The 72,089-nt window shown below is 39.5% G+C and overlaps 1 protein-coding gene and 1 long non-coding RNA gene across 3 annotated transcripts; both read right to left on the bottom strand.

Moving 5' to 3' along the window:
* Window positions 1-3,936: 3,936 nt before the first annotated feature.
* On the bottom strand, window positions 3,937-13,617 carry LOC142140430 (uncharacterized). Its single transcript, XR_012688474.1, has 3 exons — window positions 13,371-13,617; window positions 4,255-5,391; window positions 3,937-4,151 (listed from the first exon to the last, which is right to left on the bottom strand). It is a non-coding gene; the product is annotated as an uncharacterized LOC142140430 (long non-coding RNA).
* Window positions 13,618-17,140: 3,523 nt separating this feature from the next.
* PNPLA4 (patatin like domain 4, phospholipase and triacylglycerol lipase) lies at window positions 17,141-59,407 on the bottom strand. Of its 2 annotated transcripts, none has more exons than XM_075196470.1 (7): window positions 59,358-59,407; window positions 58,469-58,662; window positions 50,676-50,770; window positions 50,312-50,447; window positions 26,234-26,299; window positions 22,842-22,994; window positions 17,141-17,650 (listed from the first exon to the last, which is right to left on the bottom strand). In XM_075196470.1, the coding sequence occupies exons 2-7, from the start codon at window positions 58,646-58,648 to the stop codon at window positions 17,519-17,521; spliced, it is 762 nt and encodes a 253-aa protein (XP_075052571.1). In that variant the 5' UTR covers window positions 58,649-58,662; window positions 59,358-59,407; the 3' UTR covers window positions 17,141-17,518. The 2 variants fall into 2 exon arrangements, with proteins under 2 accessions (XP_075052571.1, XP_075052570.1); XM_075196469.1 differs by lacking the exon at window positions 59,358-59,407 and adding an exon at window positions 59,213-59,351.
* Window positions 59,408-72,089: the final 12,682 nt, after the last annotated feature.

Below are 72,089 nucleotides of genomic sequence, written 5' to 3'. Positions count from 1 at the left end.
TCGCAGTCATCAGGGGTATCCCTAAAGGGGAGCTCCTCAGAATTAAGCGCAACTGTTCAGATGAACAGGTGCTTGAGAATATAAAAAAAGATCTTAAAAAACGATTGGAATCTAGAGGCTACAGTAAGCGTAATATAGCAAAGCGGAAGTGTCTGTCCATAAGAGAGACAGGGAAAATGTCATCTATCCACCTCCCAAAAACAGAATACAGGATTCTAAAATTCGCCTTATAGGCTCTTTCTGTTCAGAATGGCGTCAGATTGCAGATGTTTTTCAAAAACATTGGGATGTACTCAAATCAGATGAAGATCTGGACAAAGTCCTGGGAAATAGGATATCCATTACATGGCGTAGTTCGAAGAACCTCAAAGATAGTCTGGTTCATAGTGTTTTATCTCCATGGAAGAGGATCTCTAATAGACCCATTGGTTTTCACAAATGTGGGAGATGCCTTGCGTGCCAATACATGGTAAACACTAAGGAGTATTTGGATCGTTATCTCAAAACATGGAAGATAACTGAATTTCTTAACTGTGATTCCTTAAATGTGATATACTGCCTTATATGTCCATGTAACCTGAAATACATCGGTATGACCAGCCGACCCCTGAATCTTAACACTATTCAACAGTATCTGTATGTGCTGATACTGACTGTAATAATAACTCAATTGGCAGCAATCATAGATGCCAGGATTCACTCTATTTGGGGGAAGGAGAGAGTTAACAGTAGGATTTCGCTACAGCAACTGCACAATATAGGCATTGTTTTCTAACCTACTCCCATTACTCTAGTATCACTGCTATTATAGACATAGAGAAGATATATCTTTACACCGATTCATATCTTGATTTTTATGGTAATTGAGAGGACGGCGCGTACTAGCAGTTCCTGCTAGTTTTAACAGCATATATAATTTCATTTCTTTGGTCGTAATTTACAACAACAATTTTTAATATTTCACTGCTCTACAATATGATTTTTAATGTATATTAATACACTTTAATACATTTTATATTGACTATATCCCGAGAGTGCCCCAGCTTAGACACATCGGCTCTTTGTTAATTAGAAATCTCTGGTAAACTGTGTGGGTGCACCATCTCTAGGACTATTGGCTGCCAAATAATAGGAAATAGTTAAATACAGTGGCGCAATAATCATAGCCTAGAGAAGGATATTCCTGGTGCGATATAGATGTGTTTCGTTAGTAGTAGATTCACTCAGAAAATAGATTATCAAGTTATAGTACATGAAAGGTATAAATATTTCTATAAAAAACTGTGAAAGATATTCTTATCTTTTCCAAACTCTGACATCACTAGTCAAGAGAATATTGCCTTTCACTACGGTGGCCATTCCAGGACATTCCACATCAAAGAGTGACTGTCTCAGAATAATAATTCGCTCATCACTTTCTATCTCTTTGAAATTTATCTCAGTAAGACACTACACTGATCACAAGTCGCCAAACGCAGCCCTGCACCTGGCCTCGGACTGTGTGTGTGTGTGAAAGGCCCCCAATATTTATCATCCTAGCCCCATTTACTTCCAAACTTTGGCCTTATGGTTTTATATGGACATGAAAAGTCACTATATATCATGAAAGGGTGGGTGGTCATTATCCCACATATAAAAACCATAAAGGATAATGCACCCCCTCATTTGAAATAGATATGTTTAGATCTGCATATGTTTGTTATTTTGGAGTTTTCTGAATAAACTAGTACTGTGTAATCTGCATTATCTGACTGCTGTAATTCCAGTCAAGTCACAAGATTTCCTGTCAATGTGAAAGATCAGCCATTCACATTGAGCCACACATAGCGCTCCCTATCAACACTGCCGAACATGAGTTGGTGGCCAGAATCTGTAAGTAACTGTTCCTGGTCACATCACTTGAACCCAAGAACTTAATGTATTACTCATACTTAACACATTATGGGGCATATTTAATTGACGGCGGGATCGCCGAAAATCCCGCGCTCCAAAAATATTAGTGTTTTTACGCTAATCCTGCGCAGGAAAACCGTTAATATGGTAATTTACTCGCTGGATTTCAGCTCAGGGAGCTGCGAGCTGAAATCCAGCGAGATATTACCGCATTAACGGTAATATTTTTGGAGCGCGGGATTTTTGGCGATCCCGTCGTCAATTGAATACCCCCCTAAGTGTGTCAATAAAATTGTAATATGTTTAAAGACTAGTTTTACATACATTGCTAGGAAGTTACAGAACATATACCTGTAGAACAGTTTTCATAAATGAGCTGCACAGTTCAGAATAGGAACCCTAATGTTTGGTTACTATGGGCTGCACAATCTTTTCTTTTACCTGTGAAAGTTTTCATAAAAGGTCACCCATTATATTTTTAAATCGAATACATCAATTACTTTGTACTGTATGGCAATGAGACATCTACAGCAGCATATATCTAGATTAACTAACAGTTTTTTGGAAAGCTGTGAAGCTCACACCCAAATATTGCCAATTTGAATGAAGTCAAATAAAAGTTTATTACAGTGGGGAGGAGCATCAAAAACTTAATTGAAAAAAAGTGTACATTACTATATAGATTCTTTTTCTATTCAGCCTCAATGCTTTTATACTTTTATGCTTTTAAGACAGTTCACAGTTGAAGTTAACATCTGCTGTGTCAAGACATTAATTTCAGGATTTAATGAAGGTTTAGCCAAAACCGAAAGGCATCTCTTCAGCTGTCAAGCTATTTAGGAAAGACACACTTACATAAATGGGTTTTTAAAGCGTTCACCCTCAATATCCTTTCTATGGGAAAACTGCTTTTAGACCACCCGAGGAATGCAGCTGTAGCAAAGATCATTGTTTCCTATGACAACCATGCCTGCATGGAACATTCATTAAGGTACACATTTAAAATCACAAACACAGAATATCTATGCATATAATTATATTTCATGCCTTGTAAAACATGATGGTTAAACTATAGTTTACAGTGCTTAAGAAGATGCAAAAATTTAATTTTCAATTAAACCAGATGTGAGTTTGTATGGAATTTACAAAAGTTGTTCTATTGTTCATTATTCTATATTGATGTGGCCCCGTAAATATTTGATTGTGTTTCCCAACTTGCCTCTAGGTTTAGAAAAATTGAACTATAAAAACATGCAAATGTTTTCTAAAATTAAAATGGACTTGTAACACCAAGACCAACCAACTTTTAAATGGTTTGGTTGATGCAACAGATTTAAGATGTCTAAATGGTTCGGTTAGGTTTTGTTCATACTCTTCTGGTACAAATATCCCAAACTATTTTCAGCTGGTTTATTAACTATCATTTAATGCATTCTGAAAAAGTCCACCCTCAATGAAATCTTGGTTCTCTAAAATAAGCTATATAATGGTTATGGAAGACCTGACACCAACAATAGGTTCCCCTGCATATTTTTAAAGAAACTGATTTATGCCAAGAAATCCTATTGCAATTACTCCATTCTCCCCACAAGTAAATGTACCTTGGCATATAAACAATAAATTCTTGTCCTCATAAATTTCCATTGCCAAAAATAGGAGAACTCCTCCATTTACTTTTCCTGGTTTATCATACAGAGAACAGCATTCCCTCCAACCTAAACACACATACTTATTTTTATTGCATTGTGAGGTCCCCTGTATGGAACATGACAGCTAGGGACATCCCTTTCCTAATGCCATGTCAACAGGACAATGGGTATGTGTAGGAGCCGTTTGTTACCAGAGTTATCACTTGAGATGTTCTGTTTGACTTTGATCAAAGTATTGACACAGACTGCATGGCGGGAAAGGTTTAATTATTTTTCGGGTCTGAGGACATCCACACACCTGCATACACAAACACCTAGCCGTGCAGGTTACAGTCATGGTCAACCACTGTGTATTGTTTCAACAAACTTTATTTCTCTTTACAGTTGATGTACAATTCTTTATGTAGAAATTTACAGCTAACCAGTTTCGATCTTTCAGTGCTGATGATTCAGCCATGATGTATGCGACGCAATCATGCTTTGCAATCACCTGGCAAGTTTGGATAAACTTGATAATGTGCTTCTCCACAGTTGGATCTCCTCTCTGTTCCAGCTTTTTCTCCACACTTCTTTACAACATGAAAGGAATTAGAGTTATCCATTATGAACCTGCAAAAAACAGAAAATGCATCATGCTTTTGCATAACAAAACCATGTGCTACATCGACTTGTGGAAGCCTTGGCTGGGCATTAGTCCTGTGTTGCCGGGTACCTGCACTGTCTCCTGAATGCATGACCACTTGTCTCACTGTTACAGAGGATTGCTCATTATTCAACCTGTCACTCTGAAGCTGGGCCGGTTCTAAGAAGAAACAGATGTGTAAATGAACGAGGTATAAATAAAAAAACATACATCACATACAAGATTTCCAACTTATCATTTGGATCAATGTCCATACTCATTCTCCTGGCCTCTCTGCTGCTTTTGATACTGTTGATCACCCTCTTCTCCTACACACCTTCCACTCTATTGGCCTTTGTGAAACAGTTCTTTACTGTTCACTTCCTACCTATCAAACTGATCCTTTAGTGTTTCTACCTCTGGCACATCCTCCCCTCCACTCCCACTATCTGTTGAGGTTACACAAGGCTCTGTTCTTGGCCCTTTTTCTTTTATTCACTGTACACCTCTTCTCTTGGGGTACCAATTCGCACATTTGGCCTCCAATACCACCTCTACGCTGATGATACCTAAATCTATATCTATTCCCCTGACCTCTGTCCTTCTGTACTATCTAGTGTAACCGTCTTTCTGCTATCTCCACATGGATGTCCCAACGCTACCTAGCTCAACATGTCCAAAACAGAGCTTATTATGTTCCCTCCTGGCAGTCACCACATGCTCTAAAATCTCCCTCACTGTCAATAACACCATAATTTCCTCAGTCTCCTAAGCCCGCTTCCTTAGTGTCACACTTGACTCCGCCCTCTGCTTTATGCCTCACATCCAGACTCTCTCCCAGTCCTGTTGACTCCACCTTAAAAACACTGCCAGAACACGCCCTTAACTTACACAACATTCTACCAAAACTCTTATCCATTCTCTCATCATCTCCCGTCTTCACTATTGCAACCTCCTGCTATCTGGTATTCCTGACACCCATATATCCACACTTCAATCCATCCTAAATGCTGCTGCAAGACTGATCTTCCTCTCTCACCACTCCACATCTGCTGCACCACTTTGCAAATCTCTACACTGGCTCCCTGTGTCCTCTAGAATCAAATACAAATTACTGACCCTTACCTACAAAGCCCTCAACAACACTACCCCTGCATACATCTCAAATTTCATATCAAAATGCTCTCCCTCCTGCCCTCTTAGATCTACCTCTGACCTTTGCCTTGCCTTGTGTCACTCACCGGACTGTGAGTGCTTCTTCCCGGACATTTAGGAACCGTGGCCGTCCTCCATCCTGAGGGACTGCGCATGCGCAGCCCTTTCTATACCTCCAGTGTATGTTCCTTTAACTTAATTGGCAGATCAGGCAACCTCCCTATATTAAGCACCTGTGGTCATCACCACATGGCCTGATCTTGGAGTCTCATTCCCCATGAGTCTCTGAAGGTGTTCCTGTGTTTCCTCGTTTATTCAGCCCAGCTGATTCCTGTGGTTTCCAAACCACTTCTACCTCTGTGGTTTCCAAACCACTTCTACTACTGTGGTTCCCATACCACTTCTACCATCTACTGTATCATCGTGACTGTGAGCTGATTCCTATCCGCTGCCTCCGTGCACTACAGTCTTCTAACCACTTCAACTCTACCTTGTATCATTGGGACTGTTAGCTGATGCCTATCCGCTGCCTCCGTGCACTACAGTCTTTCATTCACATCCACTCATCTGTTCATGATTGTGACTGCCAGCTGATTCCTATCCGCTGCCTCCGTGCACTACAGGCTTCAACCTGCAACTCGTCTGTGTTTCATCATCGTGACTGTTTGGCTGATTTCTATCCGCTGCCTCCGTGCACTACAGTCTTCAACCTGCAACTCGTCTGTGTTTCATCATCGTGACTGCTGGCTGATTTCTATCCGCTGCCTCCGTGCACTACAGTCTTCAACTTGCAACTCGTCTGTGTTTCATCATCGTGACTGCTAGCTGATTCCTATCCGCTGCCTCCGTGCACTACAGTCTTCAACCTGCCACTATTGCTACCCGCTACTCTCCGTGATCAACTGTTCCAGTTCAACTCTGCTCTGGTGTCCCATCGTTACTGCACCTGCTGGTTGCTATTGGCTACCTCCGTGTTCCCGCAGAGACCCGCTGCTGTTACTTCTCAGCGCTACGCATCCATCTACTGCTGATCCGCTCTCCACGCCTTCCTGGGTTCCCTGCTGGTCTACCTACCTGTGCGCTGCACCTGCTAGACCACCGCTTCACCCATCCAGGGACTTTGCATCCTGCCGGCCTCCTGCCGTTCAGGTATCTCTGCACTTCTGTCTGACTGCCTTCTCCTGAACCACGGTATGCATACTTCCCATTGACTGTGCTGTGTATTGCATACCTTGCTGGACTGTGTTGGTTCTCCTCTGGAGTGTACTATCCGCTGAGTCTATTGCCATCATTGACTGTGTTATCTCATGCTGGATTACTTCAAGAGACTTTCTATATTGGCAGTGTTGTTCAGTCATTTATACATTTATATTGTGCATATTACTGTGGATCAAAGTCAAGGTGCCCGTGTATATATTGTGTTGCAGTCTCTCCCCGTGCACCTCCTCACATATATATTCAGTGGTACAACTTGCTAGTGGCAGACCACTGACCCCTGTTTCCAGTTTCACCTGCTCCAGTATCCTCTCACATAGCAGTGGTACAACTTGCTAACGCAGACCACTGACTCCCCGGATACCTCCACTTGGATTCCATTCCTTCACTCAGACAGCGGTACAACTTGCTATCCGCAGACCGCTGACTCTCATCACCTCCTCGTTTCTGTTGGACATTCCTCCTCACTATAGCAGTGGTACAACTTGCTACCGCAGACCACTGACTACCTTCACGTGTCCTTTGTCCATACAGTTCCTCGTGTATTACTACCTCCATATTGCCACTGCTGCTAGTCATAGACTTTCCTGAGCATCTCATCATCTGCTATTTCCTGTTCCGTGATCACCCTGCTACCAGAGTACCATATTACCACCTATACTGCTCTGGTAAGCCTATCACCTGGTGATCCCTGGGTAAAGACTCCTAGTGCCCGTGACAGTAAGATCAGGCCATGACAGACCCAGATACGGAACCTACCGCTAAAGAGATGCTGCAGCATCTGGTCAGCCGTGTGGAGCAACAGGATGCTCGCCAACAGCTGTTACTTCAATGTTACCAATCATTAACCTCCCAAGGAACATCTGGACAGACTGTTACAGCTAATATTGAAGCTCCTGTGCTTTCCTCCGTTTCCCCAGTGCCATCCCAGGTGTCTACAGCTCCTACGCTTCACCTGCCTACTCCGTCAAAATATGACGGGGACCCCAAAACTTGTAGAGGTTTCCTTAACCAATGTTCAGTCCATTTTGAACTTCAACCTCAAAATTTTTCTACCCATCGTTCCAGAGTGGCCTATCTTATCTCATTGTTTTCTGGACAAGCCCTGGCTTGGGCCTCCCCTCTGTGGGAGAGAAACGATCCAATTCTACAGGATAGTGCCAAATTCATTTCCACGTTCCGAAGTGTGTTCGATGAACCAGGTCGTGTGACCTCCGCTGCTTCCAGCATTCTTCGTTTGCGACAAGGCTCCCATACAGTAGGACAGTATGTCATTCAATTTAGGATCTTAGCCTCTGAACTTCAGTGGAACACTGAAGCATTAGTTGCCGCCTTCTGGCAGGGGCTCTCCGATAAAATTAAAGATGCACTGACTACCCAAGAGCTTCCTTCGTCACTAGAAGATTTGATCTCTCTTTGCCATCGTGTAGATATGAGATTTCGTGAAAGAGAGTCTGAGAAAACAACGGCTGTTAAAGCACCTCTTCGTTTAAACCCTCAATTTCGTCCAGCTCCATCATCTGTGATTCCCATGGAGATAGGACGCTCCAAATTATCTTCAGAGGAAAGGAAACGAAGAGTAAAGAATAGACTCTGTATCTATTGTGCTGATTCCACGCATATGCTCAGCTCTTGCCCTAAGAGATCGGGAAATGCCAGGCCCTAACTAGTTCTGGAGAGGTGAAGTTAGGGTCCCTGGAGTCCTCTCCATTGTCTATGAAATCTAAAGTCTGCGCTTTCGATGTTACGATTTCCTTTGCTACCAAATCCTTTGAGTCACAGGCATTGATTGATTCCGGAGCAGCAGGAAATTTCATTTCCAAATCACTAGTGAATCAATGGTCCCTACCAGTGATCACTTTAAAAACACCCATTACTGTGACGGCTATAGATGGATCACGTCTCATCAATGGTCTCATCACCCAGAGTACGTCTCCAGTAACCCTTCAGATTGGTGTACTACACCATGAAGAAATTTCGTTTTTAATTCTTCCAGTTACGACAAGTCCGATTGTCTTAGGCCTTCCATGGCTTCAGTGTCACTCTCCCCAGATTGACTGGCGCACCCCTCAAGTTACGTCTTGGGGGTCTGAATGTCACCATCGTTGTCTCTCTCAAGTTATTCCTCTTAAAGTACAGCGATCTTCCATCTCATCTTCCTCCCCGGGACTCCCTCCTCAGTATGCTTCATTTACCGATGTGTTTGATAAAGCTCAGTCTGAACGTCTTCCTCCTCATCGTTCTTGGGATTGTCCGATCGACCTTCTACCTGGCAAGACTCCTCCCAGGGGTCGGGTCTATCCTCTCTCGTTACCTGAAACTCAAGCCACATCTGAGTACATACAGGAGAATCTCCAGCGTGGGTTCATTCGACCTTCCACCTCTCCCGCTGGAGCTGGGTTCTTCTTCGTCAAAAAGAAGGATGGATCATTACGCCCTTGTATAGATTTTCGTGGACTCAACGCCATTACTATCAAGAATCGGTATCCCATTCCGCTGATCACTGAGCTATTTGATCGCATCAAGGGAGCTCGGATATTTACTAAGTTGGATCTTCGTGGTGCCTACAATTTAATTAGAATCCGTTCCGGTGACGAATGGAAGACCGCGTTTAACACCAGAGATGGGCATTACGAATATTTAGTAATGCCCTTCGGGCTGTGTAATGCCCCCGCTGTTTTCCAGGGTTTCATCAATGAGATCTTTCAGGACTTATTATATGTATGTGTCGTTGTCTACCTAGACGACATATTGATCTTCTCACAGGACCTGCCTTCTCATCACCAACATGTGGCAGAGGTCCTCTCCAGACTACGGAAAAACTCGTTGTTCTGTAAATTGGAAAAATGTTCATTCGAGTTACCCCAGATTCCATTCTTGGGGTATATAGTTTCCGGAGTTGGCCTGAAGATGGATCCAGACAAAGTAAATGCTGTACTACATTGGCCTCAGCCAACTACTCTTCGTGCCATCCAGCGTTTTTTAGGTTTTGCCAATTACTATAGACGCTTCATTCAAGACTTTTCATCCATTGCATCTCCCATTGTGGCCCTAACTCGGAAAGGGGCTAATACTAAGCAATGGTCATCTGAGGCTCTCCAAGCCTTTCAAATCCTCAAAGAGGCCTTCTCGTCTGCTCCCATTCTGCGACAGCCTGATGTGACACTCCCCTTCTTCCTAGAAGTAGATGCCTCTAATGTGGGCTTAGGAGCTATTCTCTCCCAACGCTCGGAGCAACAAAAATTACATCCTTGTGCCTTCTACTCTCGGGGTCTTCTGCCCGCAGAGAAAAATTATACTATCGGGGACAAGGAGTTGCTGGCCATCAAAGCTGCATTAGAGGAATGGAGATACTTGTTGGAAGGAGCTCGCCATCCGGTGACGATCTTCACGGATCATAAGAACTTGTCATATTTGCAATCTGCTCAATGCTTGAACCCTCGTCAAGCAAGATGGTCTCTTTTCTTTTCCCGTTTTGAATTAATTATAACCTTCAAACCAGCCGCTAAGAACAAGAAAGCTGACGCTCTATCTCGAGCTTTTGTGACGTCCTCTGATGTAGAAGAGGTTCCCAACCATGCTATTCTAAACCCCAAATGTATTTCTCTGGCTGCTTCATCCACCAAAATGCTACCATTTGGGAAGACCCTTGTGCCTCCTACTCTGAGGAGGAAAATCCTTTCGTGGTTCCATGCCTCTCGTTTTTCTGGACACGCCGGTGAACACAAGACCTTTGAGATTCTCTCTCGTAGTTACTGGTGGCCTTCAATGAGGAGAGACGTCAAAGAGTTTATTGCTTCCTGTGATTTATGTTCTCAGTTCAAATCCTCCCGCAGAACTCCAGCAGGGTTGCTGCGACCACTACCCATTCCGTCCAAGCCTTGGACCCATATTAGTATGGATTTCGTTACTGATTTGCCACCAAGTAAGAATCACAATACTATTTGGGTAGTGGTAGACAGATTTTCGAAGATGGCCCATTTCGTCCCTCTGTCCGGTTTACCTTCCTCGTCTACTCTGGCTGAACATTTCATTAAAGAAATCTTCCGCATCCATGGATGTCCGTCTGAGATTGTGTCGGATAGAGGAGTACAATTCGTTTCCAGATTCTGGCGGGCCCTTTGTAAAACCTTGGGCATACGATTAGCACTCTCATCGTCTTACCATCCGCAATCTAACGGACAAACGGAACGAGTCAATCAAGATCTTGAGACTTTTATTAGGATGTTCTCTTCAGCCAACCAAGACAACTGGGTAGAATTGCTCCCTTGGGCTGAATTCGCCCATAACAACATGTACCATGAGTCATCATCCAAAACTCCATTCTTTGTGGTCTACGGTCACCATCCGTCTTTTCCGGAATTTCCTGCCCTCCCGCCCACCCAAGTTCCTGCTGTGGAGACTGCTTGTCAAACCTTCAAAAATATCTGGTCTCAGGTCAAAACCTGTTTAAAGAAGACATCTAATAAATATAAGTCTTTCGCAGATAAGAAGAGGCGGGCTATTCCACCACTAAAAATTGGAGATCGTGTCTGGTTATCTACCAAAAATATTCGTTTGAAGGTTCCATCTATGAAATTCGCCCCTCGTTTTATTGGTCCATATAGGATCATTCAAGTTATCAATCCAGTATGTGTTAAACTTCTTCTTCCTAAGAATCTTCGGATTTCCAATGCCTTCCATGTGTCCTTGCTCAAACCTCTCATCATCAACCGTTTCTCGACTCCTCCCTCAGCACCGCAGCCAGTTCAAGTTCATCAGGAGGAGGATTTCGAGATTACTGAGGTATTGGATGCAAAAATTTCGCGAGGAGTCCTCCGTTTCCTCGTTCATTGGAAGGGCTTTGGTCCTGAAGAGCGTTCATGGATCAAAGCTGAAGATCTTAATGCTCCTGCCCTTCTGAAGAAGTTTTATTCCAAAAATCCGGACAAGCCCGGTTCCAGGCGTTCTGTGCCCACCTTTAAAAGGGGGGGTACTGTCACTCACCGGACTGTGAGTGCTTCTTCCCGGACATTTAGGAACCGTGGCCGTCCTCCATCCTGAGGGACTGCGCATGCGCAGCCCTTTCTATACCTCCAGTGTATGTTCCTTTAACTTAATTGGCAGATCAGGCAACCTCCCTATATTAAGCACCTGTGGTCATCACCACATGGCCTGATCTTGGAGTCTCATTCCCCATGAGTCTCTGAAGGTGTTCCTGTGTTTCCTCGTTTATTCAGCCCAGCTGATTCCTGTGGTTTCCAAACCACTTCTACCTCTGTGGTTTCCAAACCACTTCTACTACTGTGGTTCCCATACCACTTCTACCATCTACTGTATCATCGTGACTGTGAGCTGATTCCTATCCGCTGCCTCCGTGCACTACAGTCTTCTAACCACTTCAACTCTACCTTGTATCATTGGGACTGTTAGCTGATGCCTATCCGCTGCCTCCGTGCACTACAGTCTTTCATTCACATCCACTCATCTGTTCATGATTGTGACTGCCAGCTGATTCCTATCCGCTGCCTCCGTGCACTACAGGCTTCAACCTGCAACTCGTCTGTGTTTCATCATCGTGACTGTTTGGCTGATTTCTATCCGCTGCCTCCGTGCACTACAGTCTTCAACCTGCAACTCGTCTGTGTTTCATCATCGTGACTGCTGGCTGATTTCTATCCGCTGCCTCCGTGCACTACAGTCTTCAACTTGCAACTCGTCTGTGTTTCATCATCGTGACTGCTAGCTGATTCCTATCCGCTGCCTCCGTGCACTACAGTCTTCAACCTGCCACTATTGCTACCCGCTACTCTCCGTGATCAACTGTTCCAGTTCAACTCTGCTCTGGTGTCCCATCGTTACTGCACCTGCTGGTTGCTATTGGCTACCTCCGTGTTCCCGCAGAGACCCGCTGCTGTTACTTCTCAGCGCTACGCATCCATCTACTGCTGATCCGCTCTCCACGCCTTCCTGGGTTCCCTGCTGGTCTACCTACCTGTGCGCTGCACCTGCTAGACCACCGCTTCACCCATCCAGGGACTTTGCATCCTGCCGGCCTCCTGCCGTTCAGGTATCTCTGCACTTCTGTCTGACTGCCTTCTCCTGAACCACGGTATGCATACTTCCCATTGACTGTGCTGTGTATTGCATACCTTGCTGGACTGTGTTGGTTCTCCTCTGGAGTGTACTATCCGCTGAGTCTATTGCCATCATTGACTGTGTTATCTCATGCTGGATTACTTCAAGAGACTTTCTATATTGGCAGTGTTGTTCAGTCATTTATACATTTATATTGTGCATATTACTGTGGATCAAAGTCAAGGTGCCCGTGTATATATTGTGTTGCAGTCTCTCCCCGTGCACCTCCTCACATATATATTCAGTGGTACAACTTGCTAGTGGCAGACCACTGACCCCTGTTTCCAGTTTCACCTGCTCCAGTATCCTCTCACATAGCAGTGGTACAACTTGCTAACGCAGACCACTGACTCCCCGGATACCTCCACTTGGATTCCATTCCTTCACTCAGACAGCGGTACAACTTGCTATCCGCAGACCGCTGACTCTCATCACCTCCTCGTTTCTGTTGGACATTCCTCCTCACTATAGCAGTGGTACAACTTGCTACCGCAGACCACTGACTACCTTCACGTGTCCTTTGTCCATACAGTTCCTCGTGTATTACTACCTCCATATTGCCACTGCTGCTAGTCATAGACTTTCCTGAGCATCTCATCATCTGCTATTTCCTGTTCCGTGATCACCCTGCTACCAGAGTACCATATTACCACCTATACTGCTCTGGTAAGCCTATCACCTGGTGATCCCTGGGTAAAGACTCCTAGTGCCCGTGACACCTTGTCTCTGATAACCACCTCTCACTACTGCCTACAAGCTTTCCACAGCCTTCAAATCTTTAGAAGCTCTTTGAAAACCTATCTCTTTTTTAGAGGTGACCTTATCCTCGATAACACTATCCACACTAATGCACTCTCACAACTATCCCAATCTCCACTCGAAGCCACACTAGCTCCTTTTGTTTCAGCTGTGCCTTCTTCTATTTAGAATATAAGCTTGCTAATGAGCAGTGTCCTTCATACCCTTTGTTTTCATGCCTTAATTTATTTTGTTTACCTTGTATGTCCCTGTTTTATGTATGTACTGCTTTCACTACTTTACGGCACTGCGGAGCACTGTGGCGCCTTACAAATCTATGATGATAATAATAATAATAATAATAATAATAATGTGATGTCCATCTCTTACAAATTCTTGACTTCGAACTCAGCCAGTCTACCACTCTCGAGAGCCATTTGAAAGAGTGGCAATATTGTTTGAAGCTTTGTGGAAGACAGCATTTGGGTATTTTTAGCACCACATTTTTGGGCAAACAGTTGTATGCAATCAGAGCCTCTAAATTGTGGCAAGGCAGCTGATCTGGCAAACTTATAGTCATTTTGGAAAGCCACTCCACATACTTTACACTTCTCTGCAAGAAGTTCCATTGCGCCTTGCATTGCTACTGACAGCAGGTTGGAACCTTTCTCCCTCGTTTCCCCCAGATTTCAATTAGTGTGAAGTGCTGGCAAAGCTTCTTACCAAGTTCGAAAAGCACTAATACAATATCTTCATGGAGAACAGAAATATGTCTTGAAGAGAAGCTAGTCAACTTGCATCTTGGAAACTTCCCTTCTTTGATGTCTTGCAAAGATCACCCTGTTAAAGGTGACCTTATTCAATGCTCACTTAAGCGAATGCTCGGTGGATGAATTACTTTGGTACACTTGTTGTTTCTCCGTGAGATACAAGTGTATCTTTTTCACATTTTCAGTGATAGGTAAAAGCTGAGGCACAATCCAGTTCAACTCCTTAAGAGTTTTCAAGGCAGCCGATGAGATCAACTTGTTCCATCCTGCCTCATAGATCTTCCTGAATTTGCATACATTTTCAACCACAGCAGTGCAGCCTTCCATCATTGCTTGGAATTCCATAATGTTTGAAATCTTTTGCAAGCCATGCCTGAACTTCATTGCCAGCAAGGATGTCTTCAATGTACCGGTTTCATTGTCATAGCCAGCTACCAGGTATACCGCAACTACTACATGCAGAAAGTTTGAAGAGATGCTGCCCAATCTGCAGGATACATCTGTAATTGTTGACTTTGATTAAAATTTAATCTTGCGTCAAGTTATTTAAGAACTTACAAAAGCCACCATTGATGTCAGGTGGAACAAGCTGAATAAAAGCACAGAGACTGGACTCTATTTATGACAGGCTTTGTTTTGTTACCCCTTTGGTTTAGTTTAGATCTCTGCATGTGTTGCCACAGGTATTTGCATTCAATCAAGCCTTGGCAAGCAGCACAGTGAATGAAATCTTCAGGAATCATCTCTTTGTCTGGTAGATTGAAGGGAATCAGAACATTTCGTTCTGTCATTATCACCTGTGTCCAAAGTTGCTGCTATTCCAAAGGGTTGGTTACGATTTAACTATTGTGACTATGCCGACATGGACAAGACCTACAAAAAAAATCTGAAAAGCTGCAAAACCAAATGAAAAAAAAACAGACTTATCTTGAAGATGATGCTGGAGATCTCCAGATTGAAGAAGTATTTGGCACTGCAGGCTGACGTCATCGCGACGTCTGTCACTAGAAATTTAAAGCGGCAATGTCAGGTTAAGTGTTTAAACACTTCACCTTAGGGGTCCCGACATTGCCGCTTTCTAGTGACAGATGTCGCAATGACATCAGCCTGCACTGCCGAACACTTATTCAATCGGAAATACTTGCTGTCATCATGCTGATACAATCGGAGATCTCCAGCGTCGTCTTTGTTTTCATTTGGTTTTGCAGCTTTTCAGATTTTTTTTGTAGGGCTTATCCATGTCGGCATAGTGCTAATCATTTTTACGATTACCACCGATTCCAAAGATGTGCAAATTACATGCAAATTTCTTCTGAGTGCTTGGGAAATTTCATGGTCCAGGCCACTTCAGTTTCATTATGGTAAACATGCTCGATATGACAGGTTATTTTTTTTAAGGGGCTTCTCACAGTACAGGCAGTACTGCTTATTATATGCCCTGGAGACATCACTTTTTTTTGAAAAGTGTTTGAACCAACACTGCATTATCTTTTCAGCCTGCTGGTGTTTAAAACATTGCTGCCATCAGGATGAGAATTGTTGTGCATAGAACATGTCTGTGTTCCTTGGATTTGTTCCACTACCCTGCAAAGGCGCATCACCGCTGTTGCTGGTGTCTGAACCACTCCTCTGAAGGATCAGTGACATACTCATCTTCACTGATCTCCAACCTATGGTCGGGGCCACCACTGGTCTGTATCATTCTCATCTGTCCCCACTTTACTTTCAGCAGGAGAAGGATTTGACAGTGTCTTATTCGTGTTATGTGTAAAAGAGCAGAAAAGCAGGAAGCCTTCACTTCCGGCGCGCAGTCGAACATACGAATAATCCTGCTCTTCCACTGACAGCCGATGGTATCGTACCCACACTTTCCCTATCACGTCAGAAACTCACATACACACACTTTTGCTCCGACAAAAGCGACTTGTGGTGACATGCCAGATTTTGATGCTGAGTATATCAGAATTGTCTCCTGCATTGACTAGCATTGGTAAGTTTTGTGGGGACCTCAATTTTTGTCCCCAATAGGAGTGAGGTTCCCACAGTGTTGGTGTGTAAACATGTTCCAAATATAGGAAAACAAGTACATACAAATACACACACACACTCCCTTTATTTCTCCAGTCTTTTATTTTAAACCTGTTAAAGCCAAATAAGAAAAGACAGCAGAAATGTGTATTGCAGTTAACTTTATTTGATTCAACTAAAAGTACCATTGCAACTTAAATAATTACAGATTTAAAAATGCACCTTTTCGCAATATATTACAAAAGTGGAACAGTGAGCCATTATCGGAGGAATTCGTTTTTGTATGTATTAATATTAGTTGTTTGTAAATTGTTTTAAATACAGTTCTCTGAGTTCTTAAATTCACTGAAAAAGAAAGAATTAAGAAAAGTTCCCTCCAACAGAATAATCAAGAGAAATAAAGCCCGTTTGCAGAAATGGGAGTGGACTAGGGGGTCTCTGAATGTACTATGAATAGCTGTATTTGTTGTATGTTGAATGGACGGTGCTCTGTTATAGGATATTCTTTCCACATGATCAGATCCACCCATCAAAATAAATAATGTACTATGCACTAGACTACATAGACCTTAGAATTTGAATGCAAGCTATACATACTGAAATGCCTACATGCATAATATGAAAACATTAAGCTAATATATTTGATCACAACAATGTTTTGCATGTTGACATGTAACACACACTAGAATATATTATACATGCATTTATCTTAGACTATTGCTAATCAGCATATATCCTTTTAAAAGCATGCACACAAATAATATTTACCATAAAGCATAAGTTATTAAGAAAAACAGGTCATTAAATATCCAAGATGTGCTCAAAATAACAAAAATGTTTTTAATGTTCTGAAATAACTACATATGTATATATATATAATTATACACACACACATATATATATATATATATATATATATATATATATATATATATACATATATATATATATATATATATATATATATTATATTACACACACATACATACACAAATTAACTTTCTCTTTGGTTAAGTGTTTTGCCTATATTTAATTATAACTGTATTTCTTAAAATCACAGAGCTGTAAACTTACAACTGCACTCTCTTACTAGACATGGTTTTGAGTTAAGCCCACGCATATTTTAGCCTAAATCTTCATTGTATCACCAAGATAAAGACATTTCTGAAGACATGCTTCAAATTAATGTTTTTGCAATTCATTAACAATGTTTCCAACACAAACATCAAGTAAGAAAAAAAGAAAAACTAAAAAAAACAGATCGGTTTTATTTGTTGTTAATAAAAAAAATGGAGTTGCTTAATTTAACAACTACCACAAAAGCTATTGATTTATTCATACCAGTTCTCTGATTGTAAAAATTTTACTGCATCTTCAAATCCATCTTGAAAGATGGACTCCATTTTGGCTTGGCTTGGCGGAAACAATGCTTGACGGAGTCTTTCAAAATTGGCTGGTGATAACTGTGCAGAGGTTTAAAGGAGGACAGATAAATAATGATTATTATTATTTTTTGATTAGCCACTATTAGCTTTAAGAATCATTAAACAATTTACTATATTGTGGATTTTTAATTGAAGACTTAACAGTAATAGTTTACGCTGTGATTCATCTTCAGATGCAAGTCCCTTTGCATGCCACATCTTGTGTGCAATACCTCTGTGCATGCTCAGAAATGGACTATACGCCAATGAAAGCAATTGCATGCACTTTATGTCTGAATGCAAATGAACCTTATGAATGCCTATTACTTGAAGGACAGAACGGGGGAGGGAAGGGGCGGATGAACGTAGAAAATATAAAGTAAGGGCATGCCGACAGCGTGCCAATGCTGATGTGGCCAATTCAAGTTTGGAGTTCTCTTAAGTACATGTGTTTTTAGACTTAGCATTTGCACCAGATACAGGGCAGGTGCAAGTGCCGACTGATAGTGATAACTAACACAGCATAGTCTTTGTTTTAAAAACTACCCATATGCGTTCCACTAGCTAGCACAGAACATGTGTATGCAAGTAAGACAGACCATGAAAACTCAATGTATGTTCAGAATGCAATAAGAGCATTCTGATTTATGTATTTACTAAAAAAAAATAAAAAATTGACAAATATTTTTATTACTGATTATATTATGAGTTGTTCATTTACCAAAATATTTTCTTGCGCATACGTTCCAATTGGACTTTATATTGCACATACACCGATCAGCAGCAACATTAAATCCAATGGCAAGTGAAGTGAATAATATTGATGATCTTGTTACAATGGCACTTGCCTATGGGTGCAATATATTAACAGCAAGTGAACAGTCAGTTCTTGTGATGTGTTGGAAGCAGGAGGAAAAATGGGCAAGTGTAAGGATCTGAGTGACTTTGACAAGGGCCAAATTGTGATGGCTAGACTGGTTCAGGACATCCCCAAAGCAGCAGGGCTTGTGGGCTGCTTAACACCTACCAAAAATGGTCCAAGGAAGGAAAACTAGTGACAAAGTAATTGATGCATGTGCAGAGCGGAGGCTAGCCCTTCTGTTCCAATCGCACAGAACAGCTACTGTAGCACAAATTGCTGAAAAAGTTAATGCTGGCTATGATAGAAAGGTGTTAGAACACACAGTGCGTAGCCGCATGCACCTACATTCTGCATGTGAGCATCAGAACTCGACGATGGAGCAATAGAAGGTGGCACGATCTGAGAAATCACGTTTTCTTTTACATCATGTGGATGGCCGGATGTGTGTGCATCGTTTACCTGGGCAGGAGATGGAACCAAGATGCACCATGGTAAGAAGGCAAGCTGGCAGAAGTAGTGTGCTGTTCTGGGCAATGTTCTGCTGGGAAACCTGGCATTCATGTGAATGTTACTGTGACACGTACCACCTACCTAAAAATTGTTGCAAACCAAATACACCCTTTCATGACAACAGTATTCCCTGACAATAGTGGCCTCTTTCTGCAGTATGCACCTTGGTTCCAACACTGCAAAAATTGTTCACTAATGGTTTGAGGATCATGACAAAGAGTTCAAGGTGTTGACACTTGGTTCCCCAGATTTCAATCTGATTGAGCATCTGTGGAATGTGCTGGAAAAACAAGTCTGAGCCATGGAAGCCCCACCTTGCAATTTAAAGGATCTGCTGTTAATATCTTGGTGCAAGATACCACAGGACACCTTCAGAGCTCTTGTTGAGTCCATGCAATGATGGGTCAGTGGTTTTGGTGGCACGAGGGCGACTTACACAATATTAGGCAGGTGGTTTTAATGCTGTGGCTGACCGGTGTATGCATGTGCCTATCCTGCACTCAGTTCTGTCTGTCTACATACAGCAAGAAAGATTTAGCCAGAGCATATTTGTACCCAGATGTAAAAGGAAATCTTGATATCTGCTTGCATTTGAATAAGGTAGGAACGGCGGTCATGTTTCGTGCTTGTATTTAAATGTTATTTGCATGCAGGTTGCATCCGAAGGTGAATCAGGCCCTGTGTGTACTCTCAAGCTTTAATTAACGTCAATCCTATGAAACAACATTTTTTCATAAAAAACAAACAACTTTATTATTAAATTTATACAGATGAAGTTTTAAAGTTAACAAATATATGTATAATTGACTAAGATATTTGTCATCACAAGATGAAAAGGATTTGCCAGCCAGAATTCTCAATTTCTGAAACTGCAATATTTCAAAAATTGAAATTTCATCCAGAAACACTAACATTTTATCAACCTTGCCAGTGGCATTCTATGCAAATTAGGTTGGGCAACATTTTTAGCAGACATGGTAGTAATGTAAAACTTGAGATTGCTCCTGGCATCATAGTTTTAGGTAGACAATTGAAGAAGAAAATTATATATTTTTTTTGTAACATACAGTCTACAGGGGAAATATTATTTCACATTTTAAGATCAGGAATACTTTATAATAAATTTATTTTCAGAAACAAGCAAACAAAGACAATGTATTGCAGATTGCAGGATCATTACGCAACATGGCAACTAACTATATATTTTCTTTAATCAGTTTTGTGCTGGTTCAATTAATAAAATGAGGTATTAATTGTCCAGTATTAGGTTATAGGTATATTTTGTTAGAATAACTGAATATGTTTTAGTTATAAAAAGTGACATTTTTTTACATCAATATCCCATAAGATGACATTAAAACACACTAATTATACACTTGACAATAGGTAGCAGTTGCTATCAGTCATGTAACCCTCATTGATGATAGATGTGTCTGGTCTGTACCACTTTCTCTGAGCTCTCCAATGACATTTCATATACCCCTGCTCTGGCATATGTGATACTTGTGCATGCTGGCAGTGTGGGATCGGAGAAAATGGAAGAGACACATTTCACTCAGAATGAGGGCTAACTTCTATGTCTGGGGTCTAAAAGTCAGGTAGGTATATTGTGAAGTAGGGTAACAACACGGATGAATTTGTGCATTGGTTTAATATATTATCATATATGTCTGTGTGTCAGAGTGCAGCTTTAGTTTTGCTATGTGTAGGTTTCTTTGTTTTATATTTTAAAACTTGTGTATTAAAAAATCTGTTACTTCTAATATCCTTATAATTTACAATAGTGGATATGTAAACCCCCATATTGTACACAACATAATGTTTACAACAAACAAAAAATAATAGGGACTAAGATGTTCAGAATACTCTCGCCCATCCAGAACCTTTTAGACAGGTTTCAGCGGTTGGGTACGTTACACTGACTAACATATAACCGACAAGGAGTAGATAGACAAATAAACACTGATTAGTAAAACAGCAACATGCTTTAAATCTCCACTTACACTAACACATACAGATGAGAGTTCCGGACACACTGCTATGAATTCCGAACATTTAATATGGAGGCACATTAGTTTTATGTCAGAAAACAAACGGGCATTTAGACTAGTTAATTTAAAGCAGCAATGGGTGGACCTGACTTCTAATCCTACCCCTAACCCTATCCCTAACTGTAATGGTAATCCTAACCCTAATCCTAAACGTTAGCCTTACCCTAATCCTAAAATGAAATAGTGTATTTTGCATTGCTGCTTTAAATTAAGAACTGTTACTGTGGCTTTGTTTTCTGTAAAACTAAGTGCTTGCATACTGGATGTTCGGAATTTATAGCAGTCTGCATACCAGTCTGTTCAGAACTCTTATCTGTCTGTGTTACTGTAAGTGGATATTTAAAGCATGTCGCTGTTTTACTAATCAGTGTTTATTTGTCTATTTACTCCTTGTCGGTTATATGGTAATCGGAATTACGAGTACCACCGGGTTTCAGTGTTGGGTAACAGGTGTCCCACCAAGCCTTTACCTGCAGCCTCCAAATCCTACCTGCATTATTGTATGACTTTTTTTGTCATAGTTTGTAGCATATATTTAAAATGACTGCTAATATATTATTATAGATAGGTGTTTGTTTCTTTAATTAAATGTATTATTTTAACTTAGCATCTCTCTCTCTCAAAATGAAATCTAGTGGATGCTCTATCACACTGGTGTTTTGAATATCAAGACTACAGACATGGCCAAAAGTTTTGAGAATCAAATCTGAATACGGACATAGGTGTACGATATTTTGTGGGCACAGGCAGTACAAATTTGAGAACACAATCGTACAGTCAAGGCCAAAAGTTTTGAGAATGACACAAATATTATTTTTCACAAATTCTGCTGCCTCAGTTTTTATTAGAAATGCTAAGACTCGGTTCCCCGAGAACAGCAAATCCCCGAACTTAGCAGATCAGAGTACCGAGCCCTCGGTACTTTCGCACGCCCTCGGAATTAAAAACGAGCCAAAACATCATTGTTATGTCACAGAGGGACAGAGAAGGGATAGCACAGTTCTTGGCTGTCTCTAGTGTGGTTGGGCAGCGTCATAGGTAGAAAAGAAATAGGGGGAGTAGCAGTGTTCTTCAAAGTCTCCAGTGACATTCAGAAGAGCTCCATTGCTCCATTGCTAATTGTCATTGCTGAAACAGAAATAATCTATCTGGCAGGCTTGGTCTTGTAAATCTGCAGTCTTTGTTTGAAAGTGTATGAAAATAATATTATGACCTTGGAGGTGGTCAAAATTAACTGCAAATGACTTGAAATTAGTGTTATTGAGGTTAATAATAATGTAGGGGGGGGGAGCAAAAATATGTGATTTTAGCAAAAACAAATAGGGATTTTAGAAAACAAAACCAGGGTACAAAACCAAACCCAACAAACGTAAGGGAACAAAGACCAAAACCAGAATTTATTTTTCAATAAAAGCCTTTGACACTTATGAAATGCTTGTAATTTTACTTCCGTATACCATAGCAACATCTGACAAAAAGGTCTAAAAACACTGAAGCAGCAAACTATGTGAAAAACAATACTTGTGTCACTCTCAAAACTTTTTGCAATGACTGTACATTAGCCAACACAAAATTCTATTTAAATCTTTTACAATCTCCTTATACCCTTCCTAGTACTCCAATGTGTAGACCAGGCTGTCCGTGCATGCTGGGGCATGTAGTTAAGCAACATCTGGAGTATATTTTTAATAAATTACAGGCTTACATTCCCCCTTTATAATGCTATTATAAATGGTAATTAGCAGCAAAATTATTGACAGTAAATCATTTAAGCTGACAGCAGTATATATAAAAAAAAACATATTACCAGTACATCCTGCTTGGCAATATTAAAATATAGATCAACATGTCCTTTATCCTCTGGACAGATATCTTGTCGACCACAAAATGGGGATACTGTAATAGTTCGTCCGGTGGGCAGTATAGGAAGACCGTTTGTAAATCCCCCATCAAACCATTTCTGCAAAAAAAAATGTTTACATTTTGCAGGCATATTCTAATATATGGTTCTACAACATTTTTGTACCCCCTAAACCAAACTAGTTCAATAACTTTTTGATGAAAGCTAGGAAACCAAACCGTGACAAGACATATCCTGATACTAAATAGGTCACTCGTGCTTTCTTTGTAGTGCACAATTCAGTAAAACACCTATAGTAATCTATTCTTACCAATTCTATTATACTAGATATATCAAATTAAGAAAATGAACCAAGACTGCAGGGCTTTTGCCCTTTATTGATAAGGCATTGTGTAGGTTGAAATGGGTGTAACTTTTTTTGATTTCATAGTCCACACAAGATAATTCTATATTGTTTTTTGCCAGATTGAATATTTTTTTTTCTAGGTAGAACATTAGAAAAGCAATTTTTTATTTTATTGGCATTATATATGGAAATATATCTATATACATGAATGTACTGATGGGGAGTGCTGAAAGAAAGCACTTGTAATGTGGCTGCATCTGAATACATCTCATCATAACATTTATTGGAGTCAATGGGAAGAAGGCCCTATTTTAAGGCCTGTTACCCACTGGTGTTTTGTTTGCATCAAAACACACATGTGAACCAAATGTGAAATAAATATATATACACACACATGCTGATATACAGTTCTGTTAAGTGCGTATTGTCGCTAACCAATAACGATTGTCGAATCTCGATTTGTGTTTCCAACGCACAAAGATTTATTCTCTTAAAGTAGCAAAATATATTCAAGCGAAATAATAATAAGTACAGCCGTTACTTATCGCAGGCGCTGTGGATCCAGTGTACAGTCATTCAATCCTGAAGTCTGGGGACAAGATGTCTGAACACTAGATGAGAAGCTGCTGCTTATATGCACACAGGAATACAGTAAAACAATGAAGATGGTATAGCTTGCTTCTATTGGTCCAGGTTTCAGGAAGGTCCAAGGGGTTGTCAATCATTGGCTAGTTCATCCTAAAGAATCCAAAGGAGGGGGTCATCTCTCCAGGGGGTATACTCTGCTCTTCCCACCAAGATTCCTTAGTCTTAAGTAGTTCATAATTCCCTATCATTCATAACTTGTGTATGCACTCTGCGATTCCTTCGTAGAGTGAACCAAACAGTAGCAAATGTTAAGAGGTTTATTATGATACCACACATGATATGATTCCTTCAACCTGTTCCATATATTTTACTAATGTGCATATAACTTATAATATATAACACAAATACTACTATATTTCGACATAAATGACTATGTGTTGCAACTACCATTAATGTGTACTATTTTACAAGTATGTGTGTTTGTGCGAATGTATGTAAAAGGCTAAATACTGTTGCTGCCACGTGTTGCAGCTGCATACACCCTTTTACGCTGTAGCGTGCCCTTTTACGCCGTAGCGTACCGTACGCATCTTATCAGACAAAGACAACCAAGTTTGCTCGATTTTAATTGAAATGACTTTATCCAATTTGCTGACTTCGACAGTTCACATGCATCATATGTGCTGCAAAGCTTTTTTCATGCATTTACGAATATATCCAGAACACAAGCGGAATGAAGCATTTTCCTATTTATTTCAATAGTCCATTAATGTCAATGGGGTTCTCAGCATTTGTGCAGCATGAAGAAACCCCACTGAAATGAGTAGGAGAAGATCTGTACATTAAATCAAATCGTTCAACATATGCACCCTCCGATACTCAACTAATAATAACAGTAGCAGCGTAGACTGGTTCCCACTAAAATACGGGGTCAATGAGCTTATGGTTCAATTGATAGGGGGTAGGTGCAGAAAAACAACTGATCCCTGCCAAACACTCACTAAAAATTGGAGGGGCTCTTCCTGGCATCACTGGTCTGTCTGTACCAGGGAATGAGAAATATTAAGCCACCTGGAGTACCAACTTTGACACAGTAGTGATCACAGTGTCATGTTAAGGGCTCCAATGGTAATTTATGTAATCCATGGAAATGTCCTTAATTTGTAATTCACAGGAAATAAGAAAAGCCACAAAGACAAATGCCAACTGCCCCATTGAAAAATTACTGTGAATTGAAGGGGATTAGTTACTCCGTCAACCAACTCAGTGTCCCAAACTAGCTGTGATGTGATTGGCTGATGGTGAGGAAAGTCCCAGGAATTTACTGCTTTAATCAAACATAAATAGAAATTAATTGAATCACTATTAATCTTGGAAAACATTAGGCAAAAATGCTAGGAAACTCAATTAACCCGAATGGCCCAAAATAGGAAAAATACAGTACAATGCTGGTTACACCGCTTGTGACAACTCCTAGTTAATGCAAGCATGAACACAAATGGGTATGGACACATAAAAGAACATTTGCAAGTGTAGCATTTAAATGGCAGTGGGTAAAAGCACTAAAAAAAACCTGGTATTCTAAAATAGAATTCTATCTGCTAAAATTCCATTGTCTTGCTCACTTTTTCTCTTGCCCATTTATAGAAAGAAGAAAGTACTATGCTGAACAAACAGAAAAAAATCAATTTACAATCTAAATTCTGGTGTGTAGGAGCCGGCTGGTCATCCCTATGTCTGATTTGTAGTATTAGCTTGATATTTGAACTTGCATTGCTTTCTTCGCTACCATCATTTGGACAATTAAAACTGTGACCTAAGTTGCTCAAAATTTAAAACCGTGTCTCTGTCTTATTTCAGGTTATAATTACGTATCTTTAGGAGATGTTTGGCTATTACACATTACCAAGTTTTACAGGAGGCCTTTGAAAGACAATAAATATATTATAAGACAGACACAAAAATAATAGTTCTAGCATGGTAAGGTATTTTGACTTTTTAAACTGCCAAAATTGATGTTGAATCAGCCTCTCCCTCTATTTGCCTAGAATAGCACTGATTATTAAGCAGCTGTCAGCAAAAGAAAGCCAACATGATACATAATGGTACATAAAATGTAAACATTTCTGGAACAAATGGCTAGTATGATTTCTACTGTAAGTAGTTTTTACTTACTACAGAATAATAAATTGTTAGTTAACAGCTAATTTCAGTAGTAAAGTGATTCCCTAATTGTTCAAACATTTCATTGCTTGAGCTTTTACAGCTGTAGCAAGCATGCTCTGCTGATCATTATTTTGTGAATATTATGACATTTTAAGCTAGATTTAAAACTGAAAGCATATTATTCATGAACACATTAATGAGCACAATCAAAGGTCAGAGTCACTGAATTGATCATTACCTCTCCTTTATACTCTACAGCACTGATACCTGCATACACCGGCACAAAGCAACTTGCCAAAAGTACCTGCAAGAAAAATAAGAGAATTTGTAATGCTACCTTTAGCACAGTTAAAACAACAGGATGAAGGGAAATAAAAAAAAAAATCTAAAACCGCAGTTCAGTTCACATAAATTAAATGACCATAAACATGCTTTAAAAAGGAAATACATTAAAAAAATGTCATACAACTCTGTTTGAAACAAGTGCAGGAATTGTAGTTGGTGGAGATAAACCTCACCATCTCCTTGTTACATAAAAGACATGAAATAGTAATAGATGTGAAATTTAACAGTATTCCTTAAGTCTCTTTCTAGTCATTTCGCAGTACTTGTTAGAAGAAAGAAAGTCTTTCAGCTGCTAAGGCATAGAGGCAATTCTACATTTTCAAGTTAAGGCAGTGCCAAGAGACATTTAACTTTAATGCTTTGACTTGTCTGCACCCTGCTATTCTTTCCAAGAAATCACTGTGTTAATGGTTATAAAAGATGTCTACATGGCCACCTGCAATCATACAAGACCCTGATAGACTATAGTTTTTGGTCTTGAGGGGAGAACTATCGAGAATTTTTATAGACAATTCCAGAGAACTGAAAATTGCATTCTATAAGACAATACATTACAATTGTGAAGTGAAACAAAAAGACAGTTGTGCTTATCCTTAACACTGCATATCTGTGTATGGCTAGCAAAATGAAAACACAAGGTATCAGTTCATATTTTGATCAAAACATTTAAGCCTGCATACCAGTGTCAAGGGTATCTCATTGTATGCAGGTCCTACACTGACCTATATGAATTAAACACCATTAAAATGCAGTTAAAATCAGATGCACTCAGCACTCACTTCCTAGGTATAGGGGCTTACATCTAGCAAGGACTGGCTTGAGAGCCACACCCAAATGAGCCTTAACTAGGCTTGATGGACAGCTGCCAAGACAAAATAAGGTAATATTTTGAAACAAAAGTAGAGAAGAAATATGCCTGTGCTCGGTGTATCCCATATTATAAATGGTAGCAGCTGCATGGCAATATAAATGTTCATATATGTATACAAACACAGTAAAAAGAAAATATTGAAAATATTTACAACTACTATTATTGTTTTTTTTATTGCTATTATTTTTTTTTAGCAGAACCTATCAAATGTAGCCTAAACAAATCCCATGGGTGGTGTAGAGTAAGCCACTTAATAATGCAAAAACAAATACGCAGAGTAATCTATACAGTTTACTTTATTCTTGACAAACTTTCATCTGGTGTAGTTTTCCAGTTATCTTCCCAAGAGCCCTATTGCATAGGTCTCAATGACATGTTACTTTCCGTGAGTGCTAAAAAAACAAAAAACAACAACAATAGGTGGTTATGTTCCTAAATTATCTTTGGCTGATCAGAATGTGTATGCTGGAGTTGGAAGCAACTGTATCAGCAGTTAATGTCTTGTATGTTTCGCTTTAAAAATGAAAAAGCAGAAACAAGAGATAAAAACATGGATGTAGATATAGGAATTTAAAAAATCAATAAACTTGATATGTGTTTTACTCTGAAATTATAAATGATAGAATCCTACCTATTTCACACTAATGTGTGCATTAGTGAGCTAAAGCAATGAAATAACCAAAGTGTTTTTATATGCAAATATGTCCACCATGTTTTTATTGCTTTCAAGCATTTTCGCCATACAGAGAGAAGTATAATTGTACCAGATATATCCTGACGCAATAATCAATATCTTAGTACTTTTATTTCTCCATATCTACACACCATATAAGGGTATTAATTCATATTATTACTTAGGAGGTACTACAACAGTAATTCAATATTGGATATAAGTGGAAATGGGATAAGGCGCAAATAGGACGGGTTAGAATAACGGGTACCTCAATACCAATCAAATGCTTGAAAATGCTGAGATGTTGAGCTCATATGTCTAATATGTGAACATGTAACCTGAAACATGCAAGCATATGGTGTGTAATATAAGATGGTATACCCACAGTAACAGTGTAATAGGTCTTGATGGTTAAGTACTGCAACGTACTTCAAACCTCTCAATAACAAACAATCACTGAGGTACTAATAATCAGCTAAAACACATAACTGAGTTCAACAAATGCGATATAAAAACGACATAAAAATCATATTTAACATACGAATAGAATCAATAAGATGGTAATAATCACAATCTCAGCGTTGTGAATCCCAATGTTCCAGTACTATGATCATTTCAATATGATTCATAGTGTTTCAAAACCACCTTCAAAAGTGTCTTCTTTAATATTCAAAACTTCCTCTCCAATGATTCATATATGCGGGAGATAAGAAGAAAAAAACGATTCTCCAATGGTGTAATAATCCAATAACAATGTTTAATACCATACAGAAATAAAATCCACTTACATTTAGCAAGGGAAAACAGGTCTCATAAAGGTTTCTTTAGACACGCAGTCAGAATTATTTCTCGCTACTCCGTTGCGTGGTCAGATTCTTACTGACTTCCGGGTTGTGTTGTCACAGTAACCAAACTCGAGCTCCCATTGGATCCCTACGCGTTTCGTCATAGAGACTTCGTCAGGGGTGATCCAATGAGGGCCGAGCCACACAATATATAGAGTCTCGAGATGGAATTGTTAGCACTTACAATCCTGCTGGATCGTTAGTTATGTGATTTTAATAAGGGGTGTGTCATGAGTCCCTAGGAGTAAATGGACCTTATTGCAGATGAACTGTCTGAAGACCAGTCTTTATATAGCTAAATCTGCCTGTCTTGATTAGCGTAATCTGTATTGGGAAAGGGGAATCTAAAGATGGACATGTACTATAGAAATCTTCTATTGAGCACTTCACTCTATTGAAAAATTCATGATTGGCAATTCTCGTGGTTGTTATATAAAGTTAAACATATACCTATTTTAAAATTGATAAAAACACATCTTTTAAAACGGATTGGATAATCAAAACCTTATTCTTAATTCCCTTTTCTCAAGGTAATTAATAGATATATCTAATTTCTTTGTGAGCTACTGAGAATGAAATTTATTTCCAAAGGTTACCAACGTATCTGAAATCTCGATGAACAAAGTATGTATAAAATTTACAAAAAGGAGGTGAGTTCAAAGTCGGCATTTAGCCCGTGTGGGGTTAGAGTGCCTAAATTAAATATCCATTTGGCTTCTTCCTGATTCAATGATTTGTTAAAATCCCCTCCCCTCCAGTGTCTTTGGACCAGCTTTATTCCCAAGAATTTTAGTCCTGATGGATCTTGATGGTGTACTTGTTTGAAATGATTGGACAGATGGTGGGTTTCCAAACCAATAGTGATGTTTCTGATATGCTCATTTAATCTTGTCTTTAATTTCCTAAAGGTTCTACCTACATACTGTAGGCCACATGGACAGCTAATGAGGTAGATCACCCCTAGAGAATTACACGATATGTGTTCATTGATGTTATAGGATTTTGATGAGGTGTGTGATGTGAACTCCACTATCCCTTTGGTTCTAACCGGTTTTGTAAGGTTGCAGGCCTTGCAATTAAGGCAATGATAAAATCCTTTGTTTTGTTTTGTATTTTTCAACCAATTTGATGTATTGTTGATTGTCTTGGGTAAATGGCTGGATACCATTTTGTACTTTAAATTAGGTGCTCTTTTGAAGGTGACGACAGGATTCGTTGGAAGAAATTTGGATAGGGTCTCATCTTTTTTTAAAAGGTGCCAGTGCTTATTTATAATTCTTTTAATGTTTTTCGCCGACTTTGAATATTTAACTTTATATAACAACCACGAGAATTGCCAATCATGAATTTTTCAATAGAGTGAAGTGCTCAATAGAAGATTTCTATAGTACATGTCCATCTTTAGATTCCCCTTTCCCAATACAGATTACGCTAATCAAGACAGGCAGATTTAGCTATATAAAGACTGGTCTTCAGACAGTTCATCTGCAATAAGGTCCATTTACTCCTAGGGACTCATGACACACCCCTTATTAAAATCACATCACTAACGATCCAGCAGGATTGTAAGTGTTAACAATTCCATCTCGAGACTCTATATATTGTGTGGCTCGGCCCTCATTGGATCACCCCTGACGAAGTCTCTATGACGAAACGCGTAGGGAACCCATGGGAGCTCGAGTTTGGTTACTGTGACAACACAACCCAGAAGTCAGTAAGAATCTGACCACGCAACGGAGTAGCGAGAAATAATTCTGACTGCGTGTCTAAAGAAACCTTTATGAGACCTGTTTTCCCTTGCTAAATGTAAGTGGATTTTATTTCTGTATGGTATTAAACATTGTTATTGGATTATTACACCATTGGAGAATCGTTTTTTCTTCTTATCTCCCGCATATATGAATCATTGGAGAGGAAGTTTTGAATATTAAAGAAGACACTTTTGAAGGTGGTTTTGAAACACTATGAATCATATTGAAATGATCATAGTACTGGAACATTGGGATTCACAACGCTGAGATTGTGATTATTACCATCTTATTGATTCTATTCGTATGTTAAATATAATTTTTATGTCGTTTTTATATCGCATTTGTTGAACTCAGTTATGTGTTTTAGCTGATTATTAGTACCTCAGTGATTGTTTGTTATTGAGAGGTTTGAAGTACGTTGCAGTACTTAACCATCAAGACCTATTACACTGTTACTGTGGGTATACCATCTTATATTACACACCATATGCTTGCATGTTTCAGGTTACGTGTTCACATATTAGACATATGAGCTCAACATCTCAGCATTTTCAAGCATTTGATTGGTATTGAGGTACCCGTTATTCTAACCCGTCCTATTTGCGCCTTATCCCATTTCCACTTATATCCAATTTTGACCTTTGGGAAATTTATTAGGTACTTCCCACGGGATTTAGGCTGCATTCCCCACCCTATCCCCTACCTATAGGAGCGCACAAGAAACGTGACACTTTGCTTGCAACTATATTTACCTATTGTTTTTCTGTGCGGCATACTATACCCCTATCCTCAATATCATCATGACTGATCGTTTACTTCAGACCAGAGAAACAAGGAAACAAACAGCACAAAATGTGTTTGACACTATTATTCATGGTCCGACGTTCAAATGCCAGGAGATTAACTTCTGTGACATTTTTTTAAAGTTAGAAAAACTTTTAACAAAAGAAATTAGAATATGGTGGGATTCAGCCACTCTTGAATTTTATCTAACACAATCGATGATTCCGAAGGGTCTGAAACTTAACAAAACACCCACACATGGGATGGAAAATCCAGATTTTATGGAAAAATGGAATGGAGTCCTAAAAAAATGCTCTACAACTTTGATGGAATTATTGATAGAAAAAAGAGAGCATGAATTAAGGGAAGTTGATCTAGAAATAAAAGAGCTTTGGTCTAAATTAGATTATGTAAAAGATAATTGTGAGTTTAGAGAATTGGAAAATTTGGTGAGTAATAAACTGGAAAGGGTAGAAAGAGAACTGATTGAAAAGAAAAAAAAGAAGATTATGAGAGACAAAAAAGAGCAGAACAAACCTCTGGATACAGTTAATATACCCAAAGGTAATATGTCAGACCCTAAAGAACAAAACAGGAGGATTTATGAAAAATATAATCTTTCCTATCAACAGTATATGACATTGGTACATAAAGAAGATCGCACGGATGACGAGCACAACATTACACTAGAAATGGAATCTTATACACAAACAGTCAAAGACTCATTCTATAAAGGAGGAATGGATATGGATTATCACCTTTATGCAGACTTACAGGAAGTTAGCAGTGAGGAGATTCTTGAAAATAGTATACAAGATTTTTGGCAACTTATTACAATTGATGAAACGGGAAATGAGACATTTAACTCACCAACCGGCACATGTATGCTTGTACCATCACCACTACCTTGCCATCCTGAAAATATTAGTTCCAAACAGGATGAGAATTTAGAAAATCAGAAAGACATTAGCATGATTGAATATTTTAATACCCCTCCATCAGTTTCTTTTTTAGAGACAATCCAGACTCCATTCACACCGTGGAAAACGCAAAGCACTCAAAGGAGAAGAAGAAAATTACCATATTTAGAAGAGGAATCCGAGGGGGTAAAAAAGCTCAAAAGGCTCAGAAACGGAAAAAAACAAATCTAAACACTATTGAAGAGAAAAATAAAGAAGATCATGGCACACACGGTATACATAACCTGAGCAGCAAAGTGCTGTCATCGGCACACATTTCTCTCCTCAGGAAAGGATTGAAATTTGCACCGACTCATCAAATGAACAAATTTCAGACATACATTGATATTCAGAAGTACATTAGGAATTTAACATTGAAAAAATATTTCCTTAAAGATTCAAGAAACAATACTGTCCCTAACAACATTCAAGATCCGTCGAACTATCAACACACTGATCTTCATCCTAAATCAAAGTTCTATCCTACCTATACAAAAGGCAATTACATCAATGCTTTTCACAAAGTGATTGAAGACGAAATTTTGGCCCTCAATACAGAAAATAAAATAAAAATGAATTTATCATACAAAGAAAGGGAAGCACTTAAAGATCTTTCCAAGGACACTACAATAGTCATCAAGCCAGCAGATAAGGGGGGGGGGGGGGTCTTGTCATTTTAAGTAAGGACCACTATGTAGCTGAATCTCTAAATTTGTTGGAAGATTCCAACACATATAGAGTGCTACATAAGGATCCCACCACAGAATATCAGAAGGAATTCCTCAAAATGCTGAAAGAAGGTTTCGAAAAAGGAATCCTTACGGAGAAGGAATACAAATTTTTGAGAATTGAGCACCCCATTTTGCCAGTATTCTACCACCTCCCAAAGGTGCATAAAGACATAAAGAAACCTCCTGGCCGCCCCATTATATCAGGGATAAATTCTCTGACATCTCGATTATCTGAATATATTGACACATTCTTGCAGACTCTAGTGCAGCAACAAAAGTCCTATTTAAGAGATACTACACACATACTGAACCTCCTAAGTGAAGTTCAGTGGGAAAAGAAATTTATTCTAGTGACAAGTGATGTACGCACACTATACACCTGCATTAATCACTCTGATGGTCTGAACAGTATCAAATACTTTCTGGACAAAGATTCTTCTATTCCACCTACTCAGATTGAATTTATTATGGAAGGAATAAGTTTCATACTCACCCATAATAATTTTTGGTTCCAGAACGTTCACTACTTACAAGAAAGAGGAACAGCAATGGGGACCAAGTTTGCGCCAAGCTATGCCAACCTCTTCATGAGCCATTGGGAGGAGGAGAATATCTGGTCCAATCATGGCTTGGTGTCAAACTTGGTCCTGTGGAAAAGATTCATAGATGACATTTTTTTCATCTGGAAAGGTAGTGAAGAAGCACTAAAAGACTTCATTAGAAGTATGGATACTCCACAAAAAAACCTTGAGTTTGTGACTAATTTTAGTCAAAAGAATGTAACATTTTTAGACTTGGACATTTTTATTGAGGGAGATAAGATAGAAACCAAAACACACTTCAAAACAGTGGATTGCAATAGCTATATACCTATAAGCAGTCATCATCATCTGAATTGGCTGGAAAATATCCCCCGGGACAGTTTGTAAGGATAAGGAGAAACTGCTCAAATATAAACAACTTTATAGAACAAGGAAATAAGCTAAAAGCCAGATTCCAAGAGAGAGGCTACAATAACAGTAGGGTAAACAAGGCGATGGAAGAAGTAAGTAACCTCACTAGAGATGATCTTCTTAAATACAAAACAAAGGAAGGCAATAACAAATTGGATGAAAATTTACACGTTCCGTTTATTACTCAATATTCAAAGTCGGCGAAAAACATTAAAAGAATTATAAATAAGCACTGGCACCTTTTAAAAAAAGATGAGACCCTATCCAAATTTCTTCCAACGAATCCTGTCGTCACCTTCAAAAGAGCACCTAATTTAAAGTACAAAATGGTATCCAGCCATTTACCCAAGACAATCAACAATACATCAAATTGGTTGAAAAATACAAAACAAAACAAAGGATTTTATCATTGCCTTAATTGCAAGGCCTGCAACCTTACAAAACCGGTTAGAACCAAAGGGATAGTGGAGTTCACATCACACACCTCATCAAAATCCTATAACATCAATGAACACATATCGTGTAATTCTCTAGGGGTGATCTACCTCATTAGCTGTCCATGTGGCCTACAGTATGTAGGTAGAACCTTTAGGAAATTAAAGACAAGATTAAATGAGCATATCAGAAACATCACTATTGGTTTGGAAACCCACCATCTGTCCAATCATTTCAAACAAGTACACCATCAAGATCCATCAGGACTAAAATTCTTGGGAATAAAGCTGGTCCAAAGACACTGGAGGGGAGGGGATTTTAACAAATCATTGAATCAGGAAGAAGCCAAATGGATATTTAATTTAGGCACTCTAACCCCACACGGGCTAAATGCCGACTTTGAACTCACCTCCTTTTTGTAAATTTTATACATACTTTGTTCATCGAGATTTCAGATACGTTGGTAACCTTTGGAAATAAATTTCATTCTCAGTAGCTCACAAAGAAATTAGATATATCTATTAATTACCTTGAGAAAAGGGAATTAAGAATAAGGTTTTGATTATCCAATCCGTTTTAAAAGATGTGTTTTTATCAATTTTAAAATAGGTATATGTTTAACTTTATATAACAACCACGAGAATTGCCAATCATGAATTTTTCAATAGAGTGAAGTGCTCAATAGAAGATTTCTATAGTACATGTCCATCTTTAGATTCCCCTTTCCCAATACAGATTACGCTAATCAAGACAGGCAGATTTAGCTATATAAAGACTGGTCTTCAGACAGTTCATCTGCAATAAGGTCCATTTACTCCTAGGGACTCATGACACACCCCTTATTAAAATCACATAACTAACGATCCAGCAGGATTGTAAGTGTTAACAATTCCATCTCGAGACTCTATATATTGTGTGGCTCGGCCCTCATTGGATCACCCCTGACGAAGTCTCTATGACGAAACGCGTAGGGATCCAATGGGAGCTCGAGTTTGGTTACTGTGACAACACAACCCGGAAGTCAGTAAGAATCTGACCACGCAACGGAGTAGCGAGAAATAATTCTGACTGCGTGTCTAAAGAAACCTTTATGAGACCTGTTTTCCCTTGCTAAATGTAAGTGGATTTTATTTCTGTATGGTATTAAACATTGTTATTGGATTATTACACCATTGGAGAATCGTTTTTTTCTTCTTATCTCCCGCATATATGAATCATTGGAGAGGAAGTTTTGAATATTAAAGAAGACACTTTTGAAGGTGGTTTTGAAACACTATGAATCATATTGAAATGATCATAGTACTGGAACATTGGGATTCACAACGCTGAGATTGTGATTATTACCATCTTATTGATTCTATTCGTATGTTAAATATGATTTTTATGTCGTTTTTATATCGCATTTGTTGAACTCAGTTATGTGTTTTAGCTGATTATTAGTACCTCAGTGATTGTTTGTTATTGAGAGGTTTGAAGTACGTTGCAGTACTTAACCATCAAGACCTATTACACTGTTACTGTGGGTATACCATCTTATATTACACACCATATGCTTGCATGTTTCAGGTTACGTGTTCACATATTAGACATATGAGCTCAACATCTCAGCATTTTCAAGCATTTGATTGGTATTGAGGTACCCGTTATTCTAACCCGTCCTATTTGCGCCTTATCCCATTTCCACTTATATCCAATTTTGACCTTTGGGAAATTTATTAGGTACTTCCCACGGGATTTAGGCTGCATTCCCCACCCTATCCCCTACCTATAGGAGCGCACAAGAAACGTGACACTTTGCTAGTAATTCAATAATACTAGTACACGGAAAAGGAAAGAGAAAGGCAATTACCTTTGTTGTGGTGCACTTCAGGGGACAAAATAATAATAAAACTTAAGTAAATTTATATTACTGTCACATCAATATTTAAAACAGTGAACTAAAAAAAAAAAGTTTGTTTAAATATATGTAAAGTTGTTCTAATATATGTTTATTATAACAACTTCTAGATGCAAACTGTTTTAATCAGTTACATGTGTTTTAAACTGTGATCATTATAAGTTTCACACATACACACATATATATATATATATATATATACACACACACACACACACACCACTAGATTTGCAACTTCGATAAAACCATACTTAATCCATCCTGTAGTATCCTCAGAAGGGTGAAACAGTATAGGTCTCCCAGATAATTTATTACACTTCATCACTCTCGAATAAATAGGTCATACATGCATTTTTAAATTCAGAATATCAAAATATTCCTGTTCATGAATCACATAAAATATTATCATAATACCAACAAAAATAAATCAATAGATATAAAAAGACTATATGTGTTACGAGTCGCCTTTACCTGCCACAGCTCACTGTTTACATTCGGGCAGCGTCCTGGCCATCGCCATGATGACCAGGACATCGCTTCCTCTTTGTCCCAACCGTCTCCTAGGCAACAGCTGGGACAATCAGTCAGCTAGCGCAGCGTTCAGGCATGATGTACAACCAGGAGCATGATTGCCATGACTGTGCTGCCTGTTGTTCATTAGCCCTTATGTGTAGATAAGGCAGGGAGGGCTTAGCCTCCCTGCCGGTTATAGAGTTTATTCTGTCTATTGCTGACCTGCTGGATACACTTCAGTACTCTTTATTTGCCCCTATGTTGTGACCCTTGGCTTGTTATTGGACTCTGCATAAATTTTGATTGCCCTGACCTTTGGATCAGTTCCTTGGATATTCCTGCTCGCTGCCATCCCTCACCCATTTGCCTGTCACTGATCATTCTGTTTGCTAAGGACCCCTAACCTTGGCCTGCTTTGACCACCCGATCCATTCTTGCTACCACCTCCTATCTTCCAGCTGTGGTATTGCACATAAGCTTTCACTACTCAAGAGTTAAGTCCTGGAGGGATCCAACTACCTGTGAGCGCAACAAGCTCTACAGGAAAGCCAGCTGCTATAGGTGAATACCTCTGTCATCTGTTCTGCAAGCTTATGTCAATAACCGCTAGCAGTAACAAAACAAATTGAAAACAACAAATAATCAGAAAGTCTATAAAAAAATAGAATCTTACTAAATACCTACATACCACTTATAATAATAATTTATGAGTAATACAATAATACTGTACCCATAATATATATCCCACAAATACAGAAGGTCACTATATCTATATAACTACAGCTGTAATAATAATAACCACACACAATAACCATAAATAATCAACAGTAATTCTATGCAAAATTTAACAAAGGTAATAAAATATATCAAAAACATGCACCATAAAGAATATAGAGACATACATATAAAGACCCATAGAATCCACATAGGGTCCAAGATAGTAACATAAAATAAAATAAAAAATAATAAACTTGCACAAATAAATTTAATAAACCTCATCATTAAATTCAATTTTCTCATTGAGAATCCCTGGATGTAATGTCTGAAGCTTAAACATCCAGATGGACGCCTGCTAATATAATTTGAAAAAACAATTCCCCCCCCCCCCCTCTAAGGGTCTTCCAAATATGTTCTATGCCTAACACTATGAGTCTATACAGAGAAAAATCCTACAGTACACCGCTGTTAACCAGTAACAAAGCTGCTATTTCTACTTGTACATAAAAATTCAGAAATTTTAGTTACACACATCTGCAAATGCATGATAAGCCACCTGCCACGTCACAGGACTTCTGCTAATAGAGTGGTCCTAACTCTAACCAGAGTCCCTACTTTTGGATCATACATACATGTGTTTTTAAACTGAGAGCTAACTTACCAAGAGGAACCCCAAAAACCTCCAAATAGCACTATTGCACTCCCCATGTAAGCTTTCACGGTAGTGTCCTCTACCCTATGTCTCGTGTCTGCCCATTCTCCGTCCTCTCTGTCCCTGTTTTGTCTTATGCTGAATTGTTTTTGTATGTCATGCATTTTGGACAAACATGGACCACATATAGATTGGTATGACTGTAGCTGGGGAACTCAGTATTAATAACCCGTTTGGTAAATCTTCTTACCGACTAAGTGGCTGAAATCGAGTTAGAATCAACGTACCTCCGGGAACCCAAACGGGTTATTAATACTGAGTTCCCCAGCTACAGTCATACCAGTCTATATGTGGTCCATGTTTGTGTCAGCCTTACTGACGATTAAAAGGAGCTATTTTTTCTTCTCATTACAAGTGGATAATTGTTTGACTTTGTAAACATTTATACAGGAGTGGATCAAGACGATCTAAGCTATTTTTATATATATTTTTCACTCTACTATCGATCCGGATAGATATATACACATTTTTCTGATGTCGCCATCATATGAATTGGATATTCTTTTTCAGTAAACGGAGACTAAAGTGCATACACATTTGTCTAAATGCAATCCATGTGATCTTTTATGTTTTAGATTTTTATATTCTTTGTATGAAGGTTTATTCCTTCTTTGTGTGGTTTATATATTCTGTATGTTTATTTCTGCTACTCAAGGCAACACATATGTATGTTTATATTTCCCTATGCATGCATTATCTATATATATATTTTTCATATAGCCTATATTGATTCCAGGCAAACATACTCATGTATTTGTTTTAACTATATTAAATATTTGTATTCGGTATTTCTGCGCAACTCTATGTTTTTCTTTTGCTCTATGTGCTAAAAACAAATCTGCATAAATATTTATTGCCAATGATGTAAATTAACTGCACTACCAGCAATATATACAAAATCAATATAAAAATTGATCCCACCTACATCAATACTAATCATTTACTTAGATATTCAAATTTAAAATTTGTAATAATTCTATGGTATGTCAATTTCTACGAACTATTTGTTACTTGAGTGTGGTTTTAAACCAGTCATTGATCATACGTCTCTGCAACCCTTACAAATACAGTCTGTATAGGGTGCAGACCTAGCTGCAAAGCCATCTGTAATTGTTTTTGTCGTTGCAGAGAAAATACTACCTGCTTTTGCATATAGAACACAAATACTGGGCAGTTATATTTTTACATTGTGATTTAGAGTTGAGTTTGGTTGCGCACCCCTCTCTATTCTATATCTGCCTGCATATTTTAAACTTGCTTCACATGCAGTACAACACGGTTTTGCCAAAGCTGCACTTTAGAGCTAGATTTACTATAAAATCTAAATAGATTTTTTTCAGCGTTTTAAAATCACGGCAAATCGCGGTTGATAACCTGCGATTTTAGTCCTCAAATCGCCAGATGTATTAAACTGAGATTTTTACTCTGATCTGAAAAATCGCTGGTCATTTCTGGCGATTTGCTGCGATGTCAAACACTTCCCGTGTTTAGCTAACTCTCCTGTGTTGTTCTCATCTAGCTGCGAGAGTAGTAAACACATCACTGTTACACTGCCCCCGCCCAGCCTGCATCCCAGGTCCTGATTTATTTTGCAAGGTTTTTTTTACAATTAATACACTAACATCCTTGCTAACAGCACTAAAATAAAATCAAATGCAAAATAAAATGGCATGTAACAAAGCTATTTATTTTTTAAATAAATATTTAATAAGTTGATTGGAGAGCAGCTTAGAAGACAATAGGCAAACTTGGACACAAAATAGAAAAGAAAGGCCCGTGCTCGGTTGTTGTCAGTATTTATCCTTACTATTGCAAATCTAAAGACATTTGGCAAAATAAAAGAGGTATTACAATTGAAAAATTATATATTTTTTTAACCAAGGTAGATTGCTATAAGAGGTCTGTTCCTTTAATTTTGTATTTATATAAACTCTGCAAAATATTTGAAGAAGAACAATAGTACAGTCTACAAGATAACTTCACTATATTATATCAACGATGGCTCCTGTGCAACAGACTGAAGTCAGCTCACAGCTTACTCTACCATGTACACATGGATCACCAATTACATAGAGTGATATTAAACCTTTTCATCTGAAATGTCACATGGTGTCACATGGCAACTATTGCTGGGAAAATGCAGTATTTTTCAGAGCTGAATTTCTACCACAGTGACATAGTGCATGCAGCACCTTCATTGCAATGTGTCCGTACTAGAATGATTCAGTTCTTATGAATAATGCACTATTAAGAGTAGAATGGATATTCGTAATCAACGCTGAAGTGATGACTTCAAAAGTCATCATCATCATTAGTGCAAAAGATGTTTGACTTACACTCTTCCAATGTGAAGGATCAGTTGATGCCTATCCCCTGTACTCCCATAATAAGACCTGTGTAGTAATAAACAGGAAGCATCCTTGGGCACAATCATAGTTGCAGTCCTAACAGAAGTGGAGACGATGGCAGTAACTTTGTAAAACGGTCAGTGTCTTTGTGTCTGAACAAATCATGGGCAGCACAGTGAATTAGTGGTTAGCACTTCTGCCTCATAGCACTGGGGTCATGAGTTCAAAACCCGATCATGGCCTTATCTGAGTGGAGTTTGTATGTTCTCCTTGTGTTCGTGTAGGTTTTGTTCGGGTGCTCAGGTTTCCTCCCACACTCCAAAAACATACTAGTAGGTTAAAAGGCTGCTATTAAATTAACCTTAGTCTCTCTCAGTCTGTGTGTGTGTATGTTAAGAAACTTAGATTGTAAGCTCCAATGGAGCAGGGACTGATGTGAGGGACTTCTCTGTACAGCAATGAGGAAATAGTGGCGCTATATAAATAGCTGCTGATGATGATGATCTGTGTGTCAGTGACTGTCCACACAAGTTTTTCTGTAAATGTTAGTCTATGTTAATGAACAAATATTTTCAATTAAAATGTGTGTATTTTAAGGAATAATTCACCTCACACTTACTGTTACTGAATTACTGTTCTTTTTATATGGTAATCGAAAGTTAGTGACTTCTAATATCCTTATCATTTAAAGAAGAGGGTTACTCCACATATTAACATCACTTGTCTATTACCTTTCATATACTGTATTATGTACTAAAAATGTAGATAATATTTTCTGATCACAAACAGCAAAGCTTTCTTATATTTAACAACCTTAAGTAAAGTGGCGCTAAACTTCTTTTGGCTGTAAAACCGCCAATAGTCTTGATATCACTGTAGACAAGATTAGTATATCCTTATCCTCCATGACACAATATCCCGACTATTAAAATCACACTCCCTCTGTATCAAAGTAGCTGCCGTCCTTTACTCACTCCTGTTTGTTCACCCAGGACAATATAACATATGTAGTAAAATACAAAAGGACAAAAAGTCACCACCTAGTGCAAAATTCATAACTAGCAACCTTATTACAAACAATAAAAATTGCGTACCACATACATGATCATGAAAGGCCCATCTCTATTGTACGATGATCCAGCATCTCTCATCCAGATCTCAGCTCCATATATTAAGGCATATTGACAAAAAAAAAAAGAGAAAAAATAGTGCAATACTGTTTTTCTCAATTAAGACAGCAGTGCAAAAACCAGGCTTAAATGGGTTTTTTTTATACCAGAAGAGTTTTCTTCTCAAAAGTGTCCAAACAAAGATTGTGAAATTCCACCACATGACGACTTTCCGTGAAATAGAGAAAAATAACAGCAAATGTGTTAGGAACTCCCAAGCCAGTACAGTGAAACTCGGGGACTACTCTGAAGGCCCGGTGTTCGCTGGAGCCCCTAGTGGTGGGGACAGACTGGGCTGCGGACTGTCCGAGGGTCGAGTAACGTATACTGGCTTAAAGGAGTACCCAGGAGTGGATTGATTGGTGGGCAATAGTAAAGAAGAATCCTAGGTCAAAGGGTCACAAGCACAGATGCAAAAATCCAGAGACAAGCGAAGGGTCAGACACACAGGCAGAGAAGCAAAATCCGAAATCCAGGCAAAAGGTCGAGGTCAGAAGAGAAGGGTCACAGGTCCAAAAACAAGCAGGGGTCAAAACACGGGTAGTCAAATCCAAGGTAGCAGGAACCAAACGGATAGCACAAGCAGGCAGCAGGACTGAGGACAGAACGCTATAACCGGCAGTGAGGCTGCAGACCTCACTGCCTTAAATGTACAGATGAGCCAATCAGAGTCTAGCTCTGAAAATACTTCCAGGAGCTGATTAATGAATTAATCACAGTCTAATAGCCAGCAGGCTATTAGATCTCCCTGCGCACGCGCCCAGCTGTCCCCTGTTGCCGGGACGCGGCGCTACAGTGCTGGGCGTCCGGCCGTTGCCTTAGCAACGGTCGGGAGTTAGAAGGAAGTGACTTCCCGGTCGTCATGGTGACGGCCGGGACGCTGGGGCAGGCAGGAAGCGAGCCGCGGCGGCTGTGAGTACCGCCGCGGCTCGTGACAAAATGATTGCTCCAGTGTTTATACATGTGCCACCAGTGATATAAAAATAAATGACGTACAAACAAACATTAAACACTTTTTTGTGTGTTTGTGTGAGAGGGGGGGATTTGTCAACAAGTATATGGAGCAGAGATCTAAAAGAGAGATACTGGAATACACAGATGGCCATTTTAAGATCATTTATGTGGTGCACAATTTGTATTGTTTGAAATAAGGTTACTAGTTACAAATATTGCACTAGGAGGCACATTTTTGTCCTTATGTATTCTTTTTAGAGACTTTCTTTAATTTTCTTTAATTTAAAAATATGTCTAGTCGGATGAGCTGACATCACTGCAGTACCAACAGAAACTAGAATCATTTAAATAGATTTCAATCTTTTTTCAGCAAATACTGTGCTGTACTGCAGCAACACTTTCAATTGCTATATGCCAACATGTATTGATTTAATAATCATCATTAGTGCCCAACAAGTCAAACAGTTGACAAAACCTGCAGCAATACCACTCTAAATTAGCAATTAGCTTTATATCTGTCTAGTGGTTAGACAATAAAACCACATGTCTTGTTGCTTCACATTTCTTTCAGCGCGGTTAGTAAATAAACCTCTATGTGCTAAAAACAAATCTGCATAAATATTTATTGCCAATGATGTAAATTAACTGCACTACCAGCAATAGATACAAAATCAATAAAAAAATTGATCCCACCTACATCAATATTAACTCTGCATCATTTACTTAGATATTCAAATGTAGCATTTGTAATAATTCTATGGTATTTCAATTTCTATGAACTATTTGTTACTTGTAGAAATATATTGCAGGCCTTTCTATTATGAGGTTACTTGAGTGTGGTTTTAAACCAGTCATTGATCATACGTCTCTGCAACCCTTACAAATTCAGTCCGTATAGGGTGCAGAGCTAGGTGCAAAGCCATCTGTAATTGTTTTTATCGTTTATGCATGCAGAGAAAATACTACCTGCTTTTGCATATAGAACACAAATACTGGGCAGTTATATTTTTACATTGTGATTTAGAGTTGAGCTTGGTTGCGCACCCCTCTCTATTCTATATCTGCCTGAATATTTTAAACTTGCTTCACATGCAGTACAACACGGTTTTACCACAGTTGCATTTTATAGCTTGATTTACTATAAAATCTAAATCAGACCCCTATCAAGGTCTGATTTATTCAGCGTTTTAAAATCACGGCAAATCGCGGGTGATAACCCGCGATTTTAGTGCTCAAGTCGCCAGATGTATTAAACTGAGATTTTTACTCTGATTTGAAAAATTGCTGGTGATCTCTGGCGATTTGCTGAGATGTCGAACACTCCCCGTGTTTAGCTAACTCTCCTGTGTTGTTCTCATCTAGCTGCGAGAGTAGTAAACACATCACTGTTACACTGGCATGAGATCCCCCCGATTATCATACAACCAGCACTAGGCAAACTAGCCTGGGGTGGGTGGCACCACAGCAGGGGGACTTGTGTCAGGGGTCCCCCTGCCATAATGACAACCAACCTAAAAATGAGCATTCCCCCCCCCTCTAGGAATACCAGCATACCCTGGCTGCCATGGATATGCTGGTGCTTGTAGTTATACAAGCATCAGCATGCCCAGATTGTTTAGGGCAGCCTGGGCTGGCTGGGACTTGTAGTTCCACAAAACAAAATGGCGCTCGTTGTTTTTTTTTAACATTCTATCTCTGTTATTACCCTACACCCACCGCCCAGGGGTGTAGCAAGAGCCCTAGTCTTTCAGCACTGGGCTGGTTATTCCTAGACGGGGGGGGCCTGCTAGTTTTTTTTTCGGCAGACCCCACTGCCTAAGGAGTGGGTCTTCCATTTCTGTATTTATCTGAGAGGCATGTTGGTGTCAGTAACTGAGGTGGAGTGCTGGCACTCTATTGCTATTTGGAGGCATCTGGGGTACCTCTTGGTACGTTAGCTCTCAATTTAAAAACACATATGTATGGCCCAAATATATGGAACTGTCACTGTTTAGAGTTAGGACCACCCTATAAGCAAAAGTGCTGTGGAGTGGTGGGTGGCTTAAACATACATTTGCAAATATGTGCAACTGGGACTTTTTCATTTTTATGAACAAGTATAAATGGCAGCTCCTTTGCTGGCTATAGCAGTGTGCTGGGGGATTTTTCTTTGAATTTGTTCCTTTTAAGATAAGACAACCCTTTCAAGCACCTGCTATGAGCCTATAAATTAATTGAGCAACTTCCACTTCTGTAAAATTTTAATATAGTTAAAGTTATACAGAAGTTAAACAGGGAGGTGAACATTTTGCCTGGAAACACTGCTACAAGAGTACAAAATCACATTCATGTGTGTTCTTGTTACCTTCCACCTGCTTTGTGCATTGCATGGACACATACGATTGAGCAGTTTACAACACAGACTTCCAAAAACTGATTTTTGATAATGTTCTGACTTTTATTTTGGCTCCTCTTTGTGAAGTCACCTTAAATCTATTTTCAATCCTTAGTTCATATCCCCTCTCTCAGGTGCTCACTTTCTGTTATTCACCAAGGTTTAATAAAAACCTTTGCACCTTCTTTTGAATGTTCTTTATAACCATTTACTTCCATTGTCGCTCCTGCTTAGGTATTTGACCATTTACAATTGTCTATCAAATTCCCTCAGGCTCTTTCCCAGTTATTAAAACATGGCTCCTCCCTCCGACTTCCCCTGCAGCTTCAACAAGGTGTAGTAGTAGGCTTCCAACTGTCTTATTGACTATATTGACTGTCTGTAGCTGTAGATATCTGTGGCATTTTATATATAAATGGTTGCGATGTCCTGACTTCTCCCGGACTAAGTTTCTTGACAAAAATATAATTCACACAACAATATTCATGCAGATCGGTTATGATATTCAGAAGTTATTTATGCGCAACACTTGGGGTTATATAGGAAGGTTCAGTTAATCTTTAACTATACTTATGGCCACCATTAGCAATACAATATTATACACATAAACTTACATACTGTATACACACACTTTGACCTTTTACATAAAAGTATGTGATCCTGGTTTTTCACTGTTTGTAATGGTCCTTCCCCCACCCATGTCATTTTTCTGTCACTGTAGTTCTGCATTGGGTTGCTTAAATCTCCAGTGGCTTTTTTAGTAGGTGTGAACACCAATTCTTACAGATGGTGAAGACAATATATTTACTATAGATGTATCATACAATCCATTTACATTTACAAATAAATTAAAAATTACTAATGTAACAGGATCATGGCAAAAAAGTTTTTTATAAACGTATTGCCATACACTGAATGTGACAACTCTTGTAAACAATATTCATTATACTGGATAATCATGGTTTTATGATCTGCATATAATATGCATATGATCACTTTGTATTCTGCCAGCCTGTTTTCAATCATATGCTTTTTACAAAAGTATTTCTGATTCTTCATAGCTACATTGTGTAAATCTGAGGCAGTCAGGTTATCTAACATCATTGTCCAGGCATCAATTGCTCTTTATAGCATTTCCTACAATAGCATATCAGTTCTGTAACCTGCTTACCTTCCTGTGATAACTGGCTTTGGAAATCAGTGACTTCTGGCTCTGACTACTTGGCTTCTATACGCACTACTGCTCCTCTTCCACATGCTACAGGTAGTCTTACCTTCGCTATACTGTGTGCTTACTGAGTTAGCAGTCTTTGAATTCATCTGCTTCACAATGAGGGGCTTTGGGCCTGGCTCAGGAGTGACCGCTAACTCCTATAGTACTGGTCACATTGAACCCTGAGGGTTGAGCTCCGCCCTTGAACAACGGACTGTGCAATTTCTGTCTCACTTGCATACTAGCTTACTATGATATTCATGATCTGTGTCAGGGACTATCTATACAATTTAATTTATTATTTGCGCCAGTGACTTTCCATGGTTCACTATCCTGTCAGTAACCTACAGCATTGTCATCATTGTGCTAGATTATATCATATTGCCTTGCCTGTTTGCATACCTGCTTTTGGGATACTTGTATTGATTATCTGTACATATGGAACCACTTCAATTCATCTACTGTTTAGATCACAAATGCCTCATATCTCCTGCCTGCAACAACCTAATACATGGTAAGGTGATTGCATCTTTTCTAGTGAAAACAACACTGAACCGACGGTACACTATTACTTTGCATTACAAATGGTACAGGCTGTTGGGTTGTTGAAGCAATATGATAAGATAAAAATCCCTTCCTTTTATTAATTTGTGTAACTAGCATCAACACTGTACAACTTTGATATTAGTTAACGCTTTTATATGGTAAGTATTACTTAAAAACCTTAAAAAAGATTAAACTGCAGGAAAGATTAATTGAACTTAAGAGCTAAATTATAATTACTATTTTTTTTTATTTTCCTGGTTTTCCAAGGACAGTCCTTTTTTTTCCCAGGGGAAATATGCGCGCATGTTTTTTCCTACAGTTCAGATCTAACGAATCTGAATTACTGTGGCAATTTCCACTGAACCGAGAGCATCTGATGGCTTTTATAGAGAGACAGGTATCCCAGTTGTTTGTATATGGGAGCTGTACAAATGTAGCTCCTATCGTTTATGAAGGCTGTCAATATGTTTGTGGTTTTACAGAGACATACACTGTATTAATTATATAAACCGAACATGGGCTATGGTGTGGAATTATTTAAGGGATATTAAATAAAAGTCACTTACCCCTATGGGGTAAATAAGCATTGTGGTGTGTTGTCATACACTTATATGTCACATGTTTTCTAACGGAGTACATACAGACAGACAGGTTGGGAGTCAGAGATATGTGGTTGATGCATTGACACAACACATCTAAAACAAATGGATAAAGTATCAATAGTTCAGTCAAAACAACCTAGTATAGCACCTTGCTCAAGTCATCATTGACCTTTACATAATCATTATTTATATGCCTACAAAAACATGAATATAACCACATCTTAGTACAAAGCTAGTAATCATTTGCATTTGAGCCATTATAGAATGTTCCAAATAGTTAATTACAACCAATGGAGACATTCCATATCATAAGAGATATTTCTGAGCTAATTTGAGGTCATTATGTGCCCAAGCCAAAACATAAAAATATATATTCCCCAAAACTAACAACTAAAAAAATATTACACCGAGGAATAATCATTTTTAGAAATTATAATGATATAACATCAACAGTAGTAAGAAACAAATGCTATTGCAGTGCACATGCCTACCAATATACTGCTGTGTAAGTTGCTTCATTTTAACATTGCATTATCTTGTGGATAATAAAAATGACTAAGAGCTAAGCGAACCAAAGGAATAAGTATCTTTGATTTTGTTCCAATCAGATTGTAGGAAAATAAAAACTAAATATAACATTTTTAGACAAAGAGTGATCTGTTATAAAGAAAGTTAAAGTTTCAAACAATTAAAACATTAAGGTCACCGTGGAAGCAAAAGGAGTATCCTTCTCAATATTTCCAATTAGGGAGACATTAAAAAAGTCCAAGTGAGGATAAATGAGTTAGTGCATACTGTACATAGCCACATAGTTAAGAGCATGAATGCTTCTCTTTAATGTCTGCAGCTGCTGAACCCAACTGCCTACCACTTATTCCCATTACACTGAAAATTACACAAACTCAATCTACTGTAGAGATGATCATTTGCTGGTTATAATAAAGACTCTAAAAGGATATTGGCAACTGTATAATTTTGAACAAACATAAGGTACATAGTTTGCACAATGTCACCTATTTTTATAGGATTTGCTAGTTACTAGAGCCTGTAATAAATATTGACATATTTTATACCGCCAGCTTGGAACACAGGCCAAACCTGGCATTATAGTGAGGGTGGCTGTATAAAAGATTTAGCATACAGTGTAAATTAGAATAGAACTACATTAAATCATTGAGTTTTCTTCTCTTTGCTCTCAAGCATACTGTCACGGTCGTCTGTATTTCTCAATCCGATTCAGGACTATGGGCCTAGCTGGAGCAGGACTGAAACAGAACCTAGCGGCCTGGATGATCTCTCTGTTCATGCAGAGTCCTCAGAGTAGCACAAGCAGTATAGGAGTATAAGGACCAGAGTCTGTGCCTGAGTACTAGACTGGAATCCGGCATAATAACTGACTGGAACTGTTCGTGGGAACTCAATCCCAGCTCCTGTGGCCAGGCACACGGGACTGGAACCCACTAATAAGAACTCAGATAGGAAACACACGGAAACTCAGAACAGAGCAAACTGGAGCTGGAGACAGGGACTAGGAACTCAAAACTGTGACACCGACTGGCGGACTCAGGACTGCAAGGCAGGCACAGACCTGGAACTCACACACAGATACACAGAACTGGAAATAAGCCCTAGAGATTTAGAACCAGCCACAGCAGCAGAACAGGTGATACTGGTAAAGCCATTGGTACTGCAGAATAGACACTGGATGGTGGAAAGTTCTTACTGGGGTGAGCACTCTTGCTGAATGAAGAATTTTGCAGGAAGATAAGCAGCTTGAAAGTGCAAAGTACTTGTAGAATGATGAACTCCGGATAATGCAGGATGCTTGGAAGAAGATATGCTCTTTAGAATGCAGGATACTTGCAAAGTGATATGTAGTTGATAAAGCAGGATGTACACCAAAGAGGATCACCTTGTAAACACAGGGAATGAGGAATAGTGCAGGAACAACTGGAACCTGGAGCCAAGAACTATCCTCAGGAGAGAAGTGTTTTGTTCTGGCAATGAACAGATCTCAGCAGCAGGTTTAAATAGGGTGTCCCAAACAATTATTGGCTGCACAGTTCATGTGATCACAGCTGCTGAATCTGGTTGGTCTGGAATGGTCACATGACTGCACCCAGGATGGCCACGCCCATGCAGGAGAACAAACAGTATTTGTTTGTTTACAAACGAAGATGTGATGGACAGGAATGCTGCAGGCGATCAGGAGGGACCCAGGTAGACAATGATATGACAGCAGCGGATGAGGTAAGTGTGGCTAAGACCCCAATGTATGACACATACAACAGCATTGTAACATCTACTCAGAGATAGTTTGTGATTGTAGCACTTTGTAATGAAAGATTAACACCTCTTTGTCTGTTTTACCAAGTTTGTTTATTACTGTGTTTGTCCGCAATTGTAAAGCACTACGGAATTTTCTGGCGCTATATAAATAAGTGATGATGATGATATTATAGAACTTCCAGATACATACTTTTTACATGGTGCCTTGGTATAAGTGTTCTAATGTTTATTTTTAAGAGTTTTTGAAAACAAAATTAGATTTAAATTTAGATGTATTTATATCTAGATAGGGATTCATGTCATCTATATCCAATTAAAACTTAATGTTAAGCTTTAGTAAGCCACTCAAGTCTTACTGCACTGCATGATGAATTTGCATACCAGTTATATTCAGTTTGCATAGTTATCACTTGCAAAATTAATGCCAGAAAGTACCTCAACTAAAATGATTGTAAAGTGCTTGAGATATGGTATGGACAGTGAAATTCAGAAAAAAAAGTGTTATAGCAGTATACATGTCATCTGATTAGGTCAGGAAGAATGGGGGAATAGAATAAATAAAATAAACAACTCATTAAGTTTAATGCAACACAATATATTTACATTTGCCATAGTCAATGATGACAACATTGTTACCTTAATGAGCTCTTCTCTAGAGGCATAACTTGAAACCAAGCAATTTTCTCTGCTTTTGGTGTTTGTGATTGATATGTAGAGACAATTCTCTGCTATCTCATGAGCTTTAGCAGGTAGAATAGTTTCTATGCCTTCCCTGTGGCAAAGAAATTATAAACATTACTCATGTTTAATTATTTAGCATGCAATAAATATTTAACAGGTGTTCTGCATTCAGCTGTATGTTTGAGGAAGTAAACCTTTTGCATTTTCAATGTCGTAAAAGATGTATGCATCTGTGTGTATTGTATGTATAAAAATAGAAGCTATAGACCCCAAAGTTTATCGGTATCTATTAAAAATATTGTTTTGTTGTCATATATACCTTAAGCGTTTCATAAAATCATATCTTGGTGTAACTGCTCCAAGGGTTTCCTTTCTAACATCTTCAGAAAATCCGTAGATGAAATCCTTACTTTCCTAAAATCAGAACCATAAAAAAATTAACAGCCATTGGCTGGCAAACAGTAGCCTGCCTAAATGGTTGTTGGTTTTAGAGAAGTAACTACAGTGTTGGTCCAGGCCTCTGGATGGGGTTTGGAATAATATATGCACATGTAATTCAATGAGCCAATCAACCTGCTCATTTGTCCCAGTAGAGTTTGGTTCACTACCCTAATTGTTTTTTCTTGCACTAAACCTGCTGTTGACTTGCCACAGTACATTTATGAGGGTCTAGTCCTCACACACCACCAACAGGATATCTGTCTGTGGAAACAGGTAGGATAATTACTGACCCAGCCAAGTAGACTAAGCGGTCACCCCTTATCACTGCAAGAAAATCCTTTATCATGTAATTTACTTAGAAAATGGCAATGCTCAGATCCCTAGTGATACTGTCTGGCAGTAGGAGGAGGAGTCTTACCACTTGCCAACACACTCCTGGGCCCTTCTGCACATACTTGAGCTGGGCTCGGGCTTCCAGTTTCAATAATAAAATCTTAAAGTTAAAAAAATCAACATAAAAAACAAAGAGAAAAGATGCTTTATTTTAATAATAAAGCATTTTTTTTAATATGGGCACCCCCTGCTAACTACATTCTGAGATTGCATTAGTAATCAAGGACAGCAGTGGTACTTGCACATGCTTTGCAGGAGGTAGCGGCTATGACTACTCGCTTGCAATAGCAGACGATAGTCTTTATCAACTGGGACTTTGACAAATAAAGAGAAGCCATAAATTCTGCAAAAAAATCCCTTTTTCGCAGGATTTAGGGTTTATCTCTCTTTAATAAATAAACCCCACGTTTAGCTAACTAAATAGATGTTAATGAGATAAATTACAAAAGAAGTTTTTATTTTTTTTACAAAAAAAAAGTCTTCCCTAACCTCCCCATCAGAGCTATACCATGTCACACCTTGACACTCTCCTGCACTTTGTGCCTGTCACATAGAATGACTGTTACCCTAAACCCCTTTAAACTACTCCCATCCCCACCCAAACTTTCTCCCAAACTAAGGATTTGTGCAGGCGTTAGTTTAACCCAAGTTAAAGAGAACAGTTTAGGAAGACTATCTGGGGGTTTTGTAATAAGGTGTACTTAACTATGGAAAACTTTTTTTTATATTATTCTCCTATATACTGCCCATAAAATAATAATAAAAATATTTCATAGTCAGTCCAACTCTATCCTGCATATGCAGAGAGGATTCTCTACTATAGGTTTCCTCTGAGCCCTGATATATTGAAAGCTTCTACAATTGTTACTGAGCCCACTATCGTTGGTGAAACACATTTGGAAAACTAATATTATGCAACAGACTATCGTTGCTTCAGGTTTCATACCTTCTCCTTTTTTATTATTATGCATTTATATGCTCTATGTTTATTGTGGAATGATCCTATTGCAAAGTAAATATATTACACTACTACCAACACAAACCAGGATGCAGGGATACTCTAGAGTTAATTTCTCAAACGTTCTAAAAAGGTAACGTACAGGTGTTGTCCATAGCAACCAATCAGATTCCAGTTATGATTTACCTAGTACATTTTACAAAATTATAGCTAAAATCGGATTGGTTGCTATGGGCAGCAGGTCCACTTTTCCTTTTCACAATGTTTGATAAATAAAAGCCTCTAAGGGGTATATTTACTAAACTGTGGGTTTGAAAAAGTGGAGATATTGCCTATAGCAACAAATCAGATTCTAGTTGTCATTTTGTAGAATGTACTAAATAAATGATAGCTAGAATCTGATTGGTTGCTATAGGCAACACCTCCACTTTTTCAAAGCCGAGGTTTAGTAACTATACCCCTATGTTCTGCGACCATATCCATAAAGCATTTTAAAGCTGCATTACCACCTAAATGGCAGAACATATAAGTTCACCACATTAAAATAGCTGCTGAGGGAAAGACTATATTATTAATAGTTAGTTAATGTAGCTTTAAGTTTTAAAAACAATCAATGCATTAATTTTGCACATTTAAAATGTAGAAAATTTGGAGCATTGGGGATTTGTATCTGTATCTATAAAATTTGTAGGTCTTTGTGGTGGATCTTTTAAGTGCACATCCCTAGCGCTCCTTGGAATAGATTTACTAAACCTTTTAAAAAGGAAGTAGAGGTGTTGCCCATAGCAGATTCTAGCTATCATTTATCTAGAAAGTTCTAGACTTGCTATGAGCAATACCTCATATGGGGCTAAATCAAAAGCAGGCAGGGTTTTACCCAAATTTGTGCATTTGTGTTACGGCTAGCACCTCAAACATGAACTCCGAGAACAAACAGTAGAGGCCTTTGCCTATAGCAGCTGCCTTTCCTGTAGAGCTAGGCTCACAGGTACTCGGATTCCCCCAGGTCTTAACTCTGAGTAGTAGGAGCTTATGTTTAGAGACCGTAGCACCAGAACCGGAAACACCATGAACCAGAAAGAGCACCAAACCTATAACGGTCCTAAGAAGGCGGTAAGCGGTAGGGGTCGAGTATACCTGCAACGGTCAGGGCTAATGGCAAACAGGCAAATCGGTATCCTGGCAGTGGTGAAGGCAACAAGCAAATAGGTATCCAGGCAGAGGTCAGGGCAACAAGCAAATAGGTATCCAGACAGAGATCAGGGCAACGTTAGGCAATCAGAGATCACAGGCTAACACAGGAGGATCCTGGAACAGACTAGCTCCCCCTGCCTTAAACAGAGATGTAGCCCAATGAGAATGCAGGATCATCCCTGTAATAATCAGGAGGCTGTTTAATTAATTAGTTAGTAGAGACTTTGTGTGCCCAGCTGTTTGACAGCTCCTCCGGTGTGGCAGCAGTGAACAGAGAGCATCCCGGTTGCCTACGCAACAGCCGGGCCGCTAAAACCGGAAGGGCCGTCCCCAGACACTGTTACAGCTACTGATATACACAGAATCATGACTTCTATTGCCCACGCTTCTGCCTAAAAAGTGCAGGATACTTTTTCCAACATGCTTAAAGCTAGCTGTGCGAGTTTCCATACAACTTTAGGAAGAAAGCGCTTTCATATGCAGCCTCCATTATCAGTTGCTTTATACCACGTGAGCTCCAAATCAGACAAGGATGACCAAGATCCAATTACTAGAAAGGACTCTATAATCCTCTCTATGAGCTGATGTTACCTGTATTGGTGAGCTTACCAACTATGTTGAGACCCAATTAGAGGAAATGGTCACATACCAAAATATAACAAAAGCAGACAACATGCAAATCCAACAAGAACTTGTCTCCCTACAGAAAAGACAGGATAGATATAACCTGGAAAGGCACAATAACCAAAGATTAAAGTGTATACCAGATTACACTGACCAGTTCCAGCTTTACAAATACATAATTTCTTAAAGTCAGTGCTTTGTTTTGTAAAACTAGTCCCAGAGAAACCACTTGAGCACCTAACTATGGACCATGCATATCAAGCACAGAAACCCAATTCCAGGATGCAGAAGAGCCCAGAGATAGAGTTTTACATGTTCATTAATTCAAGATCCAAGAAGCTGTGGTTGAGCCCCACTCTGTCTATAACAGCACCTACAATTGGTATTCAACACATCAGTTGTTTTTCACATCCTCTACAAGTTCTCTCTCCTAACTCATTCAACACTACCCTTGTGGATGATGTCTACCTATCCCTCTACGTTCTCTGTTGAATTCACCTCCTGTGTGAACCCTGTCTAGAGGGACCAGTCTTATATTTGCTTTTTGACCACTCTTATGGCTTTATGAGTCTCATCATTTAATGTTAACGGCTTGATAGCCCCTTAAACAGGAGCAAATAATTACTTTCATTAATATCTTCTGGTACTATAATATTTGCAGGAGATTTACTTTAAGCATTCACCACATCCAGACCTCAGATCCTTGCAATTCTCTGTGACATTTGGGTTTAAATGGGAACCTTCTTAAAGAGAGGCAGTCCTTTTTACACGGTTTTATTCCAATGATTTTTATTTTTTTATTTAGAACAGCAAAGACCCAAGAGTAAGAGTTTCCATCCTCAAAAATCCCACAGAACTAGGTGGAAGAAGATTTCCCAATATAAAAAACTATTAATTCCCGTCACACACAAGTCACACTGTAATTAGCTTTGCTCCTCAAGGCACAATGCCCTAGCTAGATAAAGAATCTTGTTGCCTTGAATTAGAGTACTTAGCTCCCTAATGGGGCCTTACCAAAACAGACAGACCTCAGGAACTCCATGCTTTCCCTATCCTTTAACTGTCAATGGAAATATGGGAAACATGTAATACAACTTAGAAAGAAAAAGACTTAAAGACCTGCCTGGAATAATTATTATTTACTTCCAGGCTCTAATTATTTGGTGAGCATTGTAAAAAAAATCTCCAGCTTCATCCTACTACAACTGTGGTTCCAACCACAGCAACTGTTCATTAGTGTTTGTCTGGTTTTCATTCATTCTGATAATCACACCAACACGTAACTTCCTAGCTGTGCTCTTTGATACTTTTTATTTATGGTCATAAATATATTTGGTTGCATTTATAAAAACTTACTATTTTGAAGTGTGATCAAATTAATCTTAGGTATTTTTGGGAAAAATTACACTTTCTTTTGCTGGCATATTAGGACAAATATATATTTTTTAATATGAATATTACAGGGTAAATGAGCACAAGTAGGAAAAACATTGACTTATATTATAACCCCTTATTTTAATCTGTTAATGTAACCCCACAAATATATTCCAAAATATATTCTATAATTTGTACAATCTAATCGGCTTTGTACAAAAAGTAATATCATCCATTTTCACAAATACGGTATGTTAGCTTTTTATTTTTAGCAAATTATATTATGCCAAAATGAACTGTTTACTTCCTATTGAATGACTCACTAATAAAAAGGAAATTGTCTTTCTATACAGCTAAGATTTTTTTCCTCATTTACTACATAGAAAAGAAATCAATTTGTAGTCTTGATGAAAGCTTACATATTTTGGACTGAGCTGTTTGAAACCAGCCAAATTAGATTATTAAACAATATGAAAATCTACTACTGGATAATACATTTAAAACAAGCATAAAGAAAGATTTTTTGAAACGACATTAAAGGGCACATGAACTGTACATCTGAACAAATTTTCGATGCACTAGAATTATGTAGTAAAATACAATACAAAAGTAGTCAGTTAAGATGTGCTGTAATATTATAAACAGTGCAATGGCAAATGGAAACAAATATACCATGCCCTAGGCACCTAAACATCAGTGAAAAGCGATCACACTTGATATGTGGTAGTTAACAAGCACTTGTTGTCAAGGAGGGAGCGATTAATGAAGGATACTACTGACTCCAATGTGTTCACTTGGGAGAATGTAAATAACTGGAGCAGGGGTTGCACAACACCAATGTTCCCGACTACAAGTGCAAATACTACTGTTCAAAGGGTCATTGGGTAAAAAGTGTTCCATTAACATACTCATTTACTAAAATGAAAAAAAGCACAAATAAAAGCATGTGGACACCAGTGGGTTAAGTAAGGGCCTTAAAATAGAAAATGTATTACACAATTTAACAATTGCATGGATAATGATTGCAACACACTTGCCCATCCTGCTTTTCAGCCTAGATGCTAAGCGACGGGATGAGTGTGCAATGACCACACAAATTGAAGGCAAAAGTAGAAAAGATTCAGGCATTCTGTGCACACTCCAAGCAACTGGACATGGAAGTGCAGTTGAATGATGATCACACACACAGACCAATAATGGTCATTTTTCGACATGCCTGATAATAATCCAATAGATTTTTATCAGATTAGTATCGGTCTTATTTTGGTGCTACACATTACAGATTAAGAAAATTTAAATAGAAAACATGACGCTTGTACAAAGATAGACAAAAGGGGTTCAGGTCACTCTTAAAAACCATGCTAAGGTCGGCAAAAGCATATATGCTCATTATCCCTTCCTAATTTTCAGAAGATAATTTGGGACAGAGCGACATCTGTTTGGCTTGTCTGTGTGTTCTGTCAAGTTAGATGCCGCATAAACTAAACATCTACAGTGATATAGTAAAAAAAAACCTCAAATAAAAAAATGATAGAATATCAGTTATGCATGATTTTACATCATTGATAATCAATCTGAGCACGTGAATCCACCAATCTACAATCTATATAGGAAGTTGTGATTACCTAACACACAAACAAAACCAGATATATACGTTTTTCTTTCACCTAGTGATGCAAGAAACACCACGCATCTTAGTATTTTTGTAAAGGGATTGTATGGCACACTCAATGCTCATGTACCATTTCAATTGGATTCAATTGGTTGGGCCATGCAATGAAAACTGATTCACTGCTATCACTTGTTTTACAGCAAATAGTTTCCAATACTCTATGCTACACAAGCAATGTTTAATCACTGTTTAAGGCAATAATGACATTCCATTGCCTAGTGTTAGAATTAAATCGCCTCACATGAGCTACAGATGATTAATCTTGGCCATAAAATCTAATGGTATAAGCAATTAATCGCTGATCCCACGAGATGTTAGGATATTCTGAGCATTAACTGCTGATTTAAAATAGAGTATAGAGGCAGTTTTTTGTTTTAGGTCATTAATCTCACGTGATTAATTGCATAAAGTCACACTTAATCACACTGTGGTTTCTTAAGCGATTAATCGCATGACATTTAACGTGACTTTAAACTGGTCATGTAGTCCCAGACTAATTGTTTTCAGTTGTTCGGCATAGAAGTCCTACTGTCGTCACCAGATTTAAAGTCCCAGCATGTGGACATCATTGCTATAGTGTGGCAGGTGCTGCTGGTTTCTTCTGGGGCACAACCAAGGTGAGGGAGAAAATATAACAGTGAAGAACTCCGGAAAGTCCCTTTTCACTTTAAAACACAATTATTTGGGGTATATTATTTTGGTCAGTAGCGCCACATGCTTTTATATATTACTGCCCAAACATGGCTTTACTTTTTAAATGTTTGTTATGTGTTGCCTTTATTTGTATTACATCAAGAACACATTTTATGTATGTGCTTTCTGAAATATTCCTAAATGCTCTGCAATCTGATTTATAGTAAAAAAACAAACCATTGAGCTGAATTTGGGAAGTAATGGACATGCATACAATGCAACATGTGTATGACATTACATGCTGGCCATTGCTCCCTTCACACTCCCACTCCAGTGGCATTCATAGCACTCATGGTACTGAAAGATGACTGATGTTTACTTCTTACCACTCCCTTCTACACTGCCACATTTCTTCACCGTAATGAAGAAACATAATAAGATCCCATAGAAACGTACATTTTCGTATTAATAACTTTCTATTATTCATTTAAAGCTCACCTTCAACATTTGCCTAAAATCTTTGGTGGCACATGAGCAATTACTATCATAAAAAGATTTCTGTGTTTTTCACATGTTCATTAATTTCATACAGCAAGCATTCTACAAGCACCAATACCTTTGCGCAATTATTTTTTTGTTTCATGTTTCTGTGTATAATCTTGTATATTAATGTTTGTGTGAAGTTTCTGTATAGTACATAGTTTGACCAAAGGACATTAATTGAGGAAATAAAACATGCAAAATGTCTAGAAGTTTGATAAGGATTATCTATTGTATCAGCCAACACCATACATAACATTAAATCTATTACAACTTTAATTACCTTTATTTTATTTGGAGCGGTTAAAAGAACTGTAGCAGCCAGGGATCCTGCAGAAGCCCCAGCAAAGACCTTCACAGCATTCAGCATTGTCCGACCATGTTTTAAAAGAGCAGTTGCTGCCCCCAAGTGGTATATTCCAAGAAATCCACAGGCAGCAAAAGACAGGTTTAAATGCTTCATTGTGTCCTACAAAACTATATAAAAAAAACAGTCATGTACTGTGACTAGAAAACAAAATCTGTAGCTAAAATTGTCAAAGCTAAGTGATAGGTACATAGTTCGATCATTTCCACTCAAAATGAACTTGATTTGTACAACCCTGACAATTATTTTATTTTGTACAATAATAAACCACTACATCACATTTTATGTTATTATTTGGCTTTTTTTTGGACATTAAAGCAGCCTATTTTGCCAAACAAATAACTATCTTGAGGAAATCTATTATGCATGTAGGCAATTAGCTGTCACTTGCCATCCAAACATCAACAAGGGACCAGCTATCTGCTCCTAGTATATCACATTAGGTTAACCATACAATGACTAGAAACAACAAAACGTAATTATTCCCATATCTAGTCCAATGTTGTTTTTTTTCTAAATGAAATATATTCTGCATAATTTAGATTCTCCTGACTAATGCCTAATGCTTACATTGTCAACATTTCTGACATCAATTAAAAACCACACACTGTGTAAAGCAAATACATTACAATAGCTTTCTTATATGAAGAATAGCTGTACCATAAAAAAGAAATGACGAATGCAGCAGAGGTTGCTCTAGCATACTACTGAGAGGAATGCATCATTCTCCCAGTCGTGCCAGCTCTCACACAGCCCTGAGCTGCAGTTTCTAAGCAGTAAACATTTGTTATTCCAGTACTCTGACCTTTTTTTTTCTCCTGCCATAGAAACCAGGAAGGATTTTTTTTTTCCCCGCCCGCCCTCCTGCCTATATCACCAGCCAATAACAGAGATTATTTTAACAGCCAATAGAGACGTCAGACTGTTCAGTATGCTTGGTAACTAAAAGGTGCTTATTCTCAGAGCAAAGCTGCTTATTCAAATCGCTGTATATCTTGACCGAAATCTCACCTCAAAGTGGTTCTTTTTTTTCTCTTCTCCTTTTTATAAGACATTTGGTCCAGCTTTAGTACAAAAGCCAGCCTTAGTACAGCTTTCCTTTTGCTGTTCCTTACAGATCTATAATTCATGTGTATGCTGTCACATACTTTTTCTCAGCTATTTCAGAGCTCACGGATACATATCAGTTTTTGCTATTACACAGAAAGAATCCTATCATGCTGTATACATTATTCACACACGTCTATGTTACCTGGCACTGCTGACATATAAAGCTAATCCCAGATACACACTACAATTCCGTTACTGTAGCAAGGTATTCAGTGGAGAGTTCTACACTACATAGCTCTGAGACAATGAAATTGCATGTATTTTCTACATACCCACAAGCGTTGTGTGACAGCAAGCAAATGCATTGAACACATTTGCTGTATGTTTAATAGCACAGCTGTTTTGCACAGTGCTGTATGAAAATGACATCTTAATGCATTATTAGTACACTTTTCACGTGGGCTGTTTTTAGAGGGGTAATGGAAAATATAAATGTAGTTTTGAATTGTCTTAATAATAGTCCCTGATGGGTTTTTCAAATCTCCCTTGAATAAATTAATTTTTATTGTGCATTCACGGGGAAAAAATAGGTTGAGCAGTATTTTAGGAGAAAAACACAAACATTGAAAAGAATAAAGGGTATTGTCCCAAAGTGTTAGTAGGCTGTTCTTTGTAGTGACAATAGCATTATATTTACAATGCACTTTACAGCTGAATCCTGCAGAAATAGTGCAGACTAAAGATGGGTACACAGCTATGCAATCATACTTCAGATGCAATTTCTCTAATGATTTCACCAGCTATTGAATGTCCCAATGAGCATGCCTGATGCAAACACACCTAGACAATTAATTTAATCTCTCATAATCATCTGCTGAATAGATTGTGACTCCGTACACACTCAAGGGCAAACGCAGAATTTTTAAATGGGGGTTACCTCTACCCCCAAAAAATATATGTATAGAGAGAAAGCTGCTGCGCATGCGGCCGCGCATGCGTAGCAGCTCTATTTTGGCGATTCCGTACTGTACAGCAGCCGCGGCGCTGTCAAAGAAACGTCCGCGGCAGTGCTGTATTGTAGTACAATATTGTAGTACAATACAGCACCGCTGCGGACGCTTCTGTACAGTACAGTACAGTGCTGCTGTGTAGGGGCAATGTTTAGTGCCCGTTCGTTTGCAGAGGGGAGGGGTTTCTGGAGAACCAGAAACCCCCCCTGCGTGCACCCCTGACACTCTACGAATATCTGCCTATGCTGCTGCAATATGTTGGAGGAGCTAATGGCAGAAGTGTTGGACAGACTGTTGTGAATGCGCATACCACCCAGATTTGTCCCGAATGGTGGGAAAGTTGGGAGGTAGTATGGCAGAGCAGCAGTGAATGGTTGTCTTAAATGGTGCTTGGAGGGGAGTACAGGTCAGCCTAGCACTTCAAAAGTTCTAGGCATGCCCCGGGGGTGTGACCACACCCTATTGTGCCATGGTTACACCCCCATTGTGCCGTGGTCACGTCCCCATTGTTCAGTGGCAACCCCCACATCCCGCTGCCAGAGAGACTAAAGTTGGGTGCTATGAGTGCGTATACACTTCCACATTTGCCCAACATCGTTCCATCATTCGTGTGATTTTTAAGAAGTTTAGAAAACCAAATCAACAGATGTAATGTGTTTTGGTATGGTAAAACATGATCGTGGGACTCTTGCAATATTTGACCAAACTGTTGTTTATTGTGTGATCTGAACGACAATTGCATAGGTGTGGACCCAGCCACTTTGCAGAAACTGTAACAAGATCAGACCACACTCTTTGTAGGATATTCTGGAACAGTTGAGGAATGGAAAATTTGCCTTAACCAGTCTTTAGGAATGTTCTTTCTATTGCATATGATTTATTATTTATTTTTCCACCGATTCTGACTATTATGTTAATTAATAAAAAGCAGGCATGAGATAGATTGTAAGTTTGCAAGCAGAGACCATATCTTTTGTATGTCTGTTAATACCCAGTTTTGTTTTAATCTTTGTTTGTAGAGCTAGAGTGCTGATGCTATATTAATAAATGTTAATAATAATAACACTAAATAAAACATCACATTTATAGAATACATATTATGTAGTTGTTAATTATATATATTTTTCAACTGAATTAGCAAATTAAAAAACTAGGACATTATCCTGTCTAAAGAAAACAGAATGTCAACAAAATAATCTATTTTCTTGAGAAAGCACATAATAAAAAGGACTTTAAAGGACAAAAATTGAAATGCTCTGCAACACCACATACGTTGCAGTTGGTAAATTCCATTTATTATGTAGAAAACTAATTAACGCAAGAATGATGTTCTCTTTATAAATATATATCTTATATGCAATAAAGATCACTTACCACTTCAAATTCTTTTGATAGGGAGCTAAGCTAAGACTTGAGAAATGAAAAACCAGGACACCTGGTTGTCCATTGTTTCTAGGCAAGTTGGGTCTCTGGTGGTGAGAGGGGACTGTGACCATGGCACAATTAGCTGCATTGGATTAATAAATTATATGGACATTGGTGAGTGCCCCTAACAATATTGCATACAACATTAAGGTGGCCCAAGCAACCATTGGTTTCTATGCCCACTGCTACTCCCTTTTTTGTACCTCCACATTTGTTAAAATCTACATTCCGAGAACAATGCATGCATAACTATGATTGTTGTATTTTAGTTTTTTTTTATAAAACTAATAGTGAAATGTAAAATTAGTGATAATAATAATTGTAGTGATACAAAATGCATGTTCAAAATGTTATAAATGGGTAATAATATATTTCAGAAGTGTCAAATACATGACTCCAATAAATTAGTCAAATAGATCATATTTGATATTCAAGAGACAGTGATAATTGCATATTGTATCATCATCATCATCATCATTTATTTGTATAGCGCCAACATATTCCGTAGCGCTTTACAATTGGGGACAAACATAGTAAACTAATAAACAAACTGGGTGAAACAGACAAAGAGATGAGAAGGCCCTGCTCGCAAGCTTACAATCTATTGTATAAAATAATGTGCACTCAAAATTATTAATAGCAAAACCTATGGATTAGCCTATCAATTTTTCCTAAATGTTGGTATTTCTTATATAAATTAAGATTAATAAATAATATTCTAAATCATTTTGTCCCACCTGCCTCCCTTACTGCCGTACTCCTCTCCTGTCAGACGCTGTGGCTCTCATCACCTCTTGCCGGTTCTCCTGCGCATGCACGGACCTGGCTTTTTGTAATCTCCCTTCATTCATTTCATTGGTTAATCAGATGGTCAGATCCTCTACTTAAGCACCTACTGCATACCCTGGGTGCCAGATCTTCAGGTCTCCCTACCTGTTTGGACACGCTCCACTCTGGCTCCTATACTATCAGCTGCGATTCTGTCCTTTTGGTGCTGATTTCTGTTTACCTAGATTCTGGTTCTCCTGTTTATTTAAAGATCATCTTGGTGTGTTTCCATACCATTCTCCTGCGAATCTAGTCTCCCACATTCCCTAAGTTCTGCAGATTGTTACACCTACCGGTTCTCTTTTAGAGCCTCCTGGCTTTTTTAGGACCTACCGTGTACCATTTATCTGCAGATACCTTCATCAGACTATCACTTACTTATACCAGGGCTCCGGTGTTCCTATAGTCGTTGCACTTTTAAGTGATCCTCCGGGCCTTCCTAGTCTCCAGGATCTCTGTGCATCACTACACTGCAGAGCATCGCACCTTAAAGTGTTCCTGAAACCATTCACTGGCTAACCTGCTTCCCAGCTCCTCCTGTTTCCTGCAGTTTGTTACACCTGCTACCGATCCCGTCTCAGGGCCTCCCGGCTCCCCAGGACCTATTGTGTATCACTCATCTACAGATCTCCTCACCAGACTACCATCTATCTACACCAGGACTCGGTGCACTCTCAAACTGCAGACCTCTGCACTCGCAAGTGAATCTAATCCAGGCCTCTCAGCTCTCCGGGTCCCGACCGCACTCCACCCTGCTGAACATCTCTTCTCTGTGTACTCTAGCACCTCTTACCAGTATGCCAGGCGCATCTCTCTCCAGTCCACTGTCTTTGGGAATCTCCACGGGATCTCGCTTGTTACCTACTTAGAGGGCTGCCATCAGCAGAGCGGGAGCTGCAAAGTCCATACCTCCTTGCGGGGCTTTCTGGCGAAAACCACACGCTTTGTTAGACTCCGCGTCTCTTTGTGAATAGAGACAACGCAAGCAGATTCCACGGTCCTTACTAACCCTCAAATTGTGACACATATTAGCTCAACGTTCTGGTCACTGGAGTAAGTACTTTTAATATTTTCAATTTGTTTCGGCATTTCTGATGTTTCCTAGATCTAGTTCTAATATACGTTTTTCTGAGTGGTCTGATGGTCATGCCAATGTAATACTTTCTGCGTGGGCATCATAGTCAGTTTTTCACTCCCAGTGTATCACAGTTGATATATTCTTTGATTTTATGATTTTCATTGTCAAAAATCTCCAAAGTACAATTTATGTATCTGTGACAGGATGAACCGCCTATGCCACCCTGTCTGTTGTCGCTGGGGACCGGCTGGACTTACTTTGCCACTGTCCCCTTTCTTTATCCCAAATACACCCCTCCTGTTGCAATAGGAGGAGCCTGCTGCCACCACTAGGCTCCTACACTGGCACCTAGAACCACTTCCTTCTGGGTAACTCTTGCTGGTAGGGTACCAACTTGCTGGTACATCTGGGCTGGTATACCTGACCTCATGCCTTCAGATCAGGGTTAATGTGGATGGTTTCCCACTGGCCTATCACACTGGTCAGAGCTGCAGGTAGCGGGCAAAACGTTGGTACTGGAATGCTGGATCCACCACCGAACAACCGGAGAACGAATTAGATTTGGGTCTAATCTGAGTGAGTGTCTATATTAGGGAATTTAGACTGTAAGCTCCAATGGGGCAGGGACAGATGTGAATGAGTTCTCTGTACAGCGCTGCGGAATCAGTGGCGCTATATAAATAAATGATGATGATGATGATGATGATAGGTCACAGGAATTTACAGCAGGGTAAGTAGTCGTCAAAACAGGTTCTTGAAGCAAATTGATGTTTTATTAGCTATAGTGTACTAATAAGGACAAGTACATTCACTAGTTGAAGGTACTAGTGACATCCAGAAAGGTTTTTTTATACAGTTCTGACATAACTCCTGGAAGGGGTTAACGCCCTGATCCTCCTCTGCCCAACATGTCTGAGTTATTTTTAGTATCAGGATACAATATGTTATTCCTAACATGGATTTACATGCAATGCAAAGTTATTATTTACACTACTCTGTTATATGCTAAAACTTACTGCTTGCATTATCCTAGATGCAGCCACATCAGGCAGGAATCCAGCGGCCCACTGTTGTGTATACAGGCTAAACAAACGTGTTGGCCACTGAGACGAACATGGCTAATTAGCATGAGTTTACCTGTCTTTAGACAGTTTCAAATACACATGCCCTCCATTCTATTGCTATCTTGGGATTTCCGAAAGAAACATTACAACCCCAAACAAGACATTCCCATATAAAACACATCCCAATGTAACACGATAAGTGCATTTGCAATTATATACATTGAAATACATTTCTACAATAAATTATTTCTACATGATCCAGCCACAAATAAATTATTTATAAGTGATCCAGTTACACTCCCCCCCTTTGTCCATGCAAGCCACCAGTGGGCCATGTCCCCACAATTTAGTCCCGCAGTCACTTGAGGTAATCTGAGGTGACCCGGAGGCTCCGGCTCTCCCTGTCGAGGCAGTCCATTCGCATTGTTATGAGCCTTTCCTTGCTTGTGAAATATGTGAAAGTCATAAATTTGAAGTGCAAGGCTCCATCTCAATAGTCTGACATTCTCCCTTGAGGTGTGTTGCAGCCACTTTAAAGAATTATGATTAGTCAACACAGTAAAATGTTGTCCATACAAATAAGGCTGAATTTTTTTTACTGCCCAAACAAGGGCCCAACATTCTTTCTCAATTGTGGCTTACCCCACCTCTCGGTCCAGCAGTTTTCTGCTCAAATAGGCCACAGGGCGCTCCTGCCCATCTGGCCCAACTTGGCTAAGTACTGCTCCTAGTCCATACTGTGACGCATCAGTCTGTATAATAAAGTCCTTGTCATAATTGGGCGCCATCAGTACTCTAGTGCGAACCAGGGCTTCCTTTAATGACTGAAATGCCAGCTCACAAACGGGTGTCCTGTCAACTACTTTCGGTAGTTTCTTCTTAGTGAGATCTAGCAGGGGCTTCGCTACAGTACTTAAGGCTGGGGCAGAACATTTGTAGTACCCGGCAGTCGTTAAGAATGCCAGTATATGTAACTGGGTCGTGGGATGGGGCCAGTCTCGGATTGTCTCTACCTTAGTTGGTTCTGACTAACAGCACCTCTGACATCCCTATCTGGCACTTGTCTACCCTAACCGTCAGACCTGTCCACTGAGTCTTCCCTTTCACCAGCCCTACATGCTCTAGATTATCTTCCCTAGTCTTATTGAAAATGGAAATGTCATCTCTGTCCAACTCATCTACAAAAGCGTTAATACAGGGTAAGTGGTAGGTGTCAGACATGGTCACATTATTCAACTGGCGGTAGTCTACGTGAAACCGCATTGTCTTGTCCTTCTTGGGAACCAATACAACAGTGGATGCCCATGGACTATGCGATCGCTGGATCTCCCCTAGCTCAAGCATATCCTGCACCCCCTTGTATATACTTTCTTTGGCCTCTGATGAGACCCGATAAACAGGTTGCCTAACTGACCTATGCTCACCAGTCCATATCGTGCATCACCAAGGAAGTCCGGCTGGGATCCTACTGAACTGAGTCGCAAAGGGTCACAGGTAGGTCCGCTGCCGCCTACCGTCGCTATCAAATGACACCACGTAGCTGATGTCACTTAGGCATTTTGAGACCATGTACGGTCCAGCCCAGGCAGCCTGGAGCTTGTTCTGGAGCATGGGCATCAGAACAAGGACCTTCTGCCTTATCTCAAGTACCTTGACACGCATGCCCTGAGTATATCAAGTCCTCTGTTTCGCCTGCGCTTACGCTAGGTTAGCCTTCGCGAGCCCCATGAGATTCTATAATCGATCTTTAAACTTGAACACATACTTCACCACAGAGACATCCTGGGTGGGTAGCTCCCCTTTCCAAGACTCACAGAACAGGTCAATAGGTCCACAAACTCTGCGGCCATATAATAGTTCAAAGGGGGAGAAACCGGTAGACTCCCGTAGCACCTCCCGATAAGCAAACAGCAGGTGCGGCAGGTAGCGTTCCCAGTCCCCCCTCCAAAGTTCCAAATGCCCCAGCATGTGCTTCAGAGTGCCATTGAACCACTCGCACAGTCCGCTAGTCTGGGGATGGTAGGGAGCAGTATGGAGTTGCCGCACTCTGCACTTTGCCCAGAGACACTGGACCGGTTCACTCATAAACTGTGTCCCTTGTTCGGTTAGGATTTCACTAGGGGACCATAATCTGCTAAATACTCCTAGCAGCGCGTCTGCTACCTTTTCCGCAGTTATAGAGGACAGAGCAACAGCCTCTGGATACCGGGTAGCGTAGTGCACTACGGTGAGGATGTACTTCTTCCCCGATCTACTGGGCACAGGCTTGGGACCTACTATGTCCACAGCTACTGAGGGCAGCACGTGCACTGGGACGCCCAAGGCACTGACACACATCACAGGACTTACAGTATGTCTGGACGTCATCCGACATACCCGGCCAGAAAAATTTCTTTGTGAGGTGCTTCAGTGTTCGTTCTCTTCCCTGGTGTTACACGAAAGCTCTGTGGTACCACTAGTTGAACTTGTTCCCGGAGTGGTCTATCCCCATCTACCTTCCTAGCTACATGGTACAACAACCCTTTACGCGTTTTCGCACTCCCCACCTCCATCCCTGGAAGGACGCTGCCAGCTTTTCGCCTCATGCCTTCCAGCGAGGGATCAGAGAGCTGAGCTGCCCTAAACTCTTCCCTGCGGCTCTCACTATTTTCATGATATGCTGCAGAGAGGTCTATGTTAGGGTTACTACGGTCAGTCAAAATGGGGTCACTGTGGTCAGCATCACCGGGCACCCACACAAAATCAGGTTGGCAGGAAACAACATCCTCTGCATTGCTAGGGAACGTAGACTATCCAGAGGCAAAGGGCTGGCTGTTTCCTGAAAAATAGCAGATGTGGTATTTTTCCATGGGCTCGGTGAAGCTGTTGTTGCTGGCTGTAGTCTAGCAGCTGTGGTCTTTTCCTCTGGGCTGATTTGTGCAGGTGTTGGTCCTGAAGACTGTAGTCTGACAGCTTGGTTCCGGGAGATAGAGTTGAGAAATGCGGTCACAATTCCACCCCCAACATCGTTGTCCAGGATCACATAAGTTGGGAGACCATCCATAACGGCAACATCTCGCAACTCCTGACCATTTCCCTAGTCCAGATACACCCTTGCAGCAGGCACTTACTTCTCCAGTCCACCTGCCACAGTAACTTTTGCAGTGCAACCTTGCAATACTGCAGCAGAATCAATAAGATGGAGACTCAGTACAGTGATTGAAGCCCCTGAGTCTCTAAGTCCTTCTCCCTGCAGGGGTCCCACTTGGACCGGCTGCAGGTTCCTCCACATGTTTTTGGGGGGTCTTTTGGACAAACAGGTGACTCTTTCCTCCAAGTCACCTTTAGTCGCGCCATTGGGCTGGCAGGGGTGGAAACAGTCTCTACTGGCTCACCTTAGGCAGTAAAGCAGGTCAGCCGGTCCTCAGGACTCGCATTAGGGGCATGAGTCTGGGGTGCAGGGCTGTGCGACAGTTCATCCTTAAGTAACCAGTTTTTCCGCAGCTGTAGCACTTCTTCTCCAGCCTGGGCTCCAATGGTCTCTGATAACTCCCAGAGACAGGACGGGGTGGTGGCTGGTGAATGTTACCCGATTGGTGGGATACTTGCTTTTGGGGAGAGTAGAGAGAGGGGTGTCCCCCTGATTGTACAGTCCTTTGGTGTTGGCTGTTAACCTGGCACTTCAGCCAGTGTGACCTCACTGCCACATACTGATCTGCCAACTGGGCGGCTGCCTCCTGAGTGATTTTCGGTGAACTTGCTCTTGGCACATCAGATGTATTACCTCCTCCACGGTCTGGGCACCCACTTCCTGGCAGACTGCCGCAGCAGGTTGGCAAACTCCTCATGGGTGGTGTGGAGGTTCTTGGTAAGCTCCTGGAACTTCAGACGATACTTCAGAAGATAGATCTCTGGGGTAATAGTGTACCATTTAAGGAGTGCCTTTTTCACTATATGATAGTCCGCACAGTCCTCCGAGGGCACTGTAGGCCTCCACTGCGCTTCCTTGTAGTGTAGGCACGAGATGCTTAACCCATTCCTCTTTGGGTACAGCATGTAGCCTGCAGGTCCTTTCAAATACCTGCAGGTGCTCATCAATATTCCCAACACAGTCCTCAAATATAGGGCAAGGTTAAGATGACAGTCCTGATCCCCTAGGGTCACCTCCCCCCTAGGTTGTATGGCTGGCGCCCTTCCCTCTTGGCACCATGCCTCGACCTGTATCCGCACAGCTTTCATTGCCTTGACACCTAAGGACACCAGCTGGATCTTTAGCTTGGCTGCTCTGCACTTATTATAGGACAGAGGGGCTGGTTGTGCAGGTACAGTCTGTTGAGTAGAGGTCTCTACTGTCTGGTTCACCTAGTTCCCGGTTGCACCTGGACTGCTGCCTTGGCCACTGCCGCCATCAGTTTCCTCTGCTTAGGTACCATGCTCTCAGTGCCATTCCCTCAGCGCCTCTCATCTCTGTCCTGTTTGGCAAATTGCTGATATCAATGTCCTTGCCACTTCACAGAATCTCAAGGTCCATCCTGGACATGTTGGTGTAATCAGACATCCTTTGCATTCTCCTGGCTGCAGTTATTCCTCTCCTGAATAACTCGGCTCTCTGATTGGTTATCCCACCGCTTGCCACCAGAAATCTGTGACAGGATGGACTGCCTATGCCACGCTGTCTGTTGTCGCTGGGGACCGGTGGGCTTACTTTGCCACCATCCCCTTACTTCATCCCAAATCCACCACTCCTTTTGTAATAGGAGGAGCCTGCTGCCACCATTAGGCTCGTACACCGGCACCTTGAACTGTTTCCTTCTGGGTAACCAGGGATGGAGGTAAAAGTGACAGTTAGGTGAGAGGAATGACTTTAAACTGGCAGTTGAAGTATGGCAGTTGGTCCCTGTCAGCGGAGAAGCCTGTGAGTCTGTCAGGGAAGAACTCTGTCATGTTGTCAGCGGAAAAAAGCCCTTTGAGTCTCTGAAGAAAATGAGCCCAGGAGGATACAGCCAGGAGGGACATAAGAATATCAGTTCTGACAGGAGGGAGAGCCCAGCATGACTTGTCAACCCTGTCCTGTGAGAGAAACAGCTGAGATCTCCTGTGAGAAGTCTGAGCAAAAAACGAATCTAAATGGATAAGTAATGCCTGTTTATGTATTATTTGATGGGACTGTGTATTGTGAATCTTGTTATTAGATAGATAAGGACTTGGTGAGAAGGTCCAAAGATAATTTGTACACCTCTTTGCAGGGTTGTGATGAACTATCTGCGGTAGTAAAAGGGAAAGACAGAGATCAGAGACTGAGATATATTGTGAACATCTGCACTAAACAGCAAAATTTACCTCAGACCAGTGACATTCATTACAGTGAAGTGAAGGGGAGAGATAGCTCACTGCAGGACTGGGCCTGTGTATTAGGATGAGACAAGGGGGAAAGTGTGTACACGCCTAATTTGTTCAAGTCATATTCCGCAGAAATAAAGACAGAATAGAGATTGTGCTTATTAAAAAAGTGAGGAATACTACAGATTATCAGCATTAAAAGAGATTTATGTTTGACAAAGCTAAGGATAAGTGTCACCAACAACTTTATACTGGAGCCTTTTCTACCATAGTCTACTGTTTATGGGATAGAGAAGTGGAGAGACATTTGCTTGTCATTAAATTCCTCATAAGACCATTTAAATGCATTTTATTGGTAAGTATGCATATGTTGATGTATCTCGTATAACATGTTAAATTAGTGGATATGTATTGAATTTAGAATGTGCTATTGCTAGATATTATTACAATTGGAGAATAATTGCAAGTAAGCATTTAAGGTAGAGATACCTCTTGGCTAGGGTAAGAAAGGTTAAGTTATTGCATTCTTGTACATTCACTATATTTCATCTGTTTTAAAGGGATACTTTTAAAACACAGTTTATATAAGAGATATTCTATTTTGGTATATACAAAGTCTAATTAGACATGATAATCGTTTGAGAGCACGCGCCCAATCAATAAACGTGCCAGCGTGGCTTTCAAAGACCAATTTGCCTATTGCTGTCTCTTTCTCTCTGTGCCTGTGGTTTTGTTAGTAGGGGGTGGAGAGTTCCTTGGTCTCCCAGCTGGTGTTGCTTGTCAAGAACACTACCCAACGAAGAGCCTACTGCACTCAGACCAAGGTGGAGGCACTGCAAATGAGAATAGAAGTAAAGGAAACACCAGAGGTTACAATACACTTTACATAGAAACCCAGCTGATCTATGGGAAAGGGGGTGCTACATTTACATTTCATTTTGTCTTAATTCCTCTATTAGTTATTTCACAAATAATGGAAATATTGTCTATTTATCACACACAAAATTTATAATTCTCTTCATTAAATACCATCTCTTTCTCCCACTGGCCTATATAAGTTTGCATACCTGGACGTACATGCCACCCCCCATAGACATGATGCCTCTAATTTAAAAGAAAAAGTTGTTGCCAATTACAAAATAATTGTAATTAACATACATTGAAATCATTAAGCTGGAATTTATTAAGCTAGGTACCACAATCCATTTATAGAAAACATTAAATTGTAGTAATTCCTATTGAATGTTGATGTATTGAAAACATCTCATGCTACTAGATATGCCGTTTGTTCTAAATTAATACCATTCAGTCTATGTAGAACACCTAAGGTGTCTTTAACATACAATGCCAACTATGTCTCCTTCAGTGTGTGTCTATAAAAATGCTTTCTTGCTATATCAAGCCCCAAATACTGACACTGTGGGTCTACCTAGTGGTACTTTTTCAAGTTTATGTACTTTCGGCAACATGTAAAATGTCTTTGGGTCTTTAATCATAAAAATCATATAGACTTTCTTATGTGCCTTCTCAGTCATTCTATTATAAACCATTAATTTTCATTGTCAATAGGGGTGAAAATCTATTGTTTATAGCAATTACTATCTATTAGTTGTCTGAAGGCTTACTTCTTGTACTGTTCTTTTGGCCACATAACAATGTCCGTCTCCCGTGCCTCAGGGCTTAATTAGAACATTAACCCATGTTTAGATTTCTCACAAAATTTGACTTTCTCTTAGAAATAGTTTGTGCATTAGAGATGAGTA

The sequence above is a fragment of the Mixophyes fleayi genome, chromosome 2 (genome assembly GCF_038048845.1).
Source record: "Mixophyes fleayi isolate aMixFle1 chromosome 2, aMixFle1.hap1, whole genome shotgun sequence".
Classification (NCBI taxonomy): domain Eukaryota; kingdom Metazoa; phylum Chordata; class Amphibia; order Anura; family Limnodynastidae; genus Mixophyes; species Mixophyes fleayi.
This window is presented reverse-complemented; position numbering and strand designations above follow the sequence as displayed.

Coding starts and splice junctions, on each gene's coding strand:
- PNPLA4 (XM_075196470.1), bottom strand. CDS start 58,648: ATGAAGCATTTAAACCTGTCTTTTGCTGCCTGTGGATTTCTTGGAATA. Junction 50,448..50,675: donor GATTTTATGAAACGCTTAAG/GTATATATGACA, acceptor TCTTTGCCACAG/GGAAGGCATAGAAACTATTC. Junction 26,300..50,311: donor CTAGAGAAGAGCTCATTAAG/GTAACAATGTTG, acceptor TTTTTCTTGCAG/GTACTTTTGGCAAGTTGCTT.